This window comes from Zonotrichia leucophrys, chromosome 27 (genome assembly GCF_028769735.1).
Source record: "Zonotrichia leucophrys gambelii isolate GWCS_2022_RI chromosome 27, RI_Zleu_2.0, whole genome shotgun sequence".
Taxonomy (NCBI): Eukaryota; Metazoa; Chordata; class Aves; order Passeriformes; family Passerellidae; genus Zonotrichia; species Zonotrichia leucophrys.
Genome location: NC_088196.1, coordinates 3,761,639 through 3,819,822, shown reverse-complemented (window position 1 = coordinate 3,819,822; position 58,184 = coordinate 3,761,639). Strand labels below are relative to the sequence as shown.

Below are 58,184 nucleotides of genomic sequence, written 5' to 3'. Positions count from 1 at the left end.
GGGCTGGGCTTTGGCCTCACAAGGAAGCACCTCAGCCCTGCTGCAGCTCCTGCCTCGCTTCCCCACAGCAGCCTTGTGTCCCCTGTGGGGTTGCTGAGCCCATGGGGTGAGTGTCACCACCACAGCTGTGCCACGCTGTCCTGGCTGGCTCTGTGTGCCGCAGCGCTGCCGCTCCGCATCCCGCATCCCTCCGGCCCCGCTCCGGCTCGGGCTTGGCCACGTCCTCGCAGCCGTTTGCAAATTGCATTAGGAAACTTGGCAGGGCCGGCTGCTGATTCCTGCCCGTTCCTGCCGGTTCCTGCTGCTCTCCCGAGCACGTGCCGGGACGCCGTGGGGACGCGCCAGCTGCCGGCTGAGGGGACGTCACCGAGTGAGAGGTGGCTCGGCCACCCCGTCCCCATCTGTGGCCAGGACAAGGGACAGCACCCCCTGCTCATTCTCTGTGTGGGTCCCTCATCCATGCCTGGCTCTCCAGCAGAAATTCCTTCTTTGTGTGATGTTTGTGACTCTGTGACCTTTTGTGTCCTGTTTCAGCCACCAATCCCCTCATTTTATAGATGTCATTGATTACACAACTGAAATCCTGGATCTTATACCTCCATCCCAAGGTTTTGGTGTTATTTGGATTCCAATCCTGTGGGATGCACATTTAACAGCGTTGTAGGAAGCAGGCAGCTCTTGTGTGTCCTTCCTGGGGCTGAGACCCACAGGGACAGCACCCACCTGAGCTTCCCTGGCAGGACCAGTGCCACCTCTGCTTCTCCCAGGAGCTGCTCCCTCCCCAGGGGCCGTTCTCCCTTCCCAGGAGCCACTCTGCTCTTCCTGGGTACAGCTCTGCCCTTCTCAGGAGCTCACAGTGGGACTGAAATTGCAGCTCTGCTGTGCCTGGCACCAGCCACCCTCACTCCCACATCCCTGAAAGCAGCTGCCACCCATCCCCAGCCCAGCTCTGCCCCAATAGCAGGGCTGGAGGGAGCCCCTTGTCTGTCTGGGGGCTGGAGGGAGCTCCCTGTCTGTCTGGGAGCTGATGTGAGCCCCCTCCTCTCCCCCAGCCTCCCTGGCTCACGGGGAAGGACCAGCTGTTGTGTTGGTGGTGCGGGAGCTGCCGCCCGCGCGTTGGTGCCTCCGCAGCCTCCTGGCAGCCCCTGCCCACGCCAGGCAGAGCTGGGGGGCTCACACCCCACTCCTGCTACACCCTGATCCTGTGGATGGAGCATCACGGTGATTTCTGCCCTCCTGCAGCCAGGGATGCTGGTGGGCCCTGCCTGTGCCATGGTGGGAGGGACCCCAGCATCCCCCCTTTGCATCCCACTCCCTTTTCCCCCCTTCCCTTCAGGTCTCCCCAATTTCTGCCCACATTGCTTTACTACCCCATCCCTCCCCAGTGCCACTGGCTCAGTTTCCCTCCCTGGCAGCAGGATCAGGTCTGAGCATAGTCCAGGATTTGGCTCAGCCCTCCACAGGGACCTCATGGAGGAGCTGCCCCAATCTCGTGGTGCTTCTCCCCTTCCCCAAATGCCTGAGTCCCTTCTCGCAGCGCTGCAGCTGGGAAGTGGGTTAAAGCGCTGGCTTGGGGAGGGATTTTTCCCGGGGTGTAATTTTTCCCTCCTACACACGGTCTGTTTTGAGCAGTGCCTGGAGGCTTCGCACCCCCGGCTCGCTGCCGGGGCGGGGGAATGCGCTGGCTGCCAAGCCGGGGAAGCGCCCGCTCCAGATCCCAGCTCGTTAGGAGAAATAACAGCAAATTAATTAAGCCAATAGTTCGCTCTGCGCCAGCAGTGCCCCCATCCCTGCCGACACGGGGAGAGGGGATGGGACAGGCTGGATCTGGAGCACCTTTCCCAGGGGAAGCATTGCCCTCTGCATGGCACAGTGCTCCAGGTCCCTCCTGCTGGGTGGTCCAGTGCATCCCCATTGCCACCAGTGTCTCAGGGTCTCTCTGTGCCTCAGTTTCCCCTCCTGCTGTCAGCAGCAGCCCCTCTCTGCGTGGCTGAACCTGGCCAGCAGCACCATTTACACGCACATTGAGAACCCTTGTCTGGATGCAGCGGGGAAAGGGGATGGAGGAGCTCAGCAGAGTGGGATTTTTTGGGGGTGCTGGATGGGCTGTGGGGGATCTGACCACTGGAGGAGGGACGTGCCGGGCCGTGCCGTGCTGTGCCATCCCCACAGCCCCTCATCCAGCCGGGGATGGGGATATGGATGTGGGGCCGTGTTTTGCTGCTCTCCGGCAGCCGCATGGATGGAGTTGCCAGGCAACTGCCGGGTGGAGGCGAGGCGGGAACAAAGCGGGAACTGCCGGGACCCTCATTCCTTCGTTCCTCCATCTCCCCCCGAGCCCCCTGGGCAGTGGGGCCCAGCAAAGGCCGTGGGGTCACTCGCTGTGTCCCCCCAAGTCGCTGCCACCATCCCAGCCCGGAGCTGCCGCAGGGCCGGGGTTCTGCAGGGGGATGGACCCGGGAGAAGGGGACTGGCACCCGGGAGAAGGGGACTGGCACCTGCTGGCCTGCCCAGAGGGTGCACGGTGGAGCTGGGGGCAGTGGGCACGGGCAGGATGGGTGCTCAGCACCCCGCAGGAGCGGGCCAGGAGGATCAGCCCCAGGCAAGCGCCTCATCTGGCCCTGCCCTGCCCCAGAACCTGCCCCGGAACCTGCCCCGGCACCTGCCCCGGCACGCCGGGGCCCGTTCCAGCCTGGCAGGCGGCGGAAATGGGGGGGGTCTGGCAGCCACCCCGACCTGCCCACCCTGCCCGCGGGGCAACCCAGCCCCGGGGGGGTGCCAGGCTGGGGGATCTCGCACCCACCCCCGGCCTTTTCCCACGCTGCGGCGGATGCAGAGAGCTGGGCTGGGGTCCGGGGGTGGTCACCCCACAGCTGGGGATGTGCCACCGTGCAGGGGACACTGGGGAGGGGCGGCGCCATGTGCCCCTGGGCTGGCATGGGGGAACCGGGCACGGGGGTGTGAGGCAGCGGGGGGGCTGTAGGGCTGTGCCCCTGTGTCCCCCTGTCGCGGTGTGTGACAGTGGGGGGTGACAGGCTCGGGGCTGTGTCCCCAGGGCTGTACCGTGTGTGTGTGTTGGGGGAGCGTGGTGGTACCGGGGGATGCGGCAGGGGAATGCGGGGAGATGGGTGCGGGGGTGCGGAATGCATCACCTGTGCGGGGCTGCGGGGAAGCGGGGGGGGCACCGCGTCCTGCTGCGAGCCGGTGCCACCGCAGCCCCGGGGCGGGTTCGGTACCGAGCGGCGTGCGGAGGGGAGGGGGCGGGCAGGTGCCGTTGGCGGGCCCGGGGGCGGCGGCGGTGCGGGGAAAGGGGCGGGCAGGTGCCGGGGTCGGCGGCGGCGGGGCCGTAACGGGGCGGGGCGGTGCTGGCGGCGGGGCCGGTGTGGGGCGGGCGCAGCGCGCAGCCGGTGCGGGGCGGGCGGGGAGCGGTGCCGCGGCCCGAGCCCGAACGGAGCCGAACGGAGCCGCCGCCGCCGCCGATGGGCCCCTGAGCCGCCGCCGCCGCCGCGCCCGGGCGGCCATGAAGCCGCTGGAGAAGTTGCTGAAGAAGCCGGGCTCGCACCTGCCCGTCCGCCCCGCCGCCCCGCCGGGGCAGGTAGCGGGGCCGGGCTCGGTGCCGGCACCGCGGCGGCAGAGCCTGTCGCGCCCGCCCGCCTCCCCCGAGGAGCCGGCGGGGCCCGCGGGGCCGGTACCGGGGGGCGAGGGCCGCTGGCTGGAGCTACGGCCGCCCGAAGCTCCGCTCCGCTCCCCTGAGGACCCGTCACCGGGCTGCGACCGCGAGCGGGACCGGGAGCGGGAGCCGCCGAGCCCGGAGCCGCCGTCCGCCGCCCGGTGCTGCTGCGGCTGCGGCTGCGCCCCCGCCGCGCCCGCGCCCCCCGAGCGGCTCCTGGCCGCGCTCCTCGACCGACTGCCGGCGGCTGAGCACGGGAGGGGCTGCGGGGCAGGTACGGGGCTGCGGGAGCGCCGGCACCGGCGGCGGGGTGCGCGGGGAGCGCGGGGGATGCGGCGGAGCGGGGAGAGCCCGGGGGCGGCCGCTGCCTGCGGGGGGGATGCGCCGGTGGATGCCGGGCTGGGGACAGCGCGGTGGGTGCGGGGACACGCGTGCCCGGTGAGGCGGGCGGCCCCGCGCAGGGCACAGCGGTGCCCGGTGGGGGTGACAAGGTCAAAGCTGGGTCCCCGCCGGGGCAGAGGGGTGGGCAGGAATCGGTGGGGTGGGCAGGACAGCTCGGCAGAGGGGCTGGCAAGGGGATGTGGCAGTGCCGAGGGTGGCCGGGCACCGGCAGTCACTGCAGCATCCACCTCCCGCTTGGATGGTCCTTAGCATCCTCCTGGTGCTAAAATTAGCCCCGACGGGAGCTGCAGTGGAGGGGGGGCCGCTTGGATGCCCCTTTCCTGTGGCACAGGCCTGCCCGTGCTGTCCCGCCGCGGCTGCCCGTGCCCGGGTGTCGCGGTGGTTTCGGTGTCAGGGCTGGGCGGGTGCCAGGCTGGCTGCAGGTGGGTGTGGGAGCCTTCCCGCACCGCGGGGATCCCTGTCCCGCCAATCCCCCTCGGCTGCCGGGAACAGAGACCCTCAGGGACCCCAGGGCACTGCCAGCCCCTGCTCCAGCCATGCCAGGGCCGGGATTGGGTGCAACCACCAAGAGGAGCCCTCGGGTAGGGGCGAGCCGGGACTGGCAGCGCCAGGTGCTGCCTGCACAAGCACGCTGCCAGGCCTGGTGGTGCCCGGGCTGGCAGGGAGCAGGAGGGCAGGAGCCAGCAGGGGGGTCCCGACGTGGGGAAAACATCCCTGTGAATCTGGGGTACAGCGTGAGTGCTGCAGAGGGAAACTGAGGCAGGGATGGAGGGGGGGGAGTGTTCAATTCCTGCCCCGCAGGCAGAACCTGGGAAGGGGCTGGGGGAGCTGGGGGCCGTGCAGCTGCGCCCCCCGTGCTGGCAGTGCCCCGTGCTGTCCCTGTGCCCCAGACTGCGTGTCCCGCTTTCGGCAGCAGCTGGTGCCCCCTGGGTGCTGTGCCCGGCGCGGGAGCGTCAGGGGATGCTCTGCCCTGGCTCGGCGCTGCTCCGTGACCGGGTTAGTGGCTGGGTGGATGCTCTGCATGGCCCCTCCGTGGGTCAGCCCTTGGAAGGGCTCTGGGGTCCCACCACAGGATCCCCGGGGCACCAGGGCTGTGCTGGTGCCAGGTGAGGGAGCGGTGCCTCGTCCAAAGGTCCTGGCGGTGACTGATGCCAGCTCTGACGGGCACAGACAGTGATACCAGGCCCTTGTCTCACCCAAAACACCTTCCCAGGGCGGTGCCACCCAGAGAGCCCGGCTGTGGCACGCTCCCGGTGTCCCCAAGCTGCGTGCCTCAGTTTCCCTTTGCCGTGTCCTGCCGTGCCCCACGGCCGGGCTCTCACGGGGCTCTCTCCCGGGTGTGCCGGGGCGTCGCGGCCCCGGTGCCGCCCTGCCGGCGCCTCTGCCCCCACACCGGCTCGGCCGGGCCCGGTTGCCCCGGGGCTGGGAGCGGGCCCTGAGTCAGCGCCGGCGCGGGGGGGTTCGCGTGGGGCTCGGCCTCTCCCGGTGTCACCCTGCGAATTACCAGGGCTCCCCTCACCCATCCGGGCATGGGGGGTGTCGGGGGGATATTTGGGAGGGGGGTGTGCCCACATATGTGCCCCCTGTCCCCCCAGAGTCGCTGCTGGATGACATCGTGCTCACCCACTCGCTGTTCCTGCCCACCGAGCGCTTCCTGCAGCAGCTGCACCAGCAATATCCTGGGGGGCACGGGGGTGGGTGAGGAGGGGTCCGCGGCTGGGCACCAGGAGGGTATTGGGGTGCGGTGAGGGTGGGCCATGAAGGGGACACGGTGGTGGCACAAGAGTTGGCATCACCAGCATGGGCACCAGGGTGCCGTGGAGCTGGCACAAGGGTGGCAAAACGGCGGGCACGGGGGTTGCAGGGAGAAGGGGGATGTGGGGAGGGCAGCGGGGTGCTATGGGGGGGCTCACAGGAGCAGCAAGAAGGGGATTGGGGCGCCACGAGGGTGGGTATGGGTTTGAGGGTGAGGTGGGCAGTGTGGTGCCACGAGCGAGGGCACAACGACCCTCAGGGTGCGGCGGGTGCTGGGGGGTGGCCGGGGGTCCCTCCTTGCCGTGGCAGCTCCTTGACAGCGGCACCTTCGTGCTGGCGGCCGGCAGCCCCCCGGCGCGCTGGGAGGAGGGCTCGGGGCTGCGGCGCAAGCGGGCGGTGCTGGCCGTGCTGCTGCACTTCCTCGACACCTACAAGGGGCTGCTGCAGGAGGAGGAGAGCGCCGGGAAGGTCATCAAGGTGGGTGTCCCCTCCCCGTGTCCCCCCCTCCCTCAGCCTCGGGAGTCGCGGTCCTGACCCCTCTCGTCCCACAGGAGCTTTACCTGCTCATCATGAAGGACACGTCCCTGTACCACGAGCTGGAGGACGAGATCATCAAGCTGCACCAGCTCGTGGAGACTGTGGAGCTCAAGTGAGAAGGGGGTCAGGGGGTCCTGGGGGTGCCTGGGGTCGGGGGTCCCTGGGGGGACCAGGGATCACCATCATTCAGGGGTTCCCAGGGGTTCCTATGGGGTCTGGGGTCTCTGTGGGACAAGGTTTGCTTCATCCTGATGTTCCCTCTGGATCAGGAGGTCCCTGGGGAGGGCAGAGGGTCCTGGGGGTCCCTGTGGGTCAGTTCCCAAAAAGGACAAGGAGTTGTGACCCTTGGGGGGGTGCCCAGGGGCTGGAGGGGTCACCCACCCTGGTGCCCTCTTGGTTGCAGCTTCACATCCAACTTTGTGCTCCCCTCGCACCCTCACCATGCACCTTCCTCCTGTGCCCACCCTGGGGTCTCGGGGTGCAGCCCCGGGGTTCGGGGCCCTGTCTGAGCCCTGTCTGTGCCCCCCAGGGTGGCGGACGAGACCCCCCCGCCGAACAAGCAGGTGAAGCCGCTGTTCCGGCATTTCCGCCGCATCGACTCCTGCCTGCAGACCCGGGTGGCGTTCCGGGGTTCTGACGAGAGTGAGTGACTTTGGGGGGACCTGAGGGGGACCGGAGTCCCCTCCATGACCCACCATGGGACCGGGTCTGCTTCGTGCCTGCTCCGTGCCTCAGTTTCCCCAGCGGGCAGTGCCGGGGGTGCTGTGGGGGTGCCCGGCGCTGACCCCCCGCCCTCTCCCCAGTTTTCTGCCGCGTGTACATGCCCGACCACTCGTACGTCACCATCCGCAGCCGCCTCTCGGCCTCGGTGCAGGACATCCTGGCCTCGGTCACCGAGAAGCTGCAGTACTCGGAGGAGCAGAGCGCCCGCGGGGACGCCCTCATCCTCGTCACCATGGCCTCGTCCGGAGGTGCCCGTGGGGCTGGGGGGGCTGCGGGCAGGGCTGGGGGGATCCCTCCCGGTGCTGACCCCCTCTCTGTGCCCCTCGGCAGAGAAAGCGGTGCTGCAGCCCAGCGAGGAGTGCGTGTTCACCACGCTGGGCATCAACAGCCACCTCTTCGCCTGCACCAGGGACACTTTCGACTCTCTGGTGAGTTGAGGACACCCCAACACCTGGCACTGCCACCACCCCCTGTGCAGAGCGGGGGGAGCCAGCCCTGAGTGTCCCCTCACAGGTGCCACTGCCCGAGGAGATCCAGGTGGTGCCGGGGGACACCGAGATCCACCGAGCGGAGCCCGAGGATGTGGCCAACCACCTGACGGCGTTCCACTGGGAGCTGTTCCGCTGCATCCACGAGGTGCGGGGCCCACGGGGGTGTGTGCGTGGGATCCACGTGTCCTCTGAACAGACAGAGTATAAAAATAATAAATAATAATAATAATGATCAATTCTCCCTCCCAGGATTTTCCTGTGAAAAAGCTCACAGAAAGAAGAAAAACAGTTCTTATCTCCATTTCTGCACTGTGGAATGTGTTATGGAGATTGTTTGCTAAAAGGGATTTGTTGGTTAGATTCTAGGGATGGTGGTTTTATTTCATTTGACCAGTTGGAGCCATGTGTGTGTTGGGTAAAGATGTTAGATTTTCTTTAGTATAGTTTTTTACACACACACAATAAATCACACACATTTATATATATATATAATAGTATAGATAGTGTATATTAATGTTTTTATTTTATTTATTTTCATATAGTTTAATATATTTTTTCTTTAGTATAGCTTTTAATATGTTATAGTTTTATATATTTTTTCTTTAGTGTAGTTTTATATATATTATAGTTTTATATTTATTTAATTATATATCATGTAATATATTTATCTTTAGTATGGTTTTATATATATTATCGTTTTATATATATTTATTTATTTATATATAGTTTTATAGTTTTTCCTTGAGTATAGTTTTATATATATTATAGTCTTATATATATATTTATATATAGTTTTATATTTTTTCTTTAGTACATTTATATATATAGTAGTTATTTATATATAGATTTTTTATACATTTATATATATAGTAGTTATAGTAGTACTATATATAGTAGTATATATATAGTATTTATTTATAATTTTATATTTTTAGTATAGTTATATATATATAGTATTATATATCATTTTTTATACATTTATATATATATATTTATAATATTTTTTTTACATATTTATTTATATATTTTATATTTTTTATTTATATATTATAGTTATGCATATTATTATATTATATATTCTAATATTCCTTATATATAGTTATATTTTCTTAGTATAATTTTGAATATATTAGTATTAGTATAACTAATATTAGCTATATAATATATATACTATATAATATAATATAATATATATACTAATATATAGCTAACATATTAGTATATATGTAGTATAGTATATGCTTTTTTTTCTTTAGCATAGTTTGCAATAGTATTAGTATTAGTATAGCTAATATTAGCTATATAATATAATATATATAATATAATATAATATAATATAATATAATATAATATAATATAATATATTTACTATATAATATAATATATATACTAATATATAGCTAATATATTAGTATATATGTACTATAGTATAGCTTAATAAAACGTTTGCGCAACCTTCTGCAGTCACAGAACTATTCACCATCAGAGAATAATTTTAGAAACAACTAAAATTTCGATTAAAAAAAGAAATTAGCTTTAAAAAATTATACAAAAAAATAAATTTAAATTAAAAATAATTTTCAAATCATTAAAAAATTTATAATAATTCTAATACGTGTCCGTGGCAGGTGGAATTTGTGGATTACGTGTTCCACGGGGAGCGGGGCCGGCGCGAGACGGCGAACCTGGAGCTGCTGCTGCAGCGTTGCAGCGAGGTGCAGCACTGGGTGGGCACGGAGCTGCTGCTCTGCGAGGCGCTGGGCAAGCGCGCCCACCTGCTCAAAAAGCTCATCAAGATCGCTGCCATGTGAGTGCGGGGGGCACGGGGGCTCCGAGCAGGCCCCAAGGTGTTTTAAAGTCCTTTTCTCCCAGCCCCACAACTGAAGAAGAAGCCCAAGATTCTTCTGTTCTGGTTCTCAAGGTTGTTTATTTATTCTTATCTATTACATTCTGTCTGAGGTTTGTCGTGGCACACTCACCACCTTTGAGGCAGTGTTAGTATTTTTAGTGTAAAATAAAAAGTATAAAAGAAAAAAATTAGTATTAAAAAAATTAGTATAAAAAATTAGTACAAAATTTAGCATCAAATAAAAAAAGTACATGTAGTTCTTAGTATACTAAGAACTAAAAAATTACAATTATTTCTAGCAAAATTAAAATTTTTAATACTAATTTTTAATACTATAAAAATTAGTAAAAAACCAGTATAGAAAATAAGTATTAAAATTAGTATAAAATAAAAAAATAAAGTATACTAGTTCTAGATTTGAAGCAGGTTAGTATTTTTAGTGTAAAATAAAAAGTATAAAAGAAAAAAATTAGTATTAAAAAAATTAGTATAAAAAATTAGTATAAAATTTAGTATCAAATAAAAAAAGTATATGTAGTTCTTAGTATACTAAGAACTAAAAAAATTACAATTTTTTATAGCAAAATTAAAATTTTTAATACTAATTTTTAATACTATAAAAATTAGTATAAAAAACCAGTATAGAAAATAAGTATTAAAAATAAGTATAAAATAAAAAAAACAAAGTATGTGTAGTTCTTAGTATACTAAGAACTCAAAATTGAAATTTTTTTATTTAAAAACTAGTATAAAAAATTTAGTATAAAATTAAAAAAATAAAGTATACGTAGTTCTTAGTATACTAAGAACTAAAAATAAAATTTTTTATACTAAAATTAGTATTTTTATACTAATTTTTTATACTAAAAAGTATAAAAAAATCTAGTATAAAAATTACTATTAAAAATAAGTATAAAATAAAGAAAAATAAAGCATAGGTATTTCTTAGCATACTAAGAACTACGTGTACTTTATTTACAATAATTTTCCAATACATGTCACCTATGTTAGACATTCTGTCTCCACTCTAAACCAATCCAGAAGTGCCACCATCACAGCAGAAGATGGAGGACAGGAAAGAGAAAGACAAGACACGCCCAGATTCCTCCATCTTGCCTCTTGAACCCCCATTCTAAAAACCCCCAAATTCTACTGTGCCAAATTCACTATCACTCTACTCAAACTCTTGTGGCTTGTAAATCCTCACACAACGCTGGAAGTTTTTTCCAGGGGTTGAAATTGAAGGTACAAAAGGTGGTTTTGACCGTGCCAAGGTCTCTTGGCACCAGCCATCCGTGGCAGCCAGAGGAATGCTGTGGGTTCTGATGGGGGGGCTCAGGGGGGGCTGCCAGGGGTCCCTGGGGTGTCCCTCACGCTGTCCCCCCCCCAGCTGCAAGCAGAACCAGGACATGCTCTCCTTCTACGCCATCGTCATCGGCCTCAACAACGCCGCCATCAGCCGCCTGCGCCTCACCTGGGAGGTGAGCAACGCCGTGCCCCCCATCCCACCGTGCTCCCCCATCCTCCTGTGCCCCTCTGAGCACCCCCAGGGGCTCCCTGAGCCTTCCCTGGGGGGGTCACCCACCCACCCAGGGGGTGCTGGGGAGGGAAGGGAGTCCTGTGGGGTCTGGGGTCTCTGTGGGACAAGGTTTGCTTCATCCTGAGATTCCCTCTGGGCCCTGGGGGTCCCTGTGGGTCAGTTCCCAAGAAGGACAAGGAGTTGAGTCCCTTGGGGGGTGCCCAGGGGCTGGAGGGGTCACCCACCCTGGTGCCCTCTTGGTTGCAGCTTCACATCCAGCTTTGTGCCCCCTTCATGCCCTGACCCTTTCCTGGGTGCTCCCAGACCACCCCTGGGTGCTCCCAGACCATCCCTGGGTGCTCCCAGACCATCCCTGGGTGCTCCCTGACCAACCCTGGGTCATCCCTGGGTGATCCCAGACCATCCCTGGGTAATCCCAGCCCATCCCTAGGTCATCCTTAACCACCCCTGGGTGCTCCCAGGACCCTCAGGGTGCCCATGCCCACCCCTGGCTGCTCCCAGACCTTTCCTAGGTTCTTCCAGACCCCACTTTGAGCACTCTTGGAACCCTCCAGGACCTCTCACCCTCACCTCAGTGCTGCCAGCACTCCTCTGGATGCTCCCAGATCACCCCTGGATGCTTCCAGACCTTTCTGGACCCCCTCAGACGCTCTCTGACCCTTTCCTGGGCTCTCCCAGAAGCTCCTGGATGCTCCTGCCCCTCTCTTTGGTGCTCCCTGGCCCTGCTGGACGCTGCCCACCCTCTCCCCTTTTTTTTGTCTTCCAGAAGCTCCCAGGGAAATTCAAGAATCTCTTTCGGAAGTTTGAGAACCTGACGGTGGGTGAGAGGTGTGGGGGTTGCTGTGGGGGTTTGGGGGGGGTCCCCAGGTCTCTCCTGGGGGTTTTTGGGGTGCTGCTGAGCTGGGGGCATTCCCGAGGTGTCCCAGGGTGTCCTGGGCTGTCCTTGCCCCTCTCCCCCCTCACCAACCTCATATTCATGGCCACCAGCATGGGGAGGGGGATCCAGGGCACCCCTGGGGAGCCCCCCAAAGCCTGACCCCCCCATTTCCCCCCAGGACCCCTGCAGGAACCACAAGACCTACCGGGAGGTGCTGGCCAAGATGAAGCCCCCGCTCATCCCCTTCGTGCCTCTCATCCTCAAAGGTGAGGGGGGGTCTCAGGGGTTTCCCCTGGGTGGGTTGGGGTCCCTCTGACACCCCATGGGACCCCTTCCCATCACCCCCTCTCTCCCCCAGATCTGACCTTCCTGCATGAAGGCAGCAAAACCCTCCTGGATGGGCTGGTCAATGTGGAGAAACTGGTGGGTTCCAGGGGGAAATGGGCAGAGAGACCCCCAGGATGAGGGCAGGAGGGAGGGGACCCCCTGAGGGGCTGAGGAACCCCCTGAGGAGCTGGAGGATGCCCCCTCCCCAAGGGTTTGGGGTTCCCCTCTCTGGAGGGTGGGGGGATTCAGGGCGTCCTGGGTGCAGAACAGGATCCAGGGGGGTCCCTGAGGGTTGGGGGTGTGCAGGAGGGGTCAGTGGGCCCTGGGGGGCTGGGCTGGGGTCTCGGGGGGCTGGGGCTGACTCTGGGCTCTCTCTGTGTCCCAGCACTGCATCGCTGAGAAAGTGAGAACCGTGAGGAAGTACCGGAGCCGCCCCCTCTGTGAGTGGGGACGGGACTGGGGGGCCTTGCTGGGATGTGGGGGGGCCCTGTTGGGGCTGGGGGGGCCCTGCCGGGGTTGGGGGGGCACTGTTGGGACTGAGGGGGCACTTCAGGGGGGCCCCACATGGCCCTGAACCTGCGGTGCTGCCCCTGAGGGATGGGGAAGTGGCCAGAGCGTCCTCACACCTCTTTGTCCATGTCTCTGCACCCCTAAATCCCTAAATCCCTGCATCCTCACCCCTTATCCCTTCACTCTGCATCCCTGGATCCCCATCCCCACATCCCCATTCGCACATGGCCATTCCCTCCCCATCTCTTCACCTGCATCCCCTGCATCTTTTCCATCCTTCAATCCCCACTTTCACGTTGCCATCCCCATTTCCTTCCCGCATCCCCTGCATCCCCTCCAACCCCTCCATACCCACATTCCCACCACTGCCTTGCCATGCCTGACTACTTCTATCCTTCTCCCTCCATCCCTCCATCACCATTACCACACGCCCATTCCCACACTACCACCTCTCATCCCCATCCCTCCATCCCGGCCTCCCCTCCATCCCCATCCTCTCCATTTCCACACTGCCATTTCCCATCCCTCCATCCCCATTCCCACACTCCCATCCCCATCCCTCCATCCCATTCCCACACTCCCATCCCCATCCCTCCATCACCATTCCCACACTGCCATCTCCCATCCCTCCATCCCATTCCCACATTCCCATCTCCCATCCCTCCATCCCATTCCCACACTCCCATCCCCATCCCTCCATCCCCCCATCCCCATCCTCCCCATTCCCACACTGCCATTTCCCATCCTTCCATCCCATCCCTCCATTCCCACACTCCCATCTCCCATCCCTCCATCCCCATCCTCCCCATCCCCATGCTGCCATCTCTCATCCCCATCCCAATCCTCTCCATCCCATTCCCACACTCCCATCCCCATCCCTCCATCCCCATCCTCTCCATTCCCACACTGCCATCTCCCATCCCCATCCCTCCATCCCATTCCCACACTCCATCCTCATCCCTGCATCACCATTCCCACACTGACATCCCTCTATCCCATTCCCACACTCCCACCCCATCCCTCCATCCCCGTCTCCCGTTGCGGGGCCGTTCCCAGGCCTGGAGCTGGAGGCATCCCCGGCCCAGCTGCAGACCAAGGCCTACGTGCGGCAGCTGCGCGTCATCGACAACCAGAACCTGCTCTTCGAGCTCTCCTACAAGCTGGAGCCCGGCAGCCAGTGAGGGGGGGCCCCCCCGGGACCCCCAAACCCCGGCACCCCTCCGGGGGGCCCGGAGCCCCCCAGCACTGACGCACTTTGCCCAGCCCCGGCCCTTGGGTGCTGCCCCCACCCTTGGGAGGGGTGGGTTTGGGGACCCCCATGGCGCATCCCCCTCTCCCCCTGCCCCCTCCCCTGGCTGGGGCACAGGGGTCCCTGGGGGGGGGAGGGGTCATGTTCCTCCCCCCCATCCCCTCTATTTTTGTATGTGTGGCCTGCCCCCCCTCCCCTCCCCCCAGACGTGTATATTTTGTACCGCCGCTGTCCGGAATTGTACATTTATTTTTTAAGAAAAAGGAGGAAAAAAAGGCAAAAAAAAAAAAAGATAATCAAGCTGGGGGTGGGGCGGGGAGCCCCAATAAAAGTCTGTCCCGGCACCTGTCTGTGATGTCATGCTAGGGATTGAGGTAATGGTGGGAGTGACGTCACAGCCCCGATGTCGATGACGTCACTGCATGCGGAGTAGACCTTCCCAAGATGGCGGCAGCTCGGGCCAATCTCTGACCTTCCAAACATGGCGGCAACCAAGATTTCCGTCAGCCCTCCCAATATGGCGGCTGCCGGGGTCAGCTGACCTTCTCAATATGGCGGAAGGGGCGGGGAGGGACCGGCAGTATAGCCGGGCTCTATCGCGGCCTTCAGCAGCGTTTCGGCACAGAGCGAGGAATTTCTTCCCGGTGGTGCCGCTCTGCCGTCGGCCACAGGGACACGGCGGCGCTGCGTGCTCACGGAGCCGCCGTGACCTTCCCAATACGGTGGTGACGGGCGCTTCCCTCATGGCCGCCCGACCTCCTCATCATGGCGGAGCTGCCCCGCCGTGCCCCGCCCACATCCTGTTGTGCCGCGCAGGCGCAGAGGGGCCAGGACCGCCATTTCGTTCGGCGGGGCTGGGGCCGGGGCCGGGAGCGGCGGGAGGAGCCGCGGGTGAGCGGGGGAGGGCCGGGGGGGATCGGCGGGGCCGGGCCGGGGCTCGCGGGGCTCGGGGGGCCGGGACTGCGGCCGCGGGACGCCTGTGTGGGCTGTGGTGGGTTGGGGTGGGCGCGTGGGGCCTGTGCGGAGCCCGGGACCGGCGGGGCTGGGGGCGCGCTGAGGCCTGCGCGGGTCTGGGGGGTGCCCGGGCCCGGCTGAGGGCTCCGCGGGGCCGGCTGTGGAGTGACAGGAACCGGGGGGCTGGAGTTCTCGCATGGACCCCCTGCACCCTCCCACCCTGCCCCCAGTGAGATCTCCCACCTCCCCGACTCCTGGGTCATGTCAGGGACCCTTCCCCAGAACTGTTCTGGACCCCCAGATTGGGGTGTGCGGGTCTGGGGGCTTGTGACCCCACCACCATAGGGACCCCCACTCTGCGCTCAAGGTTTCCTCTGAGAGCCATCCCCAGGACCCCCATGGGCCTCCACTGAGACCCCCGTGCTGTCCTTCACCCCCCCACCCTGACCCCTGAGTTTGGTGTGGGGTCCCTCCCCAGGACCCTCCTTGTGCCCCCACTCTGGGTGTGCCTGGGACCCCTTGGGATCCCTGGGACTCCTGGACTTCTCTACCCTCCCTGGACTCCTGTCTTTGGGTTGGCTGGAACCAGGGGTCTGGGACTGACCTGATGTCCCTGCACTGACCCCTGGACCCCTTCACCCTGACCCCTGGGTCACTTCAGGAACCCTTCCCCAGGATCCCCAACCTCAGGGTCTCCAGAGCTGTCAGGGGCCTGGGACCCCCACTGGCACCCTTTGAGACCCCCATATTGATGCCCTGGACCCTTCCACCCCTCCCAGGACCCCCAGTATGGAGACTGTGACCCCAGAGTGTCCCTGGGACATGACCTCTGAGACCCCCACCATGACCCCATTGACCCCTGACTCCTGGGTCACCTCAGGGTCCCCTCCCCATGACCCTGTTGGAGCTGTCCAGAACAGGACCAGGGTCCAGGGACCCCCAGTGTGACCCCTGTGTCTACCTGGGACCCTTCCCATGACCCTTCAGACCCCTCTATCCTTCCCTGGACCCCCCCTATGACCCCTGGGACCCCCCGGGACCCCCACCCTGTGGGTGCCCAGAACCAGAAAGGGCTGGGGGTGCACTGGGGGACACCCAATGACAGGGGGGACCCTATTTGGGCTACAGAAGGACAGACGGACCTTTTGGAGCCTGTGGTGGCTTAGGGATGACCATGGACCCAGAGTTCCATGGGATCCTGGGATGACTCGAGTTGGAAATGACCTTAAATCCCATTTTCCACTGGAAGGGGCTGTTGCAAGCCCCATCCAAGCTGGGATGTTCCAAGACACATCCAGGGCTCCCTGCTCCCGGTGCAACGATTGGGAGGGAGGGTCCCGGTGCACCGGGAGGGATCGCACTGTGTCGGGATCACCCGGAATTCTCAGCTCCGGCTCGAAGGAACCGGGAAGTCCCCGCGTCTCCTGCCGCTTCCTCCCGCTGGAATCATTGAGCGCTTCCTGCCCAGCCCCTCGGTTCCTGCCCAGCCCCTCGTGTGCCACCTCTCCCTCCCTTCCCGGCTTCCTTTTGCCTCTTGGGCCAAGGGGGAGCGGCAGGGGAAGGCTGGCAGGACGGGCTTTTCCTGCTTTTCCTTTTTGCTGCAGCGGAATTTCGGGACAGGGTGCCTTGCTCCTGATTAAAGGTTTCCTTTGCTGAGTGACCTGAGATGGGGGCAAGGCACAGACTGAGCCGGGGGGTTCTGTGGTCGGGGATGGGAAACTGAGGCTGTGGGAGGTGGGAATGGGGGAAACTGAGGCCAAGGGAGCTGTGGAGAGGAAAACAGGAGGATGTGGAAGCTGTGGATGGATAGCGAAACTGAAGTTGTGGAAGCTGTGGGTGCATGGGGAAACTGAGGCTGTGCAAGCTCATCCCTGAGGAATTAGAAACTCCGCAGATCGGGGTTTTTTGTTAAAAACGCCTCGTCAGAGCCCGCGGGTCGTTAATAATTCACGGGGAGCGTCTGGATCCCGCGGGGCCGGAGCGTGTCTGTCTGTCTGCACGCAGGGATGCGCCGGCTCCGCGGGATGCTCCAAATGGAGCTGGCAGCTCGGCTCGGCAAGCATGCTGATAGGATTTTAAAAGCTTGAATGACCTTAAATCCTGCGATGGCTGTCGCTCAGGATAAATTATTTATGGAGCATCCTCAGCTCCTCGGGAGCGGGCAGGAATGTCAGGCTGCGGAGGGAGGACGGCCAGGGTTGGAATTTGGGAGGGGGTAACGAGGAACTGCGGCTTTGGATGGGAAGAGAGGGAAGATAAAGGCGCGGGGGCGGGTGCTGGAGAGGTCCAGCCTTGGAAGTCGTTCCCAAACCGGTGCGGCCGCATTTCTGCACCGACATCAGAGGGTGGAAATTCCTCTTGATCTGCAGTTCAAAGCCTCCCTGAGGATGAGGCGCTGCAGCTCGGGCTTGCAAATGTGAAATACAAATCCGCCCGGAGCCCAAATCCCCCTGAAAAGCGAGGAAATAGGCGGCTGAAGGTCACTGCTGCTGCCTGTCCTGCTCCAGCAGCAATCCCCCCGGGATGAGCGGGATGGGGCCTTTCAGTCCCCTCCACAGCAAACAGGCACTTGAAAAATGCCTGGAAAACGTGGCATGTCTCTCAGGCTGGGCAGAATCTGCCCAATCCTGCTGCTTTTAGGGGATAAGGGGCAGCTGAATGTCAAGTTCTTGGGGTTTAGGAATGTTTTGATCGCAGGGTTGGCAGGGAAGTGCTGATCCAAATCACTGCCGAGGCGTCTGTGGCCATGGTGGGCTCCAGCGTGTGGAACAGCAGCTTTCCACAGGGTGACCTCGATCTGCTGATGTCTCCCTCCTCCCAAGGGACAGCTTTTCACACCTTGTTTTCCTCCTGCTTTGCTCAGAGCTTTCCTGAGGTTTGGTTTGGATTGGAAAAGCAAAGGCGCTGTGTAAACCTGCCCCTCCTGCCTCTGCCCAGCTTTTATCCACTGATGTCTCTGGATTCAGCTCTTCCCAGCCACTTTCCCTGCAAGCACAGGGAGCTGCCACACAGCTCATGGAGCCCTCAGAGGCTCTGATGTGTCTTGGTGGAAGGGTCCTGATAGGGAAGAACAAAGAAAGAGTGCAGAGAAGTCAGAGCGTTGTTCACAGGGATAACTTCTACCAGGCATGAAGGGGTGCTGGGAGGAAAACTCCCCCCTTTTTTCCTTTCCTGGAGGATTTAGCTGCTGTCTCCCTAATCTGTATCAGCTGGGTCTGTCTTCTTGCACATGAAAGATCCAGGCTGTATTTCAAAGGCACCGTTCCCAGCCGGAGCTCTCAGCTTTTCCCAGCCGTGTGTGCCGAGTTCGGGGCCTCTCGGTTTTGGTTTTTCAATGTGACCTTTGCTGTTAATCCCCAGCCCGAACGGGGCCGTGCACCGAAATGGAATGACCTGTTTCTTGGGAATTCAGCTCCAGTTTATCCTCAAGCTGCTTTAGCTTAAACTCTTCTCTCCTTTCCTCTCGCTCTTCTAGGTCAGAGCCTGGATCCGAGCGCAGCTTTTGCTTTAAGGGCACCTTAGAGGGGAGATAGTGACTCGTGGTGTGTTTGTAGAAATATCCCCCTGTGGATTGTCCCTGTGGACTGTCTGGAGCCTGTCACAGGCTGTCAGCAGGTCACACTGAGAGACCCCAGCAGTGCTGGCCTGGCACGGGTGGCACTGGCTGGTTTGTGCCAGCTGACAGATCCCTGTTTGTCCGTCCGTGAGATGAGTTGCTGTCACAGGGGCCGCCGAGGGAAGTGTCACCCTGCTGGCACAGCAGCAGAGCGGGGACACAACGCGTGACGTTCCCGTGGGTCGGAAGGCGCTGGCCCTGGCATCGCTCCTGTGCTGGCTCAGGGCTGTGACACACGAGCCCCAGTCAGGAGTCTCCTTACCTGGCGTGTTCCTCAGCTGGATCCCTGCTAATTCCCTCCAGCAGCTGATCCAGCACGGCAGGGCTCTGCCCGGAGCCACTCGTGCCACCCTGGCCCTGTGATCCCACCGCGGGCGGGAAGGAGCACAGGGAAAATGCTCCTGTTCCAACACGTCCCAGACGAGCACGTTCAGAGCAGTCTGTGATCCTGCTCCAGTGGGAAAGGCTGAGGCTGGATGGGTTTGCTGGGTGTTGTTCCTGACTGGAGTGTCCAGAGGGGTTGATGGATGTTGGATCTTGGGTGGGAGGCCTCGAGCTCGGGCTGGGGAGAAGGAGCAGCATGTTGTGAGATGCTGGGAGTCTCAGGGACTTGGAAAATACCAAAGATAGAGGGAAGAATGTCTTCCTGATGAAGCTGTAGCTGAGGACTTCTCACAGGGCAGAAGAGCTGAATTTAATTAAAAAGCAGTTTAGGTATTTATTTATTTCCCTGAACCCCAGAGGCAGTGGTTTGCCCCAGGGCAGGGGAGCTGCTGCTGTTGCTCCCTGCTTCCCGTTCTCACACCCTGGGAATGTCTGCCAGAGGATGGACCTGTGTCCTGTGGGATTAGGAAGTTGTAGTTTATCTAGCAGGAGATGAGTGGGAGAAGGGATCTGGTTGTTAATACCTGGTGCAAACCTGAGTCATAAAGGAACTTTCCCTGCGGTGGGGGCTGTTCCCACTGTGCCCTCTGTCACCTGCCCTGGAGGTCAGGGCTCGGAAATGGGAACTTTCAGGTGTGAATCTGCCCTGTCCTTTCCTCCTGTTGGTGGTGTGCTTCCCGTTAATGGCTGTGGAATAGGTTTTCCTGTGGGAAGGACATCTGTGGCCCAGAGAGGGACATTTGTCCCCTGCCTCAGGGTCTGCCCTGAGCTGCTGGGACTCTCCATGTGGTGAGCAAGGCCTGCAGTCACCACATTCCTATTCCCTGAGCCTGTGCTGTGGCAGGCCCTACCTGAGCACTGCTGTCAGTGGCACGAGGGCCTGTGACTTCCCAGTGATTCAGGCTCCCCTTCCTGTCCCCAGTCCCTCTGTGTTCTGTCTGCAGTGCCGAGCGGAGCTGCCGGGCCCCCGGAGCCCCGGGAGCTGTTCCAGGTGAGCCATGGTGCCAGACAGGTTTGTTCTGGCCTTCTGAGGAGCTGGGGCATTGCCAGATCTGTGCTGGGAAAGCTGGTTTCTGCTTGGACAGCTTTGAGGGGGCTTTGGAGTTGTGGGGTGCAGAGGGCCTTCAGTGCTGGGGGGGTCATTGATATAGGAGACAAGAGATGAGAAAATTCAGGGATGGGAGGGAGCCACAGGACAGTCCTGTGCTGCTTCCTGCTGCTCTGGAGCTGGAGCCATCTGGCAGATTTGCCCTGGCCATGGCTGGAGAGGCCATGGGCCCACATGCCAGTGCTGGGGGGCTGCTGTCACCCTCCCAAGTGAGCAGAGCCCCCGGCTGCGGCTGGAGGAGCTGATGGATGGTGCAGGATCAGCTTGGCCAGGTTTTATCTGCTGAGCAAGGTGGTTGTGTGAGACACGTCCTGGGTTCTGACTGCAGGGAGCCCTGGGGATTTGGGGTGGGGATGTGCTGGGGATTTGGGGTGGGGATGTGCTGGGGATTTGTGCTGGCTCCCACCGCTGGCACCTGCTGCTCTAAGGTGTTGGGACAGCCTGGGAGAGCAGCTCCAGCTGCTGCTCTGCACAATTCCCCGGGGCTGCTTTCCCTGATTGTTTCCTCCCTTCCTGCAGGCATGAGTGCCCAGGCCTGCCCCCAGCACTGAGACCCCTGAGCTGCCAGGATGCCGATCCCTCCTCCCCCGCCGCCGCCCCCCGGCCCCCCGCCGCCCCCCACCCTCAGCCAGGTAGGGGTCACCTGTGCCCATAGAGGCCACTTCCCTCTGGAGAGGGCTGCCTGTGGCAGGGCTGGGGTGCTCTGGGAGGTGGGGATGCCGAGCTGGGCTGTTCCTGTGCTGGGGGGGGAATCCTGGGGAGGTGCTGAGCCTCTGCTCCTCCCCAGGCGAACACGGAACCGCCGAAGCTGAGCCGAGAGGAGCAGCGGGGCCGCGGGGCCCTCCTGCAGGACATCTGTAAAGGGACCAAGCTCAGGAAAGTGACCCAAATCAATGACAGGAGTGCGCCCATCTTGGAAAGTGAGTGCCCAGGAGGCTCCCAGCCCCGCACTGGGTGCTGCCATACCCTGCAGGGCGCTTGCCCATCTGGTTCCCAGCAGCTCCTCATTGGAGGAGCGGATAATTCCAGGCTTAACCTCTTTGCCTCCCTCCTTTCAGAGCCCAAGGGCAGCGGCGGCGGCAGCTACGGCTCCGGCTCAGCTGCCATCCAGCCCAAGGGCGGCCTCTTCCAAGGCGGCGTTCCCAAGCTCAGACCTGTGGGAGCCAAGGACAGCTCAGGTAATGGCCACCGGCCCGTGGTCTGCGTGGGGGTCCCTGGGGAGGGCCCTGAGCAGGAAGGGGTTGAGGATCTCACTGTGTATCCCTGGGGATTTCAGCTGCTAAGGGGCAGGACCCCAAATCACATCCCAGCTGTGCCCTCCCTGAGCCTCAGCCCCACACACAGACTTCTTGGAGGGTGCAGGAGTTTTGTGTATCGCTGAACTCTGTGTGTTCTCTGTGGTGACCACAGAGTAGAGTGGTGAGAGAGGAGCTGTGTGTGGCTGTGCTCGGTGCCAGCTCCCCGCGTGTGCCAAAAAACCCTTCCTGGCCCTCCTTGGCCGTGGCTCTGTGCATGGACAGGGCGCTGCTCCCGTGCCATCCCCAACCCCTCACCGTGCTCTCCTTCCCCGCAGACAGCTCCACTAAACAAACACTACAAGTCCCTGGCTCCCGAGCAGCTGCTCCCAGGCCCCCCGTGCCGGCCAACAACAGCCGCCCTCAGGACGATGCCGACAGCAGCCGGGGCTCCCCGCCGGAACTGCCGCGCACGCAGAGACCCTCCCTGCCTGACCTGTCGCGGCCCGGCGCCGCCGGTGGCACCGGCATGAAGCACAGCTCCTCGGCCCCGCCGCCCCCGCCGCCGGGACGCCGCGCCGCCGCCCCCCCGGCCCCCCCTGCAGCGCACGCCAAGGCCTCGCCCTACAACCGGGAGAAGCCGCTGCCGCCCACCCCGGGACAGCGCCCGCCCGGCAGCAGGGACGGGCCCCCCGCCCCGCCGCCCATCAAACCCCCCCCTTCCCCCGTCAGCCTCCGCTCGGGCGCTCAGGGCCAGTCCCTCGCCCCCCCGCCGCCCCCGTACCGGCAGCCCCCCGGTGTCCCCAACGGCCCCTCCAGCCCCAGCAGCGAGTCGGCCCCGGAGCTGCCGCAGAGACACAACTCCTTGCACAGGAAGGCACCGGGCCCCTTGCGGGGTCTGGCGCCGCCGCCGCCCGCTGCCGCCTCCCCGAACCTGCAGAGCAGCCGCCCCCCGCCGCCGGCCAGGGACCCCCCGAGCCGTGGAGCAGGTAAGGACCACTCACCCCACGGTGCATGGGGGCAGCTGGGGTGATCAGGGTGGCAAGAGTAGGCTTTGGGGCACAGCGAGTGTTCTGCATGTGGTGATGGGCTGGGCTGGGGCACTGAGCAGTGCCATGTTTAACACATGTCCTTGCTCATGTCCCGTGACCATCCAGCTCCTTCCAAGCCTGGTGCTGGCGGTGGGTTGTGGCTGGGCAACTCCTGCCCATGCTCTCCTGGGGTGGGACATGTGAATATGGGAGAGCATAGGTCCCCTGAGCTTCCTAAATGTCACTGGGAGGTGCACAGAGCTATGGCAGAGCAGGGAGAAGCCCTTGGGAGTGTGTCCCCGTGGCTGGGACTGCTGTTGGCCGTGCCCCGGTGCCCCCCCGTGCACTCCTGGGCTCCCCGTCCAGACCGCAGCTCCTGCCTGGGCCCCTGCCAAGCCGCTCCGTCCTTCTGGCCCTGCCAGAATCCCTCCTCAGAGCTACAGCTGGGGATCTGCGCTGTCAGCCCGAGTGTAATTAGGCTAATGAGGAGCACGAACTGCCACGGAGCCTCGGCGGGAGGCTGGGCAGGAGTGAGAGGTGGGTCAGAGGGGCTGTGGGTCCTGTCACTGCCTCGGTGACACTGCGGATGTGGCTTCCAGTGCTGGCAGGCAGCATCTTGGCTCCATGTGGAGCTGCTGCCCTTGGACTCTCTGGATTGTAGCTGCTTCTCTGGTGCAGAGGGACCTGTGTTCACTGTGGGGCTGGACGGTGAGCCGTGGGGCAGCAGGGCTGGCTGGTCCCTGCACCGCAGCTGGTGGAGGGATGAGGAATGCAGATGTCAGGAGCGAGCAGGAAATCTCCGGGCACGCGTAGGAGCATCCCCGGGCCGCGGTCTGGCGCGGCAGCTGGCCTGGAACGCTCCGCTCCGGGGGATGTCCCTGGCTTTGCCCCGGGAATGCCGCGCTCGGCGCTGACCCCGCTGTCCCCGCAGCTCCGCCGCCCCCGCCGCCGATGCTGCGGAACGGGGGGCGCGACGCCCCCCCCCCCCCCCCCCCCTACAGACTGCACGGCCCCGCCGAGCCCCCCAGCCGGGGGAAGCCCCCGCCGCCACCCACCCGCACCCCGGCCGGGCCCCCGCCGCCGCCGCCGCCCGTGCGCAACGGGCACCGCGACTCCATCTCCACCGTCAGAGCATTCCTGGGTGAGTGAGCGGCGCCCGCACGGATCCCCCTCAGCGCCGAGCCCCGTGGCTTTGGCCAGGCTCCCCCAGAGCCCCCCTCCCTCACCTGCCCCTTTTTGCCGTTTCTTCACAGATGACTTTGAATCCAAATACTCCTTTCATCCCGTTGAAGACTTCCCAGCCCCAGAGGAATATAAATACTTCCAGAGAATCTACCCCAGCAAAACAAACAGAGGTGAGGAGGAGGTGTGCCAAATTCCCTCTTGTGCCCTCATAGCTGGCACTGTCCTGTTTGTCCCTGCACAGGGTGGGTGGTGCAGTGACCATGCCCTGGGCCCTGCTGGGGTTCTGGGGGTCCTGATCCCCATTCCCAGGGGTCCCAAGCCCTGAAGGGTGGGTGGTGGGTGGTGCAGTGGCCATGCCCTAGGCCCTGCTGGAGTTCTGGGGGTCCTGATCCCCATTCCCAGGGGTCCTGAGCCCCATTCCCAGGGGTCCCAAGCCCTGAAGGGTGGGTGGTGCAGTGACCATGCCCTGGGCCCTGCTGGGGTTCTGGGGGTCCTGATCCCCATTCCCAGGGGGCCCAAGCTGTGAAGGGTGGGTGGTGCAGAGGGCATGCCCTGGGCCCTGCTGGGGTTCTGGGGGTCCCAATCCCCATTCCCAGGGGTCCTGAGCCCCATTCCTAGGGGTCCTTAAAGGCAGCTCTCTGTGCTGTGGGGTGGCACAGAAATTTGGGCTGTGCGGATGCCCTATCCCACCTGCTCCTGGTTTGCCTGCAGAGCTCATTCCTGCCTTTGCTGAGCACCTTTGGCACCAGAGGGGATCTCGAAGGACCCCACAGCCAGGGCAGGGCTGGGCAGGGGCTGGGGGGGATGCAGACCCTCAGGATAAACCCCAAGCACTGGCACTCGGACCCAGCAGAGCTCAAAGTGCCCTTGGTGCTGCACGTCAGCGCTGCGGATCCCGGCGGAGACTCCGGGGAGAATGGGATGCTCGTTTATTTTTAGAGCCATGAATGTTTAATGCGGGTTTGAAAAGCCCCGAGCTCGGTGCGGCTGCAGCGGCTGCTGCCAGGCGCAAATCCCAGGCTCCAGATCTCCGCGGGGAGGTCGGGGGGGAGCCGGCAGCTGGCGCGGGGGTGTGGAGGAGGAGGAGGAGGGAGGGAGGAAGAGCAGCCGTGCTGGATCCGGCTCTGCACAGCTCCAACAGGCTTCCTTGTCTTGCAGCCACGCGTGGGGCTCCCCCTCTGCCCCCCATCCCCAGGTGAAAGCGGGCTGTGCGGGTGGATTGTTCCAGAGCAGAGACGTGGAGCTCCTTCCCCTTCCTCAGCCGGCCCCCCCCAGCTCCCAGCGCCCCGGATCCTGCATGACACACTCCCAGCCTCTCTGGTTCTCCCAGGACACCAGATCCCCCCAGTGCAGCGTGCTCTGCCAGCCTCACCTCATCTATGCAGCCCCCAGGAGCCGGTGACCTCGTGGCAAGCCTGGATGGGGCCATCCCTCATTGCTCCTCATGGATCTGCCTGGGAGCCGGGCACAGGACTTGAGGCCAAGCTGTGTGCTGGCTGTTGGGACCAGGGGGGTCATGGAGGGGTGGCTGGGGTCAGGCAGGGGATGGACATGCTGTGAGACCCCCCAGAGTGAGGGGGGGAGCAGGACAGGCCGGCAGAGCCTCGTGATCCTGGTGGAACCTTGTTATCCCGGCACAGCCCATTGCTTTTTTGCACAGGAGCCAGTGGAGGCAGGGGGGAACGTGAGTGGGACCATGCAGGGACACCCCAACAGCTGGTGGGGACCCCCTTTCTCTGACCCCACAGGGGGGCACACCCCCATGTGCCCCCCTCAAAACCACTGCTCCCCTGGCTCTCACTGCTGACTCCCCCCAAACTTGAGCATTTTAACGAGGAAACACTAATTCCATGGGGAGGGGGCCGTTGGTGCTGGGTCTGGCACACCAGGGGGCACGTGGGGGGGCCCTGGGGGCCGGGGATGTTTTGCCTTACACTCCCTGTCCCACGGGGGGGTCACACTAACGTAGTTACTGATCTCTTTGTACCATAGCAGGAAGGGCACGGGGTGTGGGGGGGCCACCCCTGCAGGCGGGTTTGGGGCTCATTCAGGGGATTTTTTTTTTTTTTTTTTCTATGATGATGGACCTTCCCCTGTTGAGGCTGGAGCGAGGTGGGTGAGGGGTGAGTGGGGGGTTTCTCTGGAGAATGAGCCCCCCCCTCCCCCAGTGCTGCCCTTTGGGTTAAATAAAGGTTCAATACGGTTCTGCCCCTCCTGGAGCGAGGGGCCCTTTTAAAAGGGAACAGGAATTTGGAGGAGCTGGAAATTACATTTAAATAAAAGTAATAAAGTGATTAATGATGTCAAGGACACTGTCTAAGAGGGAGGTTCCCAGGAACCCCTTTTCTTTTTTGGAGGTGATGCCCCAAGGGCTGGGAGCAGGGCACTTTGGCAGACGGGGTGGAGGGTACTGGGAGCACAGCGGGAAGGCAGGATGGGGGTTACTGGTGGCGCTGGGACCACTGGGAAGGAGGATTGTGGGTACTGGGAGCAGAGGGAGGGGGGATTGGCGCGTGTGGGCACTGGGAGCAATGGGAGAAGCGCCGTGGGGAATACTGGGAGGAAGGGTGGGGAGTACTGGGAGCGTGGAGAGATAAGACTGGGCGGCAGTAGAAAAGCAATGTAGGAGGAACTGGTGGCGCTGGGAGTACGGGGAAGGCTGGGTCGGGGGGTGCGGGCCGTGGGAGCACTGGGGAAACTGGGAGTGCAGAGTACCCGAAAGCGGACTACAGCTCCCAGCATGCCCCGCGCGCCGCGCTCGGCTCTTTCCGCCCTGCCTCGGCTGCGCTCGCTGATTGGCTGCTCTGTTGCGGCCCTTCCTCCGGCCGCGGCGATTGGCGGCGGCGGCAGCGGCGCAGCCAATGGGGCGAGAGGGGCGGGGTCAGCTCGGTCTGGTGGCGGGAAGTGCGGAGCCGGGGCTGATTTGGCGCGAGAAGGTCGGGGCGGCAGCGGCGCGGACCCGGGGGGGACCCAAGGGGGTTTGGGGGGACATGGGGGCCATAAATGGGGGGCAGCGCGGTGGGGACTGGGACTCGGGGGCAGGGGGTGGCCGGGATCCGCGGGGCTGGCGGTTTATTCTCACCTGACCGCTGTTTTCTCCTCCAGCCGTAGCCCCGCCATGGCCAGCAGCAGCCCGCAGAGCCAGCCCACCATCAGCTTCCCCCGCACGAGGAGCGCCCGACGCCTCGCTGCCCCCTCGGCCAAGAGCGACCCCGATGCTCCTGCTCTGCGCCCCTCGCCGCGTTCCAAGGCCTCGAGCTCCTCCGGCCAGGCCAGCCCGGACACACGCTCAGGCCGGGCCACAGCGCAGCCCCTGAGCCCCCGCAAACGCCTGGGTGAGTCCGTCCGCCGGGAACCCCCGGGAATGGCGGGGGGTGCATCCCCCTTCTCATCCCGGGGGGCTGGGACAGACAGACGGACCCAGCCCCGTGGGGGGTGCATCCCCCTTCTCATCCCGGGGGGCTGGGACAGACAGACGGACCCAGCCTCATCCAGCTCTGGCCCAGCTGCGTTTGCAGCTTCACCCCCATTTCGGGAGGAAGAGCTGCTCCCACAGGGTTTTTGGGGGAGCTGAAGCATAAACTGCCCCAGGGAGAGTGGCCCTGTATTACCACCAGCCTGTTGTCCCCGCAGGTGATGACAACCTGTGCAACGTCCCCCATGCCTTATCTTGCTCCCCGGCCAAACGCAGCAAGGAGAACCAGGGCCGTCGCCTGCTCTTTGGGGACCCCTCGGCCTCCCCCGAGCAGCCCAAGGGCTCGGGGCCATCCCCACGGAGAGGGGGGCCAGAGACACCCCGGAGCTCGGGGCAGCACCCACGGACCCGGCTCTTCAGGCAGGAAGGTGGGAATGGGGTGATGGGTGTGGGCAGGGCTGGGTATGGGGTTATGGATGGGGTGGGGATGCAGGAATGTGGCTATGGGGTTATGGATGGGATGGGGATGCAGGAAGGTGGCTATGGGGTTATGGATGGGGTGGGGATGCAGGAAGGTGGCTATGGGGTTATGGATGGGATTGTGAGCATGAGCAGGGCTGGCTGTGGGGTTATGGATGGGATGGGTATGCAGGGATGGGATAGGGATTGGGAATATGGATTGGGATGGTGATAGGGGTCAAGTTGAGGATGTGGAGCAAAGGATGGGGTTGGGAATATGAGGATAGGCATGGATATATGGAGCTAGGGATAAATACGAAGGCAGGGATGAGGATGGGGATGCTGACCAGCTGGGATGGGCTCCCAGCAGTGCCCCCTCCCTCCCTGACCCCCCTGCTCCCCGTGCAGGTAGCTGTTACCAGCAGGCCAAGCAGGTGCTGCACGCAGCCGTGCCCGAGCGGCTGCAGGGCAGGGAGAAGGAGACGGGGCAGCTGCGGCAGTTCCTGCTGGAGCACGTCCTGGGGCGCCGGCCCGGCAGCCTCTACGTGTCCGGAGCCCCTGGCACTGGCAAAACTGCCTGTCTGAGCCGTGTCCTGCTCGACTGCAAGGTGTGTGCCATGCCAGGCTGTGGGGCAGCTCTGGGGCAGTGGGATGGGGCTGGTGTAATGTTCCCATTCCTGGCAGGACAAGCTGGCTGGCAGCAGGACTGTGGTGCTGAACTGCATGGCACTGGGCAGCCCCCAGAGCGTCTTCCCTGCCCTGGCACAGCAGCTGGGGCTGCCCGTGGCCACGGGACGGGAGCGGATCAGGAGCCTGGAGAAACATCTGACGGCCCAGGGGCCCATGGTGTGAGTTCCCTGTCTCTGCTGGGTGGGGTGGGATTCCCTGGATGCAGCAGCTCTGCTCTCCCTGCTTGGGATGCTGTGAGTGCACAGAGCAGGGGTTGATCTGAGCTCTTCCACAGCCTCCTGGTGCTGGATGAGCTGGACCAGCTGGAGAGCAAAGGCCAGGACGTGCTCTACACCCTCTTTGAGTGGCCCCAGCTGCCCAGCTCCAGGCTCGTCCTCGTGGGTGAGTGTGCAGGGTGTAGGAAGGTGCACTGCTCTCCTGGGCACCCTCTCTCTTTAGAGGGGGTTGATGGAGACTTCCCTTTGCATCCCCCTCCTGCTCCCTCCTTGGAGAACAGCCTTCATCCTCCTCTTCCTCTCGCCCTGCAGGGTTGGCCAATGCCCTGGACCTGACAGACAGGAGCCTGGCCAGGCTGGGAGCCCACCTGTCTGCCAAACCCCGGCTGCTGCATTTCCCACCCTACACCAAGGAGCAGCTCACCCTCATCCTGCAGGAGAGGCTGGGACAGGTGGGGACACGGGGAGGACAGAGTGGGGGGGCCATGAGGTGCTCTGCCCACACGGGTGGCAGCACTGACAGCCCTGGTGCCCCACAGGTGGCAGGTGACCCCGTCCTGGACTCTGCTGCGCTCCAGTTCTGTGCCCGCAAGGTCTCTGCAGTGTCCGGCGATGCTCGCAAGGCCCTGGATGTCTGTAGGTCAGTGTGTGCCCCAAAACCCAGCCAGACTGGTCCCTGGGAGTCTGCATGGTGCCCATGCCAGGGGTGCCCATGCCTGGCACTCAGGGCTGTCTCTCCCCAGGCGCGCTGTGGAGGTTGTGGAGCTGGAGGTGCGAGGCCAGACCCTGCTCAAGCCACTGCCCAAGGGTGAGTCAGAGCCAAAACCCTGCTGGGGCTCCTCAATGGGAGTCTGGGCTCCCTTTGTGAACCTCTCTCCCTGTTCTCACCTGCCTGGGATCCTCTGTGTGTCCCACAGGTGACTCCCCGGTGTCCCCTGTCCCCAAGCGCGTGGGGCTCCTGCACATCTCCCGCGTGCTCTCGGAGGTGTTTGGGGACCGCCTGGCAGGGGGGTCCCGGGGGGCCCAGGACACCTTTCCCCTGCAGCAGAAGGTGCTGCTCTGCTCCCTGCTCCTGCTTGCCCGGCGCTCCCACGCCCGGGAGGTGACCCTGGGGAAGGTGAGTGCCATTGGGACCCTCTCAGGGCAGGGGGGGTGTCCCTTGGGGGTTTGCTGTGGTGTAACCCCCTCTCCCTGCCCTCCCCAGCTCCACGACACCTACAGCCAGGTGTGCCGGCGGCAGCAGCTCCCGGCCGTGGACCAGGCCGAGTGTCTGTCCCTTGTCACCCTCCTGGAGTCCCGCGGCGTCCTCGAGCTCAAGAGGGCCAAGGAGTCTCGGCTGGCCAAGGTACCGTGGGGTGCTGGGGCAGGGACAGCGCTGGGATGTGATCCAGTGGTGGGGCAGGGCAGGATCTCAATGCTGAGCACCCCTGTTCTCCCTCTCAGGGTCTGGTGACAGCACTGGGACACAATCCAGTGTGGGGCAGGGCAGGATATTGGTGCTGAGCACCCCTGTTCTCCCTCTCAGGGTTTGGTGACAGTGCTGGAGCATGATCCAGTGTGGGGCAGGGCAGGATCTCAGTGCTGAGCACCCTTGTTCTCCCTCCCAGGTTTCCCTGATGCTGGAGGAGGCAGCTCTGGAGCACAGGCTGCAGGACACAGCGCTGGTGGGCAGCATCCTCACCCAGGGGCTGCATTAACCACCCCCAGCAACCCCCTCCCCGTGGCCCCAACGGGGATTTTGCTGCTGTGGCAAGAGCCAACAAGTGGCTCCCAAGGTTTTGGACATTTGTCAAGTTCTGCGCTGGGGGCTGTCAGTCTGGGGTCTTTTTATTAATATTTTAATGTAATAATAATATTATTAATGTTTTATTGTAATTGCTGCGTGATGGGAGCTTAAGTGGGAGGCTGGGACACCCCCCAACCCTTTTGCAGGGAGTGGGGTGCTCCTTGCCACCCTGGTGTGTCATCCTGAGGTCTGATGTTGCTCCTGCCATGAATTCTGGACCATATTTGCTCCCAACTCTTTCAGAGCCTTCTGGGGCTCTCTGGAACCTTCTTGACCACTGTGGCTGCAGGGAGAATCCTCCCAGTGCCATCCCTGCTCTGGGTCCCAGTGCTGGCAGTGGCACAGGAGGGACAGGGACCCCTTTGGGGGGAGAGAGGACAGCGGGGATCTTTTTACCTTCTGCCATGAAATAAAGTCATTTTAATTCAGCTTTGTCTCCTGTCCCCTGTGTTTCATCCCTGCTCCCCCTTTCCCTGCCTGCCCCACAGCTGTGGGGACCCAGCCCTGTCCTCCCCATCCCCTCTGCTGGGCTGCAGCCCCAGCCTCAGCTGCTGGCCCCAGCTCCTCCGTTTCTGTTAAATAATGGACGCTTTGACCTAATTTTGCAGCTTCCTCATCACGGGAGGGGGGGTGGGGGGCGTTGGGGGCTCCAAATGGGGGTGGGGGGAGCGGGAGGGGATGAGGCTCTGCCTGTGCCTCATATCCCTCCATCCCAGCCCACCTCTGCCACCCCACCCTGTCCCCCAGCACCCCCGGGTGCCCCTCAGCAGCTCCTGCCCAGGGATGGGGTGCTGCTGGTGGGGGAGGACGTGGTTCTGGAGCCCCCAGCGTGCCTCAGTTTCCCTGTGGGCCCTGCCGTGTTCCAGCTCTGCCCCTGTGGCATCCCTGCAGCTCACAGGACACGGGGACGTTTCCACCGGCTCCCCAGGACAAGGACACAAAGGGGAGCCTGGGTGAGACCCCCTGGGTGCCACCACAAACGGGGCGCAGCGCCAGGGGACACCTTGGGGACACCTTGGGGACACGTGTGTCCCTGCTGGCCGTGGGGAAACCGAGGCAGGGGGAGCACGGGGGGGAGCCCCGCGGGCCCCGAGCAGGCTCAGCCCGGGCTGCCGGCGCTATTTATAGCCGGCCCTGCCATGTGTCGGACGTGTGCGGCGGCACGGGCGGGCTCCGGGGTCAGCCCGGGCTGTGCCCGCTCCGGGCTCTGTGTCCCGGTGCCCTCAGCGCGTCAGGAGCCTGTCCCTGTCCCTGTCTGTCCCCGCAGCGTGAGCCAGCCGCTGTCACCAGCTCTGGGGCTGAGCGGGTACCGGCACCATCCTGCCCGTGGGGGTCCCCAGCTCGCCACGTCCTGCCCCAGGGACACGGTGACACGGCACACTGTGGCAGTGCCAGGAAGGAAGCGCCTGGCAGCGTGCGGTGACGCGGGGGTGATGCTGGCAGGCATCCTTGTCCCCTCGGTTCCTCCCTCTGTCCCCTCGGTTCCTCCCTCTGTCCCCTCGGTTCCTCCCTCTGTCCCCTCGGTCCCTCCATCCCCCCGTGTCCCCCCTGTTCCTCCCTCTGTCCTCTCGGTTCCTCCATCCTCCCGTGTCCCCACTTTTCCTCCCTCTGTCCCCCGGCTCCTTCATCCCCCCGTGTCCCCCCGAGGTGATGGTGGCACAGGGACACCCCCACATCTGGGGCACACCGGGGTGTTGCCAATCCTGGCAATGTCCCTGCGGTGTCCTGGCCGTGTGCGTGGCCATGGGGACAGCGGGACAGCGTTGGGGACAGCCCCCCCGGCCATGGCAGTGCCAGCCCCAGCCCCGCTGTGCCGCAGTGGATGAAAAATCGATGGCGCAGCTGGAAGCGGGAGCGTGGGTGCCGGCGCCGTTCGTCACCGCGGTGGCAGCAGCGTGGCGAGGGGACACCCGCGACACCGGCAGCGACGTGCGGGGCCCGGGGCACCGCCAGGCTCCTCCGGCAGCCGTGCCGCCTGTCCCCGCACGCACACACGTGCCGTGCCCACGGGGCCGGGCCGGGCCGGGCCGTGCCCGAGCGCTCGGCGCGGCGGGGGCTCGGTGTCCCCTCGCCGGTGTCCCCGGTGCCCCGCTGTCCTCCCTTGCACTCTCCTTACATAAGCGGCCACGTGGCGGGCACGGCCGCCTCCCGCCGCGCCGTCACCGCCGGCACCCAGATTCCATCTGACAGCCCCGTTCCGCCCGGCTGCTCCCGCCTGGCACCGGGGCCGCGGCTGCGGGGCGGGACCCCGCGCGACCCCGCGCCGGCCGAGGCCCGGGGGACGCGGGGACACGGGGCCGGTGGCACCTCCTGCCCGCCCTCGGTGCGGCGACGCCGCGGGAGCGGCAGCGGGCGGGGTGCGGGCGGGGATGGGCTCGGTGCGGCGGTGCCGGGCCGGGCTCGGGGGGGTTCCCCGGTGTCCCGGTGGGAGCGCAGGGGGGTCGGGCTGGCCGGCGTGCACATCTGGGAGTGATTTGGCACATTCCACTGGGCTGAGCACATGCCGGCGCCTGGGCCTCGGTGTGCGGGGAGGGGGCCGGAGGCTGGCCCGGCCGCGGTGTCCAACCTCGTTGTGGTGAGCGCACGGGGGAAACTGAGGCACGGCAATGTGCTGAGTGGCCTGGTGGGCATCACCCTGCTGTGTGGGCACAGTGGGATCCTGACAGGCACCCAAGGGTCCTGGGTAGCAGGGCGTCAGTGTGAGCCCCCTGGGGCTGCCTACACTCCTCACATGTGTGGCTTCCCAGGGGAGCTCCTGCCCCACTGCCCTCCCAGCCCTCGTGCCGCAGGGTCTGGGCTGTGCTGGTGGGTGCAGCCCTTTCTGGGCCCCCCGAATGTGGCTGGGCAGCCTGGTCCATATCCGTGTCTCCATTGCCATCGCCTTCCTAGGATCAGCATCTCTCCGGGGACAGAGAACAGGGAATTCCTCTGGGTACAGGCACTCTGTATCCCCGGGGTGCCACAGGTGCCCCCAGCCCTTCCCCTCTGAGCCTGGGGGCAGCTCAGTGACTTCCCATCCCTCTTCCCCCAGTGTGTTCCCATTTCTCCTCTACACCCCTGGAGAACCCACCTCCTGTTTTCCATCATGTGGGTGCCCCAATCCTCCACCCGGGGTGGGTACCCAGAGCCAGAGAAGAGGGAAGCGGGTTGAGGGGGGGGATTGAAGCACCTCCTCCTATGAGTGTGGGTAGGGGAAAGGGTAAGGAGGGGAGTATGGAAATTGCGGTGCGCGGCCCCTTTAAGAGCCCCCCCCACGGCGCGGCGCGCGCACCCACTTTCTCCCCTTCCGCTTTCTGGAGACTTCAAAGAGTTACAAAGCCCGGCTGGCCCCGCCCCCGCCCCGCCCCCGCCCGCATCTAATTGGTCGGCTGGGCGGGGAAGGGGCGTGGCCCACGAGAGGGGCGCGGCCTCCTCCCGCTCCCCCCCCGCCCTCCTCCGCCGCCGCCGCCGCCGCCGCCGCCGCTGCCGCCCCGCCCGGCCCAGCCCCGGGTAAAGTTTCCCCGCGAGCACATGACTCGCAATGGCCGCGGCCGCCGCTCGGTGAACCCCCCCGGGAGCCCCCACCCCACCCCTCCCTCACCCCTCTAAGCCGGGGCGAACCCCCCCCCCTTCCCCCCCCCGCTCCTTCCCGGTGCCGCCGCCATGCAGCCACCACCGGGAACTCCCCGGGTTTAAGGATTTCGGTGTTGGAGTCTCCGTGAGCAGGTAATGAGGGGGCTCTGGATGTGCCCGTGGGAGCGGGGTTGGGAAGGAGGGTCTTGGTGCGGCTCCGGTACCGCCTCTGGGGATCCCCCTCCGGTAACGGGTGATCCCGGGGTTCCCGCAGCGGGGGAGGGACTCCGCCGGGCTGCGGCTGCCGGGAGCACCGGAGCCGCAGCGGCTTCGGGATCGCGGCTTCGACCTCTGCCTCCTACACTGGGCTCGGGGGTGCCGGAGTTCCCTCTCCCGGTACCGACAGCCCGGGCGCTCCCGGGCGGCAGCGCTGCCCCCCCACGCCGGGACGGGCTCCGGGGAGCCTTTGCACCCCACCGGGGACCGGCCGGCCGCCACAGAGCGCGGTGCTGGGGACACCAGCCCGGGATTACCGAGCTCCCCCGGGCCGCCGGTGCAGCCACATCGCCCCCACCTCGCCGCGGCGGGGGGGGGCCGGGGCCGCTTCCCCTTTTCGGGGTGCGGCGGGGCCGGGGCCCGGCGGGGGAGCGGGGCCGGGAGCGCGGGGGGCGCCGGGGGCCGGGGGGCGGGAGCGGCGTCTGCGCCGTTTCCTGGCCGGCGGGCGGAGGAAGCCATCGCTCTGCGCGGCTGACAGGGCGGCGGCGGGCGGGGGGGCCCGGGGGAGCCGGGCGGGGGGCGGCGGGGCCGGGGAAGGGACCGGCGGCCGCTGCCTCCCTCCCGCAGCAGCTGCCCGGGGCCGGGCTGGGGGCGGCGGGGCTCCGGGCGGGGTGGGGGCTTGGGGGTGCAGCCCCCCGAGTGTTCGACCCCGATGGAGCAGGGACCCCCCCGGTAACGGGGAGCAGCACCCCAAGCTGGGGCGCACCGGTGCGGGGACAAATCTGTGCGTCCGTCCCCCAAATCTGTGCGTCTGTCCCCCAAATCTGTGCCTCTGACCTTTGACCTCGTTGGTGGCAGGGGCCGCCCCGCAGCGCGGCGGGTGCTGGGGGGGACACGGGTGTTCCCCAAGGGGGTCCCCCCGCTCCGGGGAACCGGGCGGGCACCGGTTTGGTGGCTGCGGGTGCAGCGCCCGCCGCGTCCCCTGCCGGGATTAGCGGGTGACGGCTCGGTGGCTTAGCGGCCCCGCGGCCACTGCTCCCGGGCCATATGTCACCCGTGGGCCCCCACCCTGCCCTTGGGGGTGACCTTGGTGCGGCTGGAGGATGCGCCTGCTCCGGGGGTGCTCGCACCGGGGATGCCCGTGGGTGTCCTGGTGGGTGTCTGTCCCCTTTGCCCATTGCTCGCAGCCCCCCCGGTGACACGGCGACACCGACAGCGGGATGGCAGGGGCAGGGCACTGCCCTGCGCCTCATCCGGAGCTGCCTGGTGGTGCCTGCGGCTGCTCCATCCCGCAGGGACACCTGGCTTCGCTCAGCTGTCCTCATACATCCTCCGTGTCCCTGTGGCAGCAGCGGCGTCGCGGCCACAGAGCCTGGGGACGGCTGTGCCACCGCCACCGCCTGCCCTGCGGCGCTGGGATTCACCATCCCGCCGCTCTGCATCTATTTATATCCACGAGGTTCTGGTGTGACAACGTGCCACATTTGGCCGCGCGTGCCCTGAGCCACTGTCCTGGCACCGTCCAGCGCCGATGGCGGTGCTGCCACAAAGAGTGTGGCTGAGCTCTGGGGTCCCCCAGCCCTTTTTGGGGCGCTGCAGCAGCAGCAGCACCTCAAGGCTGGAGGGGAGCTGTGAGTGCCCTGCAGTGCGTGCCTGGAGCCTCAAGGTGCCCCATGCCGTGGGGCACCCCTGGCAGCGCCAGCCCCGGCTCGGGGGGGCACAGCGAGCGTGGCGGGGGGGTGTGCGATCATATCTGCGGTGACACATGTGCTGATTACGGAAAATGGGTTAATCTCCCTGCGGCTGGAGGCGGCTTAGCGGGGGGTGGCTCGTGGCAGGGCCCGGCGAGGGGCCTCGTGCGCCCGCCGTGGCCTCCGCTGTCCCCTCCGCTGTCCCCGCTGAGCCGGGCAGCGACAAGGGACATGGCGAGGGGACGTGGCAGCGGCGCACGGCCGCCCGCCCGCAGGCAGCCCGGGCACGGCTCGGTGGGTCACGGTTTGTCCCCCCCAGGTCCATCAGGGCTCCGCTCCCAGGAGCCTGCCCAGGCTTGGGGGCACGGTGCCACCAAACCCCGGTGTTCGGGGGTGTCGCGCCGCCGCCTGCCCGCCGGGTCCCCCCGCGCCGTGTCCCGAGCGGCCCCGTGCCAGCTGCACTTGTCTGCCGGCTGTCGCCGAGCCAGCGAGGGCTGTCTGGGGCCGCGCTGTTCCCGGCACGCCATTCCCAGGGCGCCGGCTGCCGCCGCAGCCTCGGCTAAAAACAACCGGGAGTGCCGCGAGTGGCTGCTGGGGCACCATCCCCCTGCTGCCCGGGAGCCCCTGGGGAACGGGGATGGGGCGCTCCAGGAGCCCTGGAATGGGGTGCATGCCCCCTGAGATGGGGTGCTCGGGGAGCTCTGGGATGGGGTATTTGGGGAGCCCAGGGATGGGGCATTTGGGGAGCCCAGGGATGGGGCATTCGGGACCCCAGGGATGGGGTACTCGGGGAGCCCTGGCATGACACTCCAGGGCTGTGAACCCTGGGCCTGCAGGTTCCTGCTTTCATCCTGAGGGTTGGGATGCGGGATGGCGGTTGGGCTGTACCTGGGGATGTCCCCTCCATGGGCAGGCAGGGCTGGGTGTGTGTGTGTGTCCCCAGGGTGCTGTCCCCACAGTGTGAGGGGCTGGTGGATCATGACACCACTGCACCTTTGGGACTGGCCTGCTCCTCTCAGGGCACCCACGGTGCAGCCAGGCCGGAGCGGTGCCGCTGGTGCTGTGGCACAGCTGTGGCCGTGCCAGGGGCCGTGGCGGGGGCTGGGGCACCTGTTCCCACAGAAGAATGGCGTGTCTGGTGCTGGGTGCGGGAGCTGTAACCGGAGCGGCGTTCCCGGCGTAACCGGAGTCGGCCCGGCCGCAACAGGTGGAATTTCAGTTTGTGGCTCCTGGCAGCAGCGAGATGTGGGGTGCTGGGGTGAGGACCCACACTGCAGGGCCAGCGGTGACTCCCTAGGGTGCCCATGTGCCTCCATGGGTTGGGGAGGCCAGCATGGACAGTGAGGTGTCCCTGGTGCTGTGTCTGTGCTGGGGGAGCCGTGGTGGCTCGCTGTATCTTGCAGTTGGTGTTGGGATGCTGGAACACCAGTGCTGCCCAGGGACCTGCAGTGGGGCTGAGCAAGCCCCTGGGTCAGCTGCTGGCCCTCAGGAGGAGAATGTAGGTCCTGGGGTCTGCACTGCTCTCAGCATCCTCGGATTGCTGTTCCCAGCAGCCTCAAGCCCGGCACTCGCTGGCCGAGTGTGTGCCGCTGGCTCCGGCCGTGCCGCAGGCTGGGCATGATTCACGCCTGCCCGGGGACGTGAGAAACGTGACGGTGACTCACCGAGGAGAGCTTTGGGGATACGGCAGAGGGTCTCTCTCAGCAGCCCCGTCAGGGGAGCACCTCACCACGCCTGCACAAGCTCCAAACCCTGCTGCCTTGCCCGGGGAGGGGCCGGTGGTGGCGGGGGGCAATGGGGGCAGCCGGGCCCTTGGCCTCGCGTGCGAGGCCACCCCGGGCTGGCTCTGCTGCCAGCGAGGAAACCGCAGGCTGCAACCGCAGCGGCTCCGCAGGCGCTTCCTGCCCTGCCCGGAGGCTGCCATCCTGTGCCCCCGTGCCTCAGCACGGCAACCCCGCTGTGCCCACACACCGCGGGGACAGCCTGGCACCGGGAGGGTCCCCACGGCCCGTTCTGGGCAGGGTAGGGGACGCACACGGCGGCCACTGCCGGGTTTGGGGAGCGCGGATGCTGCGGTGGTGAAGCCTGAGGTGGCAGCGGGGACAAGGAGCGGGGTGGCAGGGCGGAGGGGTCAGCAGGCAGTGGGGCGATACCTCAGTGGGGTGACAGACTCTGGGGTGGCAGGGGAGCAGGGTGACAGAGTCTGGGGTGACAGGCTGTGACGGCTGGGCCGGGACTGAACTGAAACCTATCCGCCTGGGAATCGAGAGTGGCAAGGGGAAGCTGCGGCCGGGAGCGCGGTGCCCGCCGGCGTGACAGGAAGGGCTGGGTCGCTGCCCTGTGCCCAGGCACCCCCAAACACCCCCCAGCACCCCCGGGCCCGCTGCCCCCCGCTGCCGGGGGTGCCAGGGCGGTGCCCCCGCTCACGGCGTGTCACATCCGGGCGCTGCTGCTGCCATCACCGTGTGCCCCGACAGGAAGCACAGCTGGGTTTGGGGCTGTTTTGGGTGCTGCCTGCTCCGGGGGTGCTAGGGGGGGTGTCAGGGTGGGCACTGGGGAGGGGGCGTTGTGGTGTGGGTGCTCTGTGGTTGATGCTGGATGTGGACGTGGGTGCTGAACCCACCTTGGAGGGTCACAATGGGGGGCTGCCTTTTTGGGAGGGGTCTTTTGTGGGACTGTGCCAGTGCTGCCTGCCCTGTCAGAGTGTGCAGGGTGTGCACACGTTTTTGCAGAGGGCTTTGTGCTCTCTTTGGGGTCACAGCAGGATGGTGGCTGAAGCAGCCGTGTCCCACCCCAGCTGTGTCCCCTCACCCCCAGCCATGGCCCCCCAAATTATGTCCCCCACCAGCCCCACTGCTGCTGGCCCTGGGAACGGTCTGATCTGCGTGTCCGTGCGTCTGTCCGTCCGCTCCCGGGGGCCACCCCCGGCCTGGGTGGGAGGTTCCTCGTGGCTGCGTTTGGCCCGGGCCCCGCAGCAACGTTTTCCACGGGGCTGGAACGAGGCGCTGGATTCCAGGAAGCTCCGGGCCTCGTCCAGCTCCTGCGGGGACTGGAGGAAAAGGCGTTGGGGCGGGAGAGCGCGGGCCCTGCCGAGGGGGCTGCACGGCCCCTGGCCCCACACTGCTCACCCGGGGGAGCTCTGGGGATGCAGCTTGGTCAGGACAGCCAGGACCCCCATTTGGGACAGCCACGACCCCCATTTGAGGTGCCCACGATCCCCCAGTTGGAGAGCAGCTGTGGCAGAACACGGTCCCAGGGGAGCTCCCCTGGGCAGCAGCTCCTCCTGCCCACCAGCACCCATGGCACCAAGGCTGGCCACGATGCCCAGACCCTCCTGGCCACTTGTGATGGTGTGGAGCCCTGGGAAGGGGGGTCGCTGGGGTGACCAGGCCAGTGGTGTTGGCCTGGCTCTGTCCCTGGCTGGCCAGCAGCGTGTGGGGGGGCCTGAGCGGGTTGAGTAATTGGGCCCCGGCACGGCTGGCGCGGTGCCCGGCCAGCACTTGGCACCGGCAAACATAAACAGTTCTTCCCGCGCCTCCCTCCCCTGGCTCCCCCCGGCCAGCACAGCTCGGGGGCCACGGCCTGGCCGGGGGGGGGCATGGGCAGTGCCCCACAGCCAGGCCAGGCTCCCTGCAGGGCCATGTGTGGAGCCCAGGCCAGGGCTGTGCCCAGGACGATGCTGAGCTGGCGCCCGGCACCGTGCCCTGGCAATGCCTGTGGGAATCCCACACTCACTGGGGTGCTGGGGGGGCTGTGACCCTCACCCAGGCACTGATGGGTGCCCACCCCAGGGTGGCAGCACCATAGGTGTCCCCATGGGTGTTTCCCACTGGGTCAGTGCGTGCTGGGGTGAGCTGGGAGAATGGGGGTCCTGCCTGTAGTGGGTGCACCCAGCTGTGTTCTGGGGGGGCGGGCAGGGCCATGCCCATCCCGGCCCCTCCCCAGCGCCTTGCCGGGCGGCCCAGCCTTGTTCCTCTGGATCCTTTTCCGCCTCCGCGGGGCCGGGAGCCAGCACTCTCGGCAAATAAACAGCCCCCGCCGGGCCCCGCGCCAGCACTTAAATAAACAGCCAGCCCGGGATTGTGAAAGCCCCGCGCCCCCCTTCCCATCGCCCCCCGGCCGGCCGGGCCAGGGGTCCGTGCCGGTGGGCACACGGTGTGGCACATGGCACATGGCACAGGGCGGTGTCACGATGGGCACAGCCCAGCCCTGAGGCCGGCAGAGCTCCCCGGTGCTGGTCCTGGGGGGGCTGAGCCCCCTCCCCACGATGCCGGGTCCCTGAGCCCCCTCGGAATCCGTGCAGGGATGGGGGAGCGCAGCCGGAGTGGGAGCGTGGCCGTGACGGCAGAGCCAGCCCGGAGCAGAGCCGCTGTCCTCAGGGGACCCCAGTGTGCCCGTGTGCCCCCCCTGCCCGTCCCCAGCTGCCCTGCAGCCCCCCAGGCTGGCGCAGGGGCTGCTGCCCCCAGGCTCTGCTCCGTGCCCCATGCCCCATGCCTGGCATGGCAGAGCAGGTTTGGGATCACGGTGTGGCCCTTGGCTGGAGGGGGTGCCCTGTGGGGCCACAGTGTCCCCAGGCCGTCCCCACGCCGTCCCCCCGTCCCCCGCCCAGCCAGCTAAGCCGGGATTAGCGAGCTGCGCCTGCCGGTGCCGCCGTCCCGGTGTCGTTAATCGGGGGATCGGCGTTAATCCCGCACGGAGCCCCGGCCCGGCCGGCTGCGCCCTCCTGGGGCCGGGAGGGGATGTGTGCCTGGGGAAACTGAGGCACGGTGGTGCTGGTGGGTGGGTGTGAGGGTGTCAGGGGTCGCAGCCCCTGTGCTAATGCCCCTCTCTGTTCCCCCTGCAGCACCACAGGAGCAGCACCAGCTGTGAGGAGAGCCCGGCAGCAGGGCACCCGCGGGCCCCATGCTCTGCTGGCCCCCAGGACCCCACCCCTGAGAGCCCCCCGCAGCACAGAGCCCAGCATGGCCAGCAACAGCAGCTCCTGCCCCACGCCGGGCGGGGGGCACCTCAATGGCTACCCCGTGCCCCCCTACGCCTTCTTCTTCCCGCACATGCTGGGGGGGCTCTCTCCACCCAGCACCCTGGCTGGCATCCAGCACCAGCTTCCCGTCAGTGGATACAGCACCCCGTCACCTGCCAGTGAGTACCAGGGCCCTGGGGCGGGGGGCACCGTGGGGACCCCTCTGGGCCAGGCTCTGTCCCCAGTATGGGATCCATGTGTCCCTGGAGCAGTGGCACTGGTGAGGGAGGGTCTCCCTGCTCCCAGCCACACCTGTGGGGAGCTGATTTTGAGGCCTCCGTGGTGCTTTTCTCTGTGAGTCCCTGTGAGTGCTGCTGCTGGGGAAACTGAGGCAGGGAGTGGTCTGTGGCCCTGGTGGGGTTGTGCCATTAATTGTGCCCACCTTCGTTAGTGGCTGGTTATTAATGGCCTGTAGGGTGTTCCTGTCCCTCACTGTGACCACCCTGTGGGTGCTGTGTCCCCACGGTGGCTCTTTGTTCAAGGTGGTGGGGCTGCCATGGGGGAGGTGATGAAGGCGATGAAGACAATCATCATCACCGCTGCTCCCGATCCCATTTCCCCGTGACAGGCTCGTCCATCACAGCCTCAGTAATCACTGCCTGCCATGACGGCAGCTGAGAGCCGCTGAACGTGGGCTCCCACCCGGGATCCCCCCAAACCAGCACCCCTCAGCGTGCCTCAGTTTCCCCGCACGCCATGCTGCGGCTGCCGGACCTCTTCTCACCCCGTGCGTGCTCCCTGCAGCATGAGTGCCCTGCGGCGCCCGCTGCCGGGGCGAACCCCGTGGCTCGGGGTGTGGCGGGGCCCCCCCGGCCCGTCCTTGGCCCCGGGGGCCGGTGCAGGTCCGGGCAGGGCCGGCCCTGGGTGCTGTCCCCGCCGGAGCCGCCCCGGCGGCGGTGGGACCCAGTGGGACCAGTTCAGCGACTGGGTGTCGGCGGGTGGGGCCACTCCCCCGCGCTGGCTCTGGGGCCATTCCGGGCGTGTGGGAACAGGCTGGGGGGGCCGCCTGTGTCCCCCCCGCTTCCCTGACACTGAGGACAGGGCCGCGGGCACGGCTGTCCTGAGGCAGGTGGGGAATCGTGCCTCAGTTTCCCCTTGGCTTTCCCTGCTGGGTGCCCGAGTAATGCAAGGGGTGGGGGACACCATGTGTTGCCCTCCCCGCCTGTAGCATCCACACCGCTGCTGGGTGCCCTGTTTGGGTCGGTGCTGCAGTTTTGGGGTGTCCTGTGGTGCCACTGCTGGCTCAAGGAGGTGCCCGTGTCTGCGTCCCGCCGGTGCCACCGCCCCCTCCTCACCGTGTGTCCCGCCCTCTCCAGATGTGCTGCAGCTGTGCGGCCCCGGGCTGGCCGTGTGTGTGTCAGTGCCCCCTGTGCCTGTGTGTGCATGCACGTGTGTGTCACATGTGTGTGTGTGTGTGCCAGTGCCCTCTGTGCCTGTGTGCACTCACATGTGTGTGTGTGTGAGTGCCCTCTGTGCCTGGTTCATACCTGGGGCTGTGCACGGTGTGCACATGTGTCATGCATGTGCATGTGTGTGCCAGTGCTCTCTGTGCCTGTGTGTGCATGGCTGGGGCTGTACAGGGTGTGCACGCATGTGTCACATATGTGTGTGTCTCAGTGCCCTCTGGGCCTGTGTGTGCATCCACATGTGTGTCCCATGTGTGTCTGTGCCAGTGCCCTCTGTGTGCACACACGTGTGTGTCACATGTGTGTGTGTCAATGCCCTCTGTGCCTGTGTGTGCACAGCTGGGGCTGCACAGGGCGTGCGTGTGTGTGTCACGTGTGTATGTGCCAGTGCCCTCTGTGTGCACACACACGTCTGTCACATGTGTGTATCAGTGCCCTCAGTGCCTGTGTGTTGCTGACACACACACACAGCAGCGTGCCCCGTGTCCTGTGCCAGGTGTGTACCCCCATGTTGGCACGTGTGGCACCTCCAGGTCATTCCTGTGCCCCCATCCCCATCCCTGGGGGCTCTGTGGCGCCTGCCTGTCCCTGCGGTCCCCTCCCCTGGCCCGTGCCGTGTCTGGGGGGTCCCTGAGGGGCTCCTCGCCCTGATTCCCAGGCCTGGCTGATTCCCGGGACCCCAGCCCAGCCCCCCGGCCCCACTGCCGGGACAGGGGCCCCGCTCCGGGCTGGCTCTGTCACCCAACCCGCTGGCTCCGGTTTCCTCGCGCCGCAGCCGCTCCCCCGCAGCGCCCCGTAATTAATTAATTTTTAAAAATTAATGAGCAAAACGTGCTCCCTGCAGGCCGGGGGGCGGCAGGGGGGGGCCGGGGGGCCCCGCTCGGGGCAGTGGCCGGGGGGAGCCCCGCGGGGTGCGGCGGTGCTGGGGACCCCCCCATCGCTGCCCGGCGAAGATTGATGAGGCGCTGGGCCCCCGGCCTGGGAAAGCCCATTAGGCGGAGGTTCTCTATCACTGTCAGGGGCCGGGGGGAGCCGCCTGCTCCAGCCGGGAATTCGCCGGGCTCAAAAGCGGCTGAAGGGGATAAATGGGGTCTTTTGAAGTGGGCGGGCGAGAGGGGGGCTGCGGGGCCCGGGGGGGGCTGCGGGGCCCCGAGGTGCCGGCGCGGCGGTGGGGGAAGGGATGGGGGGTTCCTGTGGGGGCTCCGGGCATCCCTGTGACCCTGCCACCCCAAAGGCATCCCCTCTGGGCACAGGGGGGTTCTCCACGGGGTCCCCATGGGCTGGAGCGTGGGTTGGGTTTGCATCAGCCCTTTGGAGGCGGCTCTGTCCCCCCGGAGCATCGCTCAGGATGCGGGGCTGGGGATGGTGCGGGAAGGGCCCCGATTTCGTGTCCCCAGGCTCAGGGCGGGGTGTGCCTGTCCCCCTCACACTGCGGGATTTACGTGCGGGGTGTCCCCTCGCCCAGTTCCTCTTGGCTCTGCAATTAAGGCTTTGTGTTTGGGTTTTTTTTTTTTTTTTTTATAATCTCTGTTTCTTCCTGTTGCCGCCGACGCGGGACGGGAGGGGATGCGGGCCGGGAAGGGATGTGGGAAGCGGTGCAGGAAACGATGCGGGATGGGAAGCGCTGCCCGTCGGGGCGGCCTCTGGTACGGGTGCCACCGCCCGCGTCCCCTGCGCCGTCCCCTCCGTCCCCTCCATCGCAGGCACATTCTTTCCAGCGCTGGTAAATGAGTCAGAGCAGACATTTGTCATGTTCGCTGCAGGAAGTTGGAGCAGCGCTGGGCTTTTGTTCGAAACCTGCTGGCTAAGCAAAGCCCCGACTTGCCATTATTATTTAAACAGGCGCTGCTGCCGCGCTGCGCAGCCCCGCACGAACGCACGGACACGCGTGCACAGACACACACATGGAACAGCCACACATGTACAGCCATACACATGGGGACAGCCACACATGGAACAGCCACACATGAAACAGCCACACATGAAACAGCCACACATGAACAGCCACACATGTACAGCCATACATGGACAGCCACACACACACGGAACAGCCACACATGTACAGTCACACACACGGTGACAGCCACACACACAGACATGCGTGCACAGACACACACATGGAACAGCCCATACATGTACAGCCACACACACGCAGACAGCAACACATGTGTACAGCCAGACACGTACAGCCACACAGGGACAGTCATACATGTGCACAGCCACACACACAGACCCACGGACACGCGTGCACAGCCACACACAGGGACAGCCACACACGCATGCACAGCCACGCATATGGGGACAGCCACACACACACGTACAGCCACACATGCATATCAGGACAGCCGTGCATGTAGAGCCACACATGTGCACAGCCACACACACAGGGACAGTCATACATGTACAGCCACACACCTATAGCCACACACACAGACAGCCACACATGTACAACCACACATGTACAGCCATACATGTGCACAGTCACACACACAGGGGCGGCCAAACACATACAGCCACACACGTACAGCCACACACACAGGGACACCACACACATACAGCCAAACATGTGCACAGTCACACACACAGGGGCGGCCAAACACATACAGCCACACACGTACAGCCACACACACAGGGACACCACACACGTACAGCCAAACATGTGCAGCAACACATGTACAGTCACATCTGTGCACAGCCACCTATGTACAGCCACACATGCACACAGGACAGTCACATGCACATGCACACAGAGTCACACAGACACAGCCACACACACACACAGACACGCAGATGTGTGAGGCAGTGCCCGCATCCTCCCAGCCTGTGCTCCTGCTGCCCATGGCAGGGCCCAGCTGGGGGCTCACTGGGGCTCCTCTCCCTCCAGGGCAGCCTGGGCTGGGCAGCTGGGGCCGGGGCAGCGTGGGTGTGCCCGCTGTGCAGGCAGATCACCGCTGCAGAGGGAAGTGGCACCCCCAGGGCCTGTCCTTGGCGTGTGACCGTCCCCGCTGTCACCACTTGGGCTCCCCGGGTTTGTGGTGTCAGCTTCAGCAGGGCCTTGTGTGGAGGGGAGGGGTGGCACAGGGTTCTGTGCCCTGCAGGGTGACACGCCAGCACACACACGTGTGCATGCACACACAGATAAATACAACGGGCTGTGCACACACTCGTGTGTTCACGTGCTCGGTGGGACACGGTGCCACACACATGTGTGTGTGTGTATGTGTGTGCAGGATGAATGCACACACGTGTGCACACACAGGCAGCCCTGTGCAGGCACACACACCTCTCCATGTGTCTGTGCAGCAGGAGCACACAAGGCCCCGCTGCAGCGGAGATGCAGACACGCGTGATGCACTGGGAACATGCATGAACACACGTGCACATGCATGTACACAGAGCCACCCCCCCACCCCCCCGAGGGTCAGGCCGAGGTGAGCCCTTCCCGCGGGTTCACCCGCAGTTCACCCGCATCCCATTAGGCAAATGAGCTGCGGCCGCCGGGCAGCCCCCGGGACCCCCCCGGGACCCCCAGGCCCCGTCATCTGCTCCGGGCAACCCCGGGCCCCCCAGCCCCGCCTTGAGCCCCTCCCCATTTCTCTCCTGCCCGGCACTGCCCCCGCGTGTCCGCGTCCCTCTGCGTGTCCGTGTTCCCCTGCGTGTCCCCGTGTGTCCATTTCTCCGCCGTGTCCTCCTGCGTGTCCGTGTCACCACCATGTCTGTTACCCCCCTGCATGTCTGTGTCCCTCTCGGTGTCCCTTGTCCGTGTCCTGTGTCCGTGCCCCCCCCCCGGCGTGTCCATTTCTCTCTTGCGTGTCCGTGCCCGTCCCCCGCATGTCCGTGCGCCCCCCGCGTGTCCGTGTCCCGTGTCCCTGTCCCTGTCCGTATCCCTGCCCGGTGTCTCGTGTCCCCTCCGGTGCGGCCCCGCGGCGCGGAGCGGGTTAAGCGCGGGGAGGCGGCGGGTGCCGGGAGGGACCGGGGCTGGCGAAGCCGCAGAGCCGGCGGGGCTGCGCCTTCCTCCCCTCCCCCCGCCTCCTCCTCCTCCTCCTCCTCTTCCTCCTCCTCCTTCTCCTCCTCCTCCTCCTCCCGCCGCTCGGGCGCGGAGCGAGCGGCGGGGCCGCTCCGCGGGGCGATGGCAGCGCGGCGCGGGGCGCCCCGGGGGCGCGGGGGGGGGCACTGACCGCCCGGGGCCGCCCCGGCCGGGGGAGCCGCCCCCGCCGCCCCGGGGCCATGTACGAGGGCGCGGCGGTGGCGGGGCTGCCCCCCGGCCCCTTCCTCCGCATGGATTTCTACGGGCCGGGCCCCCGGGGCTGCCCCCCCCGCCGGCCCCCGCCGTGGAGCAGCTCCGGCCGCTGTAGGTACCTGCGCACCGGGGGCGGACGGGGCCCCCCGCCCGCTGCATCGGGCCGGGGAGAGCGGCCCCGGAACGCGGGCGGGTGCGGGGGGGGGCTGCGGGGATGGTGCGGGGGCCGTGGGCGGGGGGCTGAGCTGGGTGCGGGTCCTGGAGGAGTGCGGGGGGCTCAGCCCCCTCAGCCTCCTCCCCACCCGCTCCATGCGCAGAACCTCCGGCTCTTTAAACACCCCCTGCCCTATTTCGGGGGCAGCCGGGGCTGAGCTCGGTGAAGGAGGGGGACAGGGGGGTCGCCTCTCGCCCCCCCCTTCCCGCAGCAGGGTCCGGGCTCCGCCGGGAATTTCGCTCTCTCCTGATAAAGGCTCCGGGAAAATCCAATTAACTACAGACGGAGCCGCCGCGGCTGCCCAGGCGCGGGGGAGCCCCAGCCTGGGCCCCCACCCTGCCGCGGGTCGGGGGGTCCCCCTGGTCAGCGGGTGGATGTGGGGCCGGGCCAGTGCTGTTCCTGCTGGCGGGACCCTGCCCCGTGTCCCTGCAGGGGTCACGGCCCGGTGCCCTGGGCAGGGGGGGCACGGAGGGCATGAGGGCACCGCGATGGGCAGCGGGGGGCACGGGCAGCGCGGTCCCAGTGCCCCCAGCCTGGAGCTGCTCCCCCTCGGGGATGTGGAGCCCTGCTCCGGTTTGTGCCCACGGTGTGGGGGCGAGTGAGGTTTGGGGGGGCTGCAGGAGTCTCCTGTCCCGGCTGTCGTGTCCTGGCACCCAGGGGCCCCACAGCGGCCCGGGGAAGGTCCTGCCGGGTTCCGCGGGACTTTCACCCCGCTAAGGGCGGGCGGGATCCCTGGCGGAGGCCCATGCGGGGTGCCCGCTGTGCCAAGGCGGCCGCGGACCCCCGGTGTCGCTCCCCTCATTGTCTCGGGGCCGCTCGACCTTTGCGCTGGCACCGAGCGCGGCCGCGGGGCCTTTGTCTGCGCTGGGGACACGCGGGGCTCCCGCTGCCTCTGCCACGAGTGGGGGCTGCCCCCGAGGCCTCGGTGGGCACGGGGGTCCCCAGCTCCAGTGCCACCCTTAGCGCTGGCCCCTGGCTCTGTCCCGAGCGGGGTCCCTGGTGGCCATTGTCCCTTCTCTGTGCCCCCCAGCCCTGCGGGGGCTCCCTGTGGGTCGCAGCGCTGCTGGCCCTGTGTCCCTGCCCTGCCTGGGGCACCTCGGGGCTCTGGTCACGGTGACCATGACCTGGCGAGCGTGTGGGCGGCCGGAGCTGGCGGCGCTCCCTGGCTCCGTGCCCCGCTCCCGACGTCACTCACGGTGCCCGTGTCTCCCCAGCCCGGGGGTGCCAGCCCGGGCAGGGCTGTGCCGTGCCGTGCCTCAGTTTCCTCAGAGCCAGCTGCGGCTGTGCCCGCTGGCCCCGCGGTGCTGGCAGCTGGCCCAGCGTGGCACTGCCCTGCCCGGCGGGGCGTGTTGTGTTGGCATGAGAGCCAGAGCTGCTCTGGGGGGCACGGGGAGCCCACCCACACCCCCATGGGGAAACAGAGGCACGAGGCAGCTCCTGAGGGTGGTGGGAAAGCTTGTAGGAGCCCCCCGAGACAGTGGGAGCCCCCTGCCCTGTGGAGCCGTGTGCTGTTGGGGGTTTTTGGGGTGCTGTGGGGTGTCAGAGGGGTACGAGGGGTTGGATTGTGCGTGGCACCCCCCTCGCCGGGCACGGGGTGGCCTCACATGGCCTTGTGAAAGCTGTGGGTGTGTCGGGCTTTGGGGACGCCAGACCCTGGCGCTGGCAGAGGGCAGGGTGCCCGTGGGGAGCAGGCGGTGCCCGTGGCCGTGAGCAGGAGCGGGCACCCCACGGCCCTGGGCTCCCGGCACCCTCTCCCCTCCCTCCTTCCCTTCCTCCCCCTTCTCCTGCAGAGGCGCAGGAATTCGGGGCACGTGGGATTCTCATCCGCAGGGAAGCCCTGGGTGGGCCTCCACCCTCCTGTGTGGGGGGCTGTGACCCCTGGCACGGCCCTGTGCGACCCCCGCGTGGGCTCCCCCTCTGATCCCCCCATCCTCATCCTCATCCTCATCCTCCCCGCTCCGCTCTGCTGTGTCCCGGAGCCCGGCGGGGTGGTGGCGGTGCGGAGCCGGTGTCCCCCCGGGCCCTGGCACACGGGGTGTCCCCGCGGGCGCTTTCCCACGCCAGGGCGGGGGTGCGGGTGTCGGGGTGCCCCGGGGTCCCCCGGCGCGGGCAGGAAGCAGCCGGCGGGGCCGCGGGCGGGGGCGGCTGCGCTCGCCCGGGATCTGGCGGAGCCGCAGCATCTGGTCTGCAGCTGGAGCCGGGCTGCGCTGCCTCGGCCGGGGGGGACAGCGGGGTCCTCCCTGCTGCGGGCTGAGCCCGGGCATTGGGGTGCGCCGTGTCCCCACTGCACCCCAGCCTGGCACCCATCCTGCCCCGCTCAGCGCCTTTGGGTGCTGCTCTGTGCCCCCCCAGGCCTGATGCTGCTATAGGGGGGCTCCTGGGCAGCTGGCCGTGGCCGTGGCCGTGTCCCCTCCGCGGTGGTGACAGCGGTGGCAGGGGATTCCCGGGGTGCTGGCGCGGCTCTGGCAGCGCAGGGACGCGGAGGGAGCCGGGTCCCCTCCCCCGCTCCGCATCCAGCACGTCAAAATCTTGTCAAATCCGCGTTTTGTGAGTGCAGCTCTCCACGAGGAAGTTCTTAAATTATATAAAAGAGGCGATAAATTATAGACGACGTTCTCTCAGTCACTTTAATGGCTCCGCTCCCTCGAGTGGCAGCGGTGATTTATTCAGCCCGGGAGCTCTGCCCGGCGCTCGCCCCCGCGCCCGTGTCCCACCCGCACCCCGCGATCCCACCCCGCACACCCACGTCCCACCTCGCAGCCCTGAGTCCCACCCTGCACCTCCCAGCCCCCCGCACACGCTTGTGTCCTGCCTTGCACGCTCATTTCCTGCCTTGCACACTCCCCCAGTGCTCCACACTCTTATATCCCACCCCAGACACTTGTATCCCACCCCATACATTCATATCCTACCCCATACACTCATATTCCGCCCCACACACTCGTGTCCCACCCCATACATTCATTTCCCACCCCATACATTCACATCCCACCCCATACACTCATATCCCACCCCACACACTCATATTCCACCCCACACACCCATATCCCACCCCATACATTCATTTCCCACCCCACACACTCATATCCCACCCCATACATTCACATCCCACCCCACACACTCATATCCCACCCCACACACCCACATCCCACCCCACACACTCCCATCCCACCCCAGGTACTCCCCACCCTGCCCCACACGCTCCTGTCACACCCCGCACTTTCCCCGTCCCCGTTGTTGCCTGGGGACAAGCGGGACAAGCGTCAGGGCTGGCTTTGTCCTGCTGTCCCCTCCCTGGCCCCATCCCGAGGCACTGCCGGCCTGGGGACCCCCACCCCTCACCCCAAGCCCCCCACTCCTCTGTGGCCCCTTCTCGGGTCCGGTGTCCCCAACCGGGGCTCTCCGCAGCTTCCCAGTCCCGGGGGGGGCTCCGGCGGCCCTGGGGCCCTTTTTGGGGTGCAGGGGCCGGCGGGGCAGGGGGGGGGGCCCAGGCTCCCCCGCCGGGCCTGGCCTTTAATATCCTGTTTGACTGGTTCGCTTGGCTCGGCTGCAGAAAAACATTCGCAAACATCCCGGAGCAGCCGGGGAGCGCTTAACCCCTGCCTGGCTGTGCCCCGCGCTGGGGCTGCACCCCAACCGTGCCGAGCCTTCCCCAGCTCCAGGGGTGCACCCTGACCGTGCTGAGCCCCCCCACATGCCAGGGGTGCACCCCAACTGTGCTGAGTCCCCTCAGCTCCAGGGGTGCACCCCAGCTGCACTGAACCCCTCCCTGTCCGAACAGGGGGACTTGGGCACATCCCGCAGGGGATGGGGGTGCTTCTGGGGTGCAAGAGGCACATCCCTCCAGGTTTTAGGGTGCAGGAGGGGAACAGGCATGGTCCATGAGGTTTTGGGGTGCAGGGGTGTACTGGCTGTGTGCTGTCTGGGCCAGGGTCTGCTTGTTATGGGGACAAAGGTGGCACTGCCCTTGGGGATGTCCTCCATTGGGGGACCTCGGGGTGCCACTGTGCCTGTGCTCTCCTGGGGGGCCATGCTTTGGCTGGGGGTGCTGGGTGACCCTGGGGCTGTGGGGGTCACCCTGTGTGTGCAGTGTCACACTGTACGTGTGCCCACACGTGTGACTGAGTGTGTGGCACTGTCCCCCCAGGCTGGCCCTGCACCCTCCATCCCCTCATCCACTGCCAGTGCTGCTGCCTGGGCTGGGGGCTCCTGGGATCCCGGCCCTTTTCTTTTCTTTTCTTTGTTTTTTTTTTCTTTCCCTTTTTTTTTGTCTGCCTGAATTCCACATCGTCTCTGTGACCTGGAAATGTCACGTTGCATCTTCCCAGCACGCGTCCTCTCCCCGCTGGCCCCGCTCGACCTGGCGCCAGGGCCGGGCTGGGCAGCGCTGGGCTGGGGCTGCCGGGACCCCCGGAGCTGGGGGGCAGCATGGGGGGCTCCCTGCTTTGGGGGCTCCGTGTTTTGAGTGTCTCCCCTTCCCCACAGCCGTGGAGACGCAGAGCACCAGCTCGGAGGAGATCGTGCCCAGCCCGCCCTCGCCCCCGCCCCTGCCCCGCATCTACAAGCCCTGCTTCGTGTGCCAGGACAAGTCCTCGGGGTACCACTATGGGGTCAGCGCCTGTGAGGGCTGCAAGGTGAGCGCTGCCACCTGTCCCCAGTGCCACAACCAGGGCTCCCCGGGCTCCTCGGGGTGCTCGGGGTGCCCGTGGCGGGCGCTGACGGGGCCGTGCGGGGTCCCCAGGGCTTCTTCCGCCGCAGCATCCAGAAGAACATGGTGTACACGTGCCACCGGGACAAGAACTGCATCATCAACAAGGTGACGCGCAACCGGTGCCAGTACTGCCGGCTCCAGAAGTGCTTCGAAGTCGGGATGTCCAAGGAGTGTGAGTGGGGATGGGGAAGGGATGAAGAGCAGGGATGAAGGGACACCGTGCTTGCTCAGGGGGTTCTGGGTGTGATGGGCCATCCCAGCAGCCCCCACTGCGTGCCCAGCAAGGCTCAAGGGGGATGGGGACCCCCTGGGATTGTGTCACAGCCTGGCAGTTGCCCAGGCAACACGTGATTGATAATGTCAGAGATAAATGACGCTGAGGAGGCCTCCCTGCTCCGCTGGCAGTTGTCATGGTGCCCGGCTGTGCCCCCACGGTGGGTGCCCGGGGGGATAGGGCTGCTGAGCACAGCTGAGTCCTGCCCCATCTGCCAGCCCCTGGGGGACTGGGACCCCTGGGAGGAGCAGGAACTGCCAGGGGGGTTCAGCATCCCAGGGGCTCATCCTACACCTAAGAGGGGTCCCAGCCCTCTCAGCCTACAGAGGCTGATCCCTGCAGGGCTGGGGCTCCTCCCAGATGCTCCCCCCTTCCCAGCTGCCACCCCCAGGGTGTCTCCCGTGCCCTTCACCCAGTGTGGTGGCTTAGCTGCCATTCTCTGTCCCCGGGGTCCCTCTCTGATGTGTTGCTTTGCAGAGCACTGTCCCCTTGGCAAGGAGTGTGGTCTCCCCAAGGGTGCAGGGTCTAACCGATGACTTGGGGGTTGTGGGGCTGATGGAGGTTGTCACTACAGCAGAGCCCATTGCTGGTGTCCTCAGGGGCAGAGCAGGGTGGGGCAGGGGCTGGGTGGCACCAGGGCCAGGTGACAGTGACCCTGCCATTCCTGCAGCCGTCCGCAATGACCGGAACAAGAAGAAGAAGGACGTGCCCAAGCCGGAGTGCTCGGAGAGCTACATCATCACACCTGAGGTGGAGGAGCTCATCGAGAAGGTGCGCAAAGCCCACCAGGAGACCTTCCCCGCGCTCTGCCAGCTCGGCAAATACACTACGGTGAGTGGCACGGGGGCTGGGGGTCCTGGGGGGCTGGGGAGGGTGGCACCCCCTCTGTGAACTCATCCCCCTTCTCCCGCCACAGAACAACAGCTCGGAGCAGCGCGTGTCCCTGGACATCGACCTGTGGGACAAGTTCAGCGAGTTGTCCACCAAGTGCATCATCAAGACGGTGGAGTTTGCCAAGCAGCTCCCCGGCTTCACCACGCTCACCATCGCCGACCAGATCACCCTCCTCAAAGCCGCCTGCCTCGACATCCTGGTGAGCAGGGGTCTCGGGTTGCTGTTGTTGATTGCTGTTGTTCATTGCTGCCCTGAGATGTGCAGGATGCCTCTGCTACAGCCCGTGCAACTGAAGAATGAGTCTGGACTCTTCAGTTTTCGGTCTTGAGGTTGTTTATCAATTCTTATCTATAAAATTTTCTTTCTGCCCAGCTGAGGTCTGCTCAGCAGGGCAGCCACTGGCACTCTGACCATCCCTCTACACCACAAACCAAGTACAACATATCTACACTTAATTCCCAATACCTATTACCTGTGTTAGACAGTGCACTTCTACTCTAAACCAATCCCAAAGTGCCAACATGACTGCAGAAAATGGAGAACAAGAAGAAGGAGAAAGGCTGGACACGCCCAAGTTCCTCCATCTTGTCCCCATAACCCCCATACCAAAAATCCTAAAATCTCCATTTCCACCCTGTGATAATTTTATTATTATGCTATTCAAACCTCTGTGACTTTCAGGTCCTCGTACAAAGCTGGCAACTTGCTCCAGGGGTCACAATCAAATCCTCAGGTGTTCTGGGCTGTGTGCCAGGGTCTCTGAGCCCCCTGGCAGAGTCCTGGCAATTCTGGGCACCCAGAGGGATGCACTGAGTTCTGACACACGGAGACAGGGATGGGGACAGGGATGGGGACAGGGATGGGGAGGGGACACCAGGCTGAGCTCCCCGCCCTGTCCCCACCCCAGATCCTGCGGATCTGCACGCGCTACACGCCGGAGCAGGACACCATGACCTTCTCGGACGGGCTGACGCTGAACCGCACGCAGATGCACAACGCGGGGTTCGGGCCCCTCACCGACCTGGTGTTCGCCTTCGCCAACCAGCTGCTGCCGCTGGAGATGGACGACGCCGAGACGGGGCTGCTCAGTGCCATCTGCCTCATCTGCGGAGGTGGGTGCAGGGATGGGCACCTGCCCAGTGCCCGCGGGCACCCGGCGCAGCCCGGCCGTGCTCCCCACAATGGCTGAGCAAGGAGAGCCCCAATGAAGGCCAAGCGGTGGGAGATGGGAACCCACAGGATGTGCTGTTCCCCTCAACCACTGTGTGTGCCCCCTCCGCAGACCGCCAGGACCTGGAGCAGCCTGACAAGGTGGACAAGCTGCAGGAGCCACTGCTGGAGGCGCTGAAGATCTACGTGAGGAAGAGGAGGCCCAACAAGCCCCACATGTTCCCCAAGATGCTCATGAAGATCACAGACCTGCGCAGCATCAGCGCCAAGGGTGAGGCTCCCGTGGCTTTGGGTCCTGAGGGAGCATCCAGGGGACAATGGGGGCTCTGGGTCACTCAGCATCCTCCAGAGGGGATGAAGGACAGACCCAGCACTGCATCCTCCAGGGATGCTGGGGATGTGACCATGTCCCTTGGCCTCAGTGCCCAGGGAGAAGCAAAGCTGGGGGTGTCAGTTTGAGGGTGCTGTTTTGGCAGTGTCACTTTTTGGATGCCATTTTGGTGGTGCCATTTGGGTTTTTTTGGGTGTCTTTTGGGGGTGCCATTTTGGGGGTTTTTTTTGGGTACTATTTGAGGATGCCACTTTCAGGGTGCTGTTTGGGCAGTACTAAAAATGTGCCGTTTTTTGGTTGCCAGTTTCTGGGCACCCATTTGGGTGGGTGCCAGTTTTAGTGTGCCATTTTTTAGTGTGCCAGTTTTTGTGGTGCCATTTTGGTTTTTTTTTTTGTGTACCATTTAGGGGTGCCAGTTTTAATGAGCCATTTTGATGGTGCCATTTGGGTCTTTTTTGGGTGCCTTTTGGGGATGCCATTTTGGAGTTCCTTTGGTTACCATTTGAGGGTGCCACTTTCAGGCTGCTGTTTTGGGTGTGCCATTTTTTGGGTGCCAGTTTTTGGGTGCTCATTTGGGGAAGTGCCAGTTTCAGTGTGGCATTTTGGGGTTTTTTTGGGCACCATTTGAGGGTGCCACTTTCAGGCTGCTGTTTTGGTGGTGCCATTTTTTGGGTGCCAGTTTTTGAGCACCCATTTGGGAGGAGTGCCAGTTTTGGTGGTGCCATTTCAGGGTTTTTTGGGTACCATTTGAGGCTGCCACTTTCAGGCTGCTGTTTTGGGCGTGCCATTTTTTGGGTGCCAGTTTTTGGGTGCTCATTTGGGGAAGTGCCAGTTTCAGTGTGGTATTTTGGGGTTTTTTGGGTACCATTTGGGGGTGCCACTTTCAGGCTGCTGTTTTGGGTGTGCCATTTTTTGGGTGCCATTTTTTGGGTGCCAGTTCTAGGGCACCCATTTGGAGGCGTGCCAGTTGTAGTGTGCCATTTTGGGGTTTTTTTGTGTACCATTTGGGGGTGCCAGTTTTAATGTGACATTTTGGTGGTGCCATTTGGGTTTTTTTTGTGTGCCTTTTGGGTGTGCCAGTTGTAGTGTGCCATTTTGGGTTTTTTTTGGGTACCATTTGGGGGTGCCACTTTCAGGCTGCTGTTTTGGGCGTGCCATTTTTTGGGTGCCAGTTCTTGGGCACCCATTTGGAGGCGTGCCAGTTGTAGTGTGCCATTTTGGGGTTTTTTTGTGTACCATTTGGGGATGCCAGTTTTAATGTCCCATTTTGGGGGTTTTTTTGTGTACCATTTGGGGCTGCCAGTTGTAGTGTGCCATTTTGGGTTTTTTTTGTGTACCATTTGGGGGTGCCAGTTTTAGTGCCCCATTTTGGGGTTTTTTTGTGTACCATTTGGGGATGCCAGTTTTAGTGTCCCATTTTGGGGGTTTTTTTGTGTACCATTTAGGGCTGCCTGTTTTAGTGTGCCATTTTGGGGTTTTTTTGTGTACCATTTGGGGGTGCCAGTTTTAGTGTCCCATTTTGGGGGTTTTTTGGGTACCATTTGGGGGTGCCACTTTGAGGCTGCCAATTGTGTGAGCGCCGCTCTGTGGCAGCCCCCGCTGACCCTGCCCCTCCCGCAGGCGCCGAGCGGGTGATCACGCTGAAGATGGAGATCCCGGGCTCGATGCCGCCGCTCATCCAGGAGATGCTGGAGAACTCGGAGGGCATGGACACGCTGGGCGGGCAGGCGGGCGGTCCCCGCGGGGGCAGCCTGGGCCCCCCCCCGGGCAGCTGCAGCCCCAGCCTTTCCCCCAGCTCCAACCGCAGCAGCCCCGCCACGCACTCGCCGTGACCGCGCCCGGCGCGCACCAGGACAGAGCCGCCGGTACCGGGGGGAGCCCCCGCGCCCGGCCCGGCCCGGCCCGGCCCGGCTGCAGCCCCCGCCCGGGGCGGACTCCTCGGCAGCCCCCGCCGGAGCGGATCCCCCCGCAGCAGCCCCGGGCCCAGCGCGTTGGTTGTGTCACATTTCAGGGGCGCGGGGACCTCGGGGACGCCCCCGGCCCCACCAGCACCAGCACCCACGGGATCGCGACCACCGAGCCACCCCCTCCCCAACCCGCCCCGCCCCGGCCGTCTGCGAGGGGGGGGGGCCCGGCCAGCCCCGCACGCTGAGGAAGCAGAGTCATTTAAAAGAGAAAAGAAAGCAAAGTATATATATATAAATATCTATAAATATCTATAAATACGTTTTAAAACCTTTGTAAAAGTTTGGAGGGGTTTTTAGGCCTGTGCAGGTGGAGGGGGCACGGCGGGCGCTGCCGGGGGAGGGTGGGGAGGGGGGGGCACACGGTTTATTATTATTAAATTCCTTTTTTTTTTTGTTGTTGTTGTTGAGATTTTAGTGGATTTAGAGTCGGGGGGCACCGGGCGGGCCCTGCCCCGGCCCCCCAGGCGGGGAGGGGACTGTGGGGGGCACAGGGTGGTGCCAGTCCCGGCCTCGTGGGGATGGGGGGCCCGGCCCTGCCGGCACGGGGAGGACGGGGAGGGAGGACGGGGGGGGGCTGGCTCCAGAATAAAGTTTATTTATTCTAGTGCCTGGCTCGTTATTCTTGTGGGGTACCAGGGGAGGAGGGGGAGCCGGGGTGGGGACATGGTCAGGCTGTGGCACCCCAAGCCCTGTTTGGGGGGGGGGTCTTTGCTGCAGGAGGGCAGCCCAGGGCTCCCCATATTGCTCTGCCTGTCTGGTCATCCCAAAAGACTGGGACAGAACCCTTTGGGGTCCCCCCAGTATCCTAAAGCTCTGATCTTCCCGCCCTTGAGGCCACAGTGATGTCCCTCTATGCCAGGGGCCAGCCCTGATGCATTTGTGACACTCCCAGCTCAGTTTTGGGAGCAGTCTGGGGTTTGGGAGCAGCCCTGGCCCTCCCCATGCCAGGCTTGGGGGGATCAGGGGTGTTCCTGCCACTGCGCAGGGATGGGACCTGTTTATTTTCTTTTTGTCCGTATTTTTTTTTTCCAGCAGCTGCCGGGTGAGCCCTGTGTCCGCCGCCCACAACAGGAACCGGGGGGCACCGGGGGCACCGGGGCACGGCCCAGCCCGGCCCGGCGAGGGCCCAGACCCCTCTGGGGCCGGGAGATCCGCTCTCCCCGCCGGGCTGTCCCCGGCCACAGCTCATCCCAGCCGGGTCACACGGTGAGGTCCCCTCGCGGGTGGGGTCCCTCCGCAGCCCCCCCGGGCGCCGGGCCCCGCTCCTGCGGGCGGCGGCAGCAGCCGGGCCGGGCCGGGGGCCCCTTGCGCAGGAGGTGGGCGAGCTCGGCCAGGCTGAGCAGCGCCGACACCAGCCCCACCACGAAGTAGAAGTGGATGAAGACGGTTTTCTCGGTGGGCCGGGAGACGAAGCAGTCGACGCGGTGCGGGCAGGGCCGGCGGCGGCACACGAAGAGCGGCTGCACCCTGAAGCCGTAGAGCAGCGCCTGGCCCAGCAGGAAGCCCAGCTCGGCGGCGATCCGAGCCACCACGCTGCCCACGTAGAAGGGCTGGAGGCGGCGGGCGCGCTGGCCCGGAGCTCCCCCGCGGCCCGGCTTGGCCGCCTGGTGCACGGCGAAGATGACGAAGAGAGCGGCGGGCGCCGAGAGCACGACGACGTGAAAGACGAGGAAGCGATAGTGGGAGATGGGGAAGGCGGCGTCGTAGCACACGGGTTTGCAGCCCGGCTGCTGCGTGTTACACACGAACTCCTCCTGCTCGTCCTCGAAGACGTCGCTGCCCACGGTGGCCAGGACCAGGATGCGGAACAGGAGCATCACCACCAGCCAGAAGCGGCCCACCATGGGCGAGTGCTCCTGCACGGCGTCCAGCAGCGAGCTCAGGAAGCCCCACTCGCCCATGGCCGCGCTGCGGGAGCGGGGTCAGCGCTGGGGGGACGCGGTGACCGCCGGGTCGGACCCTGGTGGCAGCGCGGTCCCTCCAGCTCTCCATCCTCCCGCCATTCCCAAACGCACCACGGCGTGCCCGCTCCCCAGGCACTGCCAGGGGTGTCCCCAGGCACCCGCTGTGCCCAGGACTCGCTCCCCCAGGGATGGGTCCAGCAGGACCAGCAGGTTCCCCATCCCCGGTGCCCCTGCACAGCTCGTCCTGGCTGAGCTCTGGCCCCCCATCACAGCCCCGTACCTGCGTGGGCTGCGGTCCACGGTGTGCCAGCGCTGCTGGCAGTGGCTGTCCAGGGCCGTCCAGGACTGTCCGGTCTCTTTGTCCAGCTGGGATGGGATAATGGTCCCACAGCCACGCCTGGAGTCCTTTTAAAGGGACAGAGCGCCCGCAGGGGCGCCTGGAGGGAGGGAAGGGCCCAGCGCTGCCGGTGGGGCTCAAGGACAAAAGCTGCCCTGCCCAGGTTGAGAGAGGAGTGGTGGCCACCTCAGTGCAGAAAGGCCCCCAAACTTTGTCCTTCCCAAACCCACAGGGCCTTTGGGTCACCAG

General features: G+C 63.8%; 5 protein-coding genes across 6 annotated transcripts; 4 read left to right on the top strand and 1 right to left on the bottom strand.

The window, feature by feature from the left end:
* Positions 1-3,407: 3,407 nt before the first annotated feature.
* On the top strand, positions 3,408-14,274 carry RAPGEFL1 (Rap guanine nucleotide exchange factor like 1). The gene is made up of 15 exons (XM_064733897.1): positions 3,408-3,944; positions 5,668-5,746; positions 6,154-6,304; positions 6,379-6,476; positions 6,894-7,006; positions 7,168-7,335; positions 7,418-7,515; positions 7,601-7,723; positions 9,207-9,385; positions 10,818-10,908; positions 11,734-11,784; positions 12,023-12,110; positions 12,203-12,267; positions 12,557-12,611; positions 13,738-14,274. Exons 1-15 carry the CDS (start codon positions 3,521-3,523, stop codon positions 13,860-13,862), a joined length of 1,908 nt encoding a protein of 635 aa, XP_064589967.1. The 5' UTR covers positions 3,408-3,520; the 3' UTR covers positions 13,863-14,274.
* Positions 14,275-14,756: 482 nt separating this feature from the next.
* On the top strand, positions 14,757-25,746 carry WIPF2 (WAS/WASL interacting protein family member 2). 2 transcript variants are annotated; one of them, XM_064733628.1, is made up of 9 exons: positions 14,757-14,821; positions 19,807-19,875; positions 20,512-20,624; positions 20,780-20,912; positions 21,051-21,170; positions 21,566-22,216; positions 23,190-23,399; positions 23,512-23,613; positions 24,602-25,746. In XM_064733628.1, exons 3-9 carry the CDS (start codon positions 20,562-20,564, stop codon positions 24,640-24,642), a joined length of 1,320 nt encoding a protein of 439 aa, XP_064589698.1. In that variant the 5' UTR covers positions 14,757-14,821; positions 19,807-19,875; positions 20,512-20,561; the 3' UTR covers positions 24,643-25,746. The 2 variants fall into 2 exon arrangements, with proteins under 2 accessions (XP_064589698.1, XP_064589700.1); XM_064733630.1 differs by lacking the exon at positions 19,807-19,875.
* Positions 25,747-26,323: 577 nt separating this feature from the next.
* CDC6 (cell division cycle 6) lies at positions 26,324-30,437 on the top strand. The gene is made up of 12 exons (XM_064733634.1): positions 26,324-26,379; positions 26,549-26,778; positions 27,077-27,286; positions 27,726-27,925; positions 28,002-28,165; positions 28,282-28,388; positions 28,535-28,674; positions 28,762-28,862; positions 28,966-29,030; positions 29,140-29,339; positions 29,427-29,567; positions 29,830-30,437. Exons 2-12 carry the CDS (start codon positions 26,562-26,564, stop codon positions 29,917-29,919), a joined length of 1,635 nt encoding a protein of 544 aa, XP_064589704.1. The 5' UTR covers positions 26,324-26,379; positions 26,549-26,561; the 3' UTR covers positions 29,920-30,437.
* Positions 30,438-33,595: 3,158 nt separating this feature from the next.
* On the top strand, positions 33,596-55,916 carry RARA (retinoic acid receptor alpha). The gene is given in 12 exon segments (XM_064733680.1): positions 33,596-33,713; positions 40,311-40,606; positions 50,833-50,981; positions 51,089-51,230; positions 52,003-52,163; positions 52,249-52,425; positions 53,134-53,338; positions 53,509-53,667; positions 55,348-55,476; positions 55,479-55,556; positions 55,559-55,697; positions 55,699-55,916. Coding segments are annotated over 11 exon segments (1,698 nt in total). The 5' UTR covers positions 33,596-33,713; positions 40,311-40,428; the 3' UTR covers positions 55,880-55,916.
* Positions 55,917-56,893: 977 nt separating this feature from the next.
* GJD3 (gap junction protein delta 3) lies at positions 56,894-57,595 on the bottom strand. The gene has a single exon (XM_064733901.1). The coding sequence runs from the start codon at positions 57,593-57,595 to the stop codon at positions 56,894-56,896; it is 702 nt and encodes a 233-aa protein (XP_064589971.1).
* Between the last annotated feature and the right edge of the window lie 589 nt (positions 57,596-58,184).

What these genes read in the sequence shown, in the direction of transcription:
- RAPGEFL1 (XM_064733897.1), top strand. Translation starts at nt 3,521, where the DNA reads ATGAAGCCGCTGGAGAAGTTGCTGAAGAAGCCGGGCTCGCACCTGCCC. An exon ending in CTGCAGCAGCTGCACCAGCA is followed by an intron (nt 5,747 to 6,153) that starts ATATCCTGGGGG and finishes TGACAGCGGCAC; the next exon opens with CTTCGTGCTGGCGGCCGGCA. An exon ending in GTTCCGGGGTTCTGACGAGA is followed by an intron (nt 7,007 to 7,167) that starts GTGAGTGACTTT and finishes CCCTCTCCCCAG; the next exon opens with TTTTCTGCCGCGTGTACATG.
- WIPF2 (XM_064733630.1), top strand. Translation starts at nt 20,562, where the DNA reads ATGCCGATCCCTCCTCCCCCGCCGCCGCCCCCCGGCCCCCCGCCGCCC. An exon ending in CCCCCCGAGCCGTGGAGCAG is followed by an intron (nt 22,217 to 23,189) that starts GTAAGGACCACT and finishes CTGTCCCCGCAG; the next exon opens with CTCCGCCGCCCCCGCCGCCG. An exon ending in CACCGTCAGAGCATTCCTGG is followed by an intron (nt 23,400 to 23,511) that starts GTGAGTGAGCGG and finishes GTTTCTTCACAG; the next exon opens with ATGACTTTGAATCCAAATAC.
- CDC6 (XM_064733634.1), top strand. Translation starts at nt 26,562, where the DNA reads ATGGCCAGCAGCAGCCCGCAGAGCCAGCCCACCATCAGCTTCCCCCGC. An exon ending in GTGTCCTGCTCGACTGCAAG is followed by an intron (nt 27,926 to 28,001) that starts GTGTGTGCCATG and finishes CATTCCTGGCAG; the next exon opens with GACAAGCTGGCTGGCAGCAG. An exon ending in GGGAGGTGACCCTGGGGAAG is followed by an intron (nt 29,340 to 29,426) that starts GTGAGTGCCATT and finishes TGCCCTCCCCAG; the next exon opens with CTCCACGACACCTACAGCCA.
- GJD3 (XM_064733901.1), bottom strand. Translation starts at nt 57,595, where the DNA reads ATGGGCGAGTGGGGCTTCCTGAGCTCGCTGCTGGACGCCGTGCAGGAG.